General features: G+C 43.5%; 2 protein-coding genes across 3 annotated transcripts; one reads left to right on the plus strand and one right to left on the minus strand.

Moving 5' to 3' along the window:
- Positions 1 to 5,550: 5,550 nt before the first annotated feature.
- LOC118087211 (uncharacterized protein F13E9.13, mitochondrial) lies at positions 5,551 to 31,120 on the minus strand. 2 transcript variants are annotated; one of them, XM_035119653.2, is made up of 7 exons: positions 31,033 to 31,120; positions 29,351 to 29,426; positions 27,738 to 27,820; positions 20,997 to 21,177; positions 12,538 to 12,688; positions 11,571 to 11,698; positions 5,551 to 5,850 (listed from the first exon to the last, which is right to left on the minus strand). In XM_035119653.2, exons 2-7 carry the CDS (start codon positions 29,424 to 29,426, stop codon positions 5,660 to 5,662), a joined length of 810 nt encoding a protein of 269 aa, XP_034975544.1. In that variant the 5' UTR covers positions 31,033 to 31,120; the 3' UTR covers positions 5,551 to 5,659. The 2 variants fall into 2 exon arrangements, with proteins under 2 accessions (XP_034975544.1, XP_060132077.1); XM_060276094.1 differs by lacking the exon at positions 31,033 to 31,120 and adding an exon at positions 30,168 to 30,938.
- Positions 31,121 to 31,179: 59 nt separating this feature from the next.
- Positions 31,180 to 51,476, plus strand: CCNE1 (cyclin E1). The gene is made up of 12 exons (XM_035119649.2): positions 31,180 to 31,571; positions 32,380 to 32,422; positions 32,862 to 32,952; positions 34,876 to 34,944; positions 42,691 to 42,836; positions 42,930 to 43,065; positions 44,830 to 44,976; positions 46,254 to 46,349; positions 47,442 to 47,576; positions 47,663 to 47,774; positions 47,869 to 48,026; positions 50,884 to 51,476. Exons 2-12 carry the CDS (start codon positions 32,409 to 32,411, stop codon positions 51,004 to 51,006), a joined length of 1,227 nt encoding a protein of 408 aa, XP_034975540.1. The 5' UTR covers positions 31,180 to 31,571; positions 32,380 to 32,408; the 3' UTR covers positions 51,007 to 51,476.
- The last annotated feature ends 20,373 nt before the right edge of the window (positions 51,477 to 71,849 follow it).

The following is a 71,849-nucleotide window of genomic DNA, read 5'->3' on the forward strand; positions in this document are numbered from 1 at the left end:
AACAGAAAAGCAATTTCAGAATGAAAGGACTAAAATAAAATAATGCAATTCTTGTAGGAGTGTGAGTAAATAAGTAAATTCTGATACATGGAAACGTCCAATTGTGGATGATTGGAACAAGAAGACTCCTCATTTCTACTACAGCTTTGCCTTCAGGTGCAGATATGCCTAAGGCTGTATAGGAATGAATGAATGAAAATAAATAAAAAGAATAAAAAATTGTCCAGTAGCACCTTAGAGACCAACTAAGCTTGTTCTGGGTACTGTAACTTTTATGTGCATGCACACTTCTTCAGATACACAGTTACCTGGGCACAAATTCCATTAAACTCAACAGAATTGATACAAAATAAAGGATTGTGCAGTAAAGTCTGCATTGCAAAGCAGAGTGAGATCTTTAAAAATCCTGTTGCAACAGGTTTCCACTCACAAGTGACAACAGGGACGACGACAGCAACAACAAACAACAACTAGCTCCCAACAAAAATGAGTAAAAACACAATATGACATCAAACACTAAAGACTTCCCTGAACAGGGACTATCCTGTTACCATTTTCAGAGACTGGACAATGAAATGTAGTCTTTAGTCCAGCTATGGAAGCCCCCTCCTGGATAAAAAAAAGAACAAGATTTCAGACACTGGCTACAATTGGTTTGGAATAAGGAATCTGGGGGTCCCTTTAACCACACGTTCAGGACTGGGGACTCCTCAGTCAGCAAAAACCTGTGGTTCTGACCCTTTTTTGTGCCCTCCTTTACCTGGTCCTTCCTCTTTACAGTCTAAGCCTATATTGCTCTTGATAGAAACTGCATTAACTTTGCAAGCCTGAAATCTCTGCATAAGGACAGATCCTACCAGACAAGAGGCAGCTATCTGACATTTTTAAAAGGGCAAATCGAAAGCAATCAACACCCAACAAAATGCTGCTGCGTAGGCTGGAGTGATAGCTTAGGATACTATAACGAACCTGGCAAGTGCTGTAGTGTTTTAATGTAAATTAACACAAGATAATCTCTTTGCATATTTAAGCGATGCACTTCAAATTAATTAATACATATTTAAGAGATGTCTCCTTGAACAGCTGTTATTTACTTCCAGAGTTTCCTCCACATTAACATGGCTTGCTTTGTTCTCCTCCAAAGTTATTCATGCTTCTTATGGTTACTTTGAGAACCCGCATGGTGTAAAATTGAGCATTCCTTTTCTCCCAAAGAGATGAGCTGCTCTGATAACTTAATATTTTAACATTAAACATTCAAGCAATTTTCCAAAACAGAAAGGTCAAATCCTACTTACAGCATCTGCTTGCAACAGACAAGCAGATGCTTAACGCTACTACACAAATACTTGCAGCGGTGAACATGATAAAGGGGAGGCAATCAATCTTCCCCTGTGGATTTTAAAATCAGATTTACTTTGATGCTAGCCCACTAAATCCCAGAGTTAGTTCCTTTTTTTTTGGTGCCTCATAATTTAAGGCCAATTTATGGGCTTTTCTGCAGCTCCTAAAGTGCTTGGACTTGGTACGTGGAGCTGCAGTAATTAAACAGAGATGCCATGAAGCTTTTGATGCATGTTCTAAATACTGTGCACATTCAGGAAATGGATGTGGGTCCCCCCCCCCCCCCAAGGTGCATTGCATTCTTCCTCTTTGCAGCTCATTGGGACATAGTTGCAGCATGCGAATGCTTCTTGTTTTTTCTACAGAACAGATCTGTGTAAAAAAAATCATACTCTTAAATTTGCATATTTATTCATCCAGTCATTCATTGCATTTATATACCATCTTTCTGCCAAGGTGATTTTTATAATTTTAAAGGACTAAAACAAATGATGTTGAAGAAAATAATAATTTCATAAAACTGTATCATTTTGATAGTTCCATTTTCTTTTGAGCCTATGGCCTAGCTAAACCGAAAAGGCCTGTGCCTAAACTTTCATAGTACAGAACTGTATGTAGTGAATGTTCACTCCAAAACACTGAAAATAATAAACTTTTAGAATCTATGGTAGCCATTGTATGCATGAAAAGAGAATCGGCTAGGCATGGCAACTGTGATTAATCTTGAACTGTTTCACAGGTAGGTGAAATGCGATATTGGGAGACATTTAATGAATAGGAAAATTAGTCAAAGTCTTAAGAAAGAAAGACATTGATAAATGGTAATATGGAATCTCATGATATTATGATGAAGGCTGTTCTGGAGAGCTAAATAGTTTTGACTGGTTCATGATGGTGACATTGGGGACTCATCTACACAGCTGCAAATAATCGTTTTATAAAGAGCAATATACAAAAGTGACACTAGATGGTGACTGTGAGCTATGCAAAATTCAATGTATTTTTCAAAACGTTTTTTTAAAAAAGCTTTGTCACAGCATTTTTTAAAATGTCTGTGTAGATTCCACCTTGGTTGGAACTGCAAAGGCTGATGTGATCCTTTTATTGTTGAATAAGTGTCATGTGCATAATCTGGAAGTGTGTAAGAAACATTGCTTTGGATGTGGTTCTGTGCTACTCACTCCCCCCCCCCCAGGTTGTCCCTATGAGCATTTGTATTTCCTCAGGTAGTGGAAGCCCCCAAGGCAGTGCTCCACTGGTGGAGAAGCGGTGCTGGCATTGGCGCTGATTTATGGCAAGATCTTGCTGAAATCTCATGAGATCTCATGGAGTGCGAGACCTCACGAGAGCTTTCACCATAAATTGGTGCTGGTGCTGCTTGTCTGCCAACAGCGGAGGCGGCAGGCAGCGCAGTGGCAGGCGACATGGCAGAGCTGAGTGGCAATTTCCATTTCCCCTTAAGTGGCAAAACGGGCCCCGTGCCCAGGCGCAAATGAAGCATGAACGGTACCCGGAGCGGGGCAAACCGACCATACGGTGCATACACGGCGCTGCTACGTATGGCGCATGCGTGCACCGTCCATACGGCAGCAGGATTGATTGCGTGCGGCGGCAGCCGCCGCCACCCGTATGGGTGGTTTGCTGACGGCGCTGCAAACATCTGCGTGGCCCTGCTCGCTTCCTCTGTCTCACATGCCCAGCCCTTTGTCCCGCTCCATCAGAAGAGTCAGGCATTGGGTGTGCAAGAGAGGGAGAACCGGGTAGGTCACTCTCTCTTTCCCTCTCTCTGCCCACATGCACCTCCCCCACCCCACTCTGCCCAAGACAGTGGCAGTGACTCTGAGGCGGTGGCGGTTAGAGCAAAAGCAGACGCGGATGGTGTGCCTCGGGGAGGCGGTGGCCTTTGCTACTGCTGCTGCCCCACCATCCTTGCTGTGGGGGTGAAGAGGCAGCAGCGGAGGGTGTAGCCACGAGCGGAGGATCCTTTGTACATGGCTGCGGCAGCGCGATGGCACCCCCGTGGGGTGCCCTCTTGTCACCCTGCCAGAGATGGTGCTGGAGCGATGCACTCCCTCCGTCCCCCCTTTCCTACGCCACTGCACATACCTTCAGACTTGTGCCCTGGGATTGCAAGGAGTTTGTCCTTCAGACATTGAAATGCCCATCGAGCTCAAGGCAGCATATAAATTTAATACATTAATACATAAGCAAAACAACTGAATAAGTAAATCTGTGTCAAGTTGATCCTTTGTCCACTGTCACTTATCACGAAGCCTCAAGGAACATACCAGATACTGCCCTTATTGTAGAATGGCCCATCTTGAAAACACTCTGAAAGACTGAGCTTAGACATGCATGCATTTATTAACACAAGGCCTGCCATATCTAGTGTTGAGCTGTGATGTGAAACAGCAACCATACAGGGAGGAAAAATATATATGGGACAACATCTCAAGCACACTTTTCACCAAAGGCAGTCCACAAATTATTATTTAGCATCTTATTTATTTATTTATTTATTTATTAAAGTATATACTGCCAATGCGCCAAGATGGCTTCCAAGCAGTTTACAAGTATAAACTCAATTATAAAATCCGTAAGCAATTAAAACTCACAATAAACGGATCCAATCAAAGCAACAAAAGCTTCCATGATTTAAAAAGGCAAGAAAACAAGCCAGTTAAAATTTCTAATAATTAGAACAAAAACCACACAATTAGATCTCAAGTTCAGGGGAATATCTGCCTAAACAGGTGTGCTCTTCAAGAGCCGGCAGAATGCCAATAAAGATGGGGCCTCTCGCATTTCAACAGGGAGGTCATTCTACAAGACTGGTGCTATCAGTGATAAAGCCCACCTCAGCGCTGCACATTCAGCAGAGTCATCAAGTGATGAACAATTTAGGTGCACTTCGTATGTTGCAGCTGCAGTATGGGCACAATGCTGGGACCCTGGCACAGTTGGTAGTAATTACTGCAAATAACTAGCAATGGTTAAGATGCTGGGCTTCCACACGAGCAGTTTTGTCTGGACACAGCTCCAACGGCACCAGCAATGATTACACCAGCAATGATTACACTTTGAATTAAAGGAGCGAATTGAGTAATCTTATTTTTTTTTCCTTGTTAACTTGCATCACTGCAGTAACACATTATAGCTTCACCTTCCCAGTAATGAATGAATGTGACTTCTAGCAAGTCAGTATTTGTAAAAAGAAACACACACACACACAAACCCACCTCACAACTATCACCACTCCTAAACAGTCATTATCGGTGTCTCTTAATGCAGTTTCTAAATGGCTTCCTAGAATTGTGTTTATAACACTTGAAAAACATTATGCTGTTTTATTAGTTGATGTCTTGGGTTCTGATTGCAGGGAAATCTAAATGTGTGCCTTTGAAGCTAGTGTTGATTTCATTAGGGGGAAAATGTAGCATGACAAAGGAAACATTTGGACTGATTTGGGGCAGCAGGGGTGGGTGGAAGATGGGGAGAGACTTCAGATTTAGAACTTCTTACTGATCTTCCTGCTCTTACAGCAAAGGTGGCTAACTTGTGGCCCTCAAGATATTGTTAGACTCTCCCACCAGCCCTAAGCCAGCACAGTCAATGGTCAGGAATGATGGGATTTGGAGTCCAACACAGGATCCCTAGAACAAGGTAACCGGTGCTTCAAAAAATTCCGCAACAGATTAACGAACTGGCCCCAAATTAACAAAACGAATTTCAATAGGAACAAATGTAGAGTTCTACGCTCAGGCAGGAATAACCAGCTGCACAAATATAAGATGGGGGACACCTGGCCTATATGTAAAGCATATAGGGGGACTTAGTAGAACACAAGCTTAACATGAGCTAACAGCGTGATGCAGCAACAAAAATAGCTAATGCTATTCTAGGCTGCATTAACAGAATTATAGTGTCCAGATCAAGGAAAGTAATAGTCCCACTCTATTCTGCTATGGTCAGATCACACCTGGAGTACTGTGTCCTGTTCTGGCCACAATTTAAGAAACATATTGACAAGCTGGAAGCTGTACAGGGTGACCAAGATGATCAAGGGCCTGCCAACCAAGCCTTATGAGGACCAGTTGAGGGAGTTGGGTATGTTTAGCCTGGATAAGAGGTGAAAGAGGAAATATCATAAGCATCTTCAAATATCTAAAGGGCTATCACATGGAAGATGGAGCAAGCTTGTTTTCCCCTGCTCCAGAGGGTAGGACCCAAACCAAAGGCTTCAAGTTACAAGATAAGGTGCTGGGACGCACTGCGGCTTAAGGGCTGTGTATGATTACTGTAGGATCCAACAATGTCACACTCTCAGTTCAGCAGCGTAATCCATAAACCGCTTCACACGATCCGGGTCAATGTTATTTGCCCAATAGCTTTCTTTCTTGAAATAGGAACCAACGATCAAGGCATTTGCACCCAAGTAGTTCTTCAAGTTTTCCAGAGTCACTCCAGATCCAACCAGCACTGGAATCTTCACAGCACATCCAACTTCTGGAGAAAAGTAGGGAAATTGATTAAAAAATCCCTATAAATGAAGGCAATATTTTAAGTGTGTATTTCAATTCACAACTTCACGTAATTCTAAGGTTTAAGGGACATGGGTCCAGTTCAAATGTATTTATCAGGGGTCAGCAACCTTTTTCAGTCGTGGGCTGGTCCACTGTCCCCCAGACCATGAGGTGGGGCTGGACTATATTTTGAAAAAAATGTATGAATGAATTCCTATGCCCCACAAATAACCCAGAGAGGCATTTTAAATAAAAGCACACATTCTACTCATGTAAAAACACCAGGGAGGCCCCACAAATAACCCAGAGATGCATTTTAAATAAAAGGACACATTCTACTCATGTAAAAACATGCTTATTCCCGGACCGTCCGCAGGCTGGATTGAGAAGGCGATTGGCCAAATCCGGCCCCCGGGCCTTAGGTTGCCTACCCCTAGGTATTTATCATACATCTTCTTAAGAAATGCACGAGGCTTTTGCCCACATGCTCCATCCTGCTGCCATTCTATCCTTCCTCGGACCTTTGGAGCAATCAATCACAATTGCCTATCACTTCCAAACCAAATAAAAAAATTCCTTCCAGCAGCACCTTAAAGACCAACTAAGTTTTTATTTTGGTAGGAGCTTTCGTGTGCATGCAGACTTCTTCAGATACCTTCTTCAGATTCTTCAGGTATCTGAAGAAGTGTGCATCCACATGAAAGCTCATACCAAAATAAAAACTTAGTTGGTCTTTAAGGTGCTGCTGGAAGGAATTTTTTCATTTTGTTTCGACTACGTCAGACCAACACGGCTACCTACCTGTAACTTCCAAACCACTAAACTATGGTTCTCAGGACAAACAAAAACGAAAACCAAACCAACTTCACTCAGTGGTTTAAGGTTCTGACTTGTTGGTTTCCTGACCACTATGTTGTGATTAACCCAGAAAATCTTCATATGGCCATCGTCTCCTGTAACGCCCAAATTGGGGAATGGGAAGCACAAGAACAGGGTATGTAGCAGGCACAGTTTATTAAGCAGAATGTGTGCATTCAAACCAGGACATAGAAGAGCGTTCTAAGGAAAGTCCTTCTCTATTATGAACCCAGAACACAAGGAATAAAGCACTAGGGGGAGCTTTGAATGAACGCCTATCCACCACCCATGACTCACGATGTCCTCACTTCAGCTGCTCTGACAGCAAACAACATATGTTTTCTCTAGGCATAAATACCAGGAGGCGCTAGGGATTTTGGCCTTCCTTCGTCAACAGCAAAAACTTTGCTGAAGTTGGTCTCAAGTAGCCCAGTGAGGAAGGGATCCAGTCCAAGGGCCAGACACAGAAGAGGCTAACCCTCCATAGGCCCCATTGACTGGATGGCACAGCTGTCCACCTAGCATGCCAAGGGATGCAAAGCTCAAGCTTCTTCCTCGGCATACTCTGATTGAATCCAAGCTATGGCTGCAAAGAAAGAATCTGGAGTACACTCTAAAGCAGGCACCCCCAAACTTCGGCCCTCCAGATGTTTTGGACTACAATTCCCATCTTCCCCGACCACTGGTCCTGTTAGCTAGGGATCATGGGAGTTGTAGGCCAAAACATCTGGAGGGCCGCAGTTTGGGGATGCCTGCTCTAAAGTCTGCTCCAATTTATTCCTTTGCAGCCAAGTGGTTGTCTTTTTAAGGCACCTTTTTCTGTTCCCATGCAGGACGGCAGAAAAGTGTGCCAAATAAAAACAATAACATCAAATTGGGAGCATACATACGAGTCTTTCAGTGCAGCCTCAGGGTGAACTTGCCTGCACCCAATGTCATATGATGTCAAGCATGCGAAAGATGGCTGTAGTCCGCTCAAAACAGCCAGGGAGACCAACCTACAAAGCCTGGTGGACCTAATTAAGCCCATGGACTAAAGATTATGCCTCACTCCTATGAGCGTCTGCAGCAGAGCTAAGAGTCCCTCTGCACTCTGCCTCTTGCTCAGGCATAGGCAAACTTGGTCTTCCAGATGTTTTTGAGACTACAATTCCCATCATCCCTGACCGCTGGTCCTCTTAGCTAGGGATGATGGGAGTTTTCGGCCCAAAACATCTGGAGGGCTGAGTTTGCCTAGGCCTGCTCTTGGTGGTCTGCTCCATTACTTCTGCCTTTCCCTATTCCTGGGCTGACCTGTTACTGTAAGTGTTAACATTCCTCTTTATACCAAGATGTATTCAGTAACCACTGCACCATATGAAATGCTGTCATTAAACTGCCATGTAGCACACTGTATTTTTTTTTTAAAATTGCTCCAGTAATTCGAAAGAGCCGGCAAACACAGCAACAAGGCATACAACTCCCACTTCCTATGACCAACATAAAAAAAAAAGGAGAAGCATAGCAGTGCTGGAAGCAAATGTGATATAATCTCACTTTCCTCCCTTTTCAGTTCAGCTTTCAAAGAGACAAGTGATCAGATCAAAACACAAATTGGCTTAAGCTGTCAATGGGTTTATTTTGTAATATGATGAAAGGAATCCAATTGTGTCTACACTTAAGCAGCAGCAGGGTTCCAGTGGCACAGGCAGGCTCAATTTGCTGTCATAGATCTCCATTAGAAGATAGACAAGCACTCTCTCTCTCTCTCACACACACACACACATCTTGTTTGCTTTGTTTCACCATGCAGCTATGCTATCTACCTGTGAGGCCACAAATGCCACTCAGGAGCAATTACAGGAAAGAATCCACACCCCATGTAGGTGTGTAGGTGTGTCGCAGAAACCTCCAATGTATTGTTTTCTTGGAATCACAGAATTGTAGAGTTGGAAGGGATCCCAAGGGTCATCTAGTCCAACCCTTTGCAACGCATGAATCCTGTTCCCAGTTGTTCTTGGGCGGGCTCAAAATACTAGCCTTCTGGCCAACAGCCCGACGCATTGATCCATTGCACCACCTGGGTCACTCCCTTCCATTATCCCCATTCAAAAGAGAAGGTAAAAAAAACTGTCAGCGTTGATTATATTCTGTGCTTGAAAAATCTGAACTCCACACCAAGGAAATAACAACAACAACAACAACAGCAATCCCCCTATTTGAAGAAATCATGCCCGTTAGATGTATTGCAGATGACATTCCTTGAATGATACCCTGCAGCATTTCACAGAATTTTAACACTTTAGATGGTAAAAGGCAACTAGGTTAAGAAAGTAGATAGTAAGTTGGCCAAGACTACATTTCTGTAGCTACTGCGAGTCCAAAAAAACCTTTGGTTTTGGAGATATCAGGCTATTTTGCATCACTTTTAACAGTCATGGCTTCCACCAAAGGGTCCTGGTGACTGTAGTTTGGCATCCCCAAACTTGGCCCTCAAGATGTTTTGGGACTACAACTCCCATAATTCCTAGCTAACAGGACCAGTGGTCAGGGGTGATGGGAGTTGTAGTCCCAAAACATCTGGCGGGCCGAGTTTGGGGATGCCTGTTGTAACACAAAGTTTCAGTCCTCAGGATTCTCCGTGGTGGTTAAAATGGCATAACAGTTACTTAAATGTATGGTGTAGATCAGGCATCCCCAAACTTCGGCCCTCCAGATGTTTTAGACTACAATTCCCATCCTCCCTGACCACTGGTCCTCTTAGCTAGGGATAATGGGAGTTGTAGGCCAAAACATCTGGAGGGCCGCAGTTTGGGGATGCCTGGTGTAGATATAAACTTATTAAAGCAGAAAGTGGCTTAAACTGAAGCTGAGAAGATTTGAGCTATATAGAAGGAAGAATGCGGCAGAACACTGGAGCACTAGAACGTATTGCCTAAAGTGGTGGCAGTATGACTCGGAACACCATCTGCTGGGAATCAACCGCACGTGAGCACAACACTATCACCCTCACGCACAGCTTGGGCATCTGGTTGGCCACTGTGAGAACAGGATGCTGGACCAGATGGGCCATTAGCATGATCCAGAAGGCGCTTCTGATGTTGTTGTTTTCAAATCAGTGGGAGTCTTGAAGAGCAGATTGGATAAATGGCTGGATTAGTTTGGCTGGATCTTGCCCTTGGTGGCAAAGTTGGCTAGACAGCCTTCCTAAAGGAACAAGTGCCCATTTCAGAAGACCGGAGACCTTTGACAAAGAGAACGATATATAGGACTCTTCCTTATTTCAAGAGGTTGTCATTGCTGACTCGTGAATCAATGAACTAATTGGGGATCAAAACAGACTATTTTGCCTATTTGAAGTAAGGACATCAGGGCTAGCATCTTTGCTCCCAAACCTATCAGGCACTTTTTGCTCCAGCTGCTTTCTAACAGGACATACATCAAGCATTTGGAACCAGCTAGCAAAATCAAACTCCCTCTGGTGTCCAGTCACTATTATTTACACCCCACTCTGTCAGATGTTGTTCTTCCTGCTGGAATGTCAGACCTAAGCGCAACCTCCGATTTCTTGCCATGTTACGAGTTATGTTTTTTTTATTTACCTTCATTAGAGATAACCTTTTAAGAAAGGTTATGAAGAATGTCATCATTCATGAGCAACAGCTATCAAAAAGCAAGACTTTCCGTCTTTTTCTTTTTTTTAATTAAGAGAAATGAGAAATATGTATGTACATATCCACTTTCCTGGCTACCGGCTTAACACGACAGCTACTTATACCTGACGGGAACTGAAACATTTGCCACAACTGGCAAGAGAAAGGATACTACTGGTAACATACACCCTTTACATTGGAGAAAATGAGGTCCATTGCATTATACTGTATAAGAGCTAAAACAATGGACACACGTCATGTGTGAAACAAACAAATCTGCACGCACTGATTAAAAAAAAAACAATACAGTGTATGTAAGCAAGCAATACACCCACAGAACATTCGGTTTTCCAGGGTTCATCTGAGTTCAGAATCTAGCAAGGGAAACTCTCTCTCTCTATCAATAGTGAATCTGTATACTTCATGTGCCATTGCAGGCTTTTTGGTGGCTGATCCCAGATTTTGGGACTCCCTTCCTAGAGAAGCTAGACTGGCTGCCTTCATCTTGTTCTTCCACTGACAGGTAAAGATTTTTTTATTCCAACAGGCCTTTCGAAACCAACTTTTCTTCTTTTTCATCATCATCATCATCTTCTTCCTCCTCCTCCTCCTCCAGGAAAGGGCTTTTAATAGCACTGTGATGTTTTTATTCTTTTCATTATCTGTATTTTAATAGATTTTTTTACAACGCTTTAATTCCATTGTAAAGGTAAAGGTAAAGGGACCCCTGAGCATTAGGTCCAGTCGTGACCGACTCTGGGGTTGCGGCGCTCATCTCGCATTATTGGCCGAGGGAGCCGGCGTATAGCTTCCAGGTCATGTGGCCAGCATGACAAAGCCGCTTCTGGCAAACCAGAGCAGCACATGGAAACGCCGTTTACCTTCCCGCTATAGCGGTTCCTATTTATCTACTTGCATTTTGATGTGCTTTCGAACTGCTAGGTTGGCAGGAGCTGGGACCAAGCAATGGGAGCTCACCCCGTCGCAGGGATTCGAACCACCGACCTTCTGATCAGCAAGCCCTAGGCTCAGTGGTTTAGCCCACAGTGCCACATTGTACTGTAGTTTAATTACTTTTTAATGATGCTCTTTCGTGTGCCTTTTCAGCTTTTTGTATTTTGTGTGCTCTGTTTTATCTGTAAGCTGCCTTGAGTCTGTGGGAAAGGCAGGATATAAGTAAATACAATAAATTTAATCGTCATAATCATACTACCTTCCAGTTCTTTGGGATCTGCCTCCAATCCAGTGGCAGCTCCAGTCAATATGACCCCGTCAGCCAGAAAGAATTCAGCAGCCATAGCCGTCTCTGCTACACTGACGTCAGCTGTCAGAGCGTGAGAACTGTCAACAACAGAAACCCAACCTGTTTACTTTTGGCAGCCATACTTGTAGTTGCTGAAGCTTTCCTCCCCTACCACGAAGTGGAGGGCCAGCTTTCCAGAACCATCATAATGTAATAAATCAGGCATCCCCAAACTGCGGCCCTCCAGATGCTTTGGCCTACAACTCCCATGATCCCTAGCTAAGAGGACCAGTGGTCAGGGATGATGGGAATTGTAGTCCAAAACATCTGGAGGGCCAAAGTTTGGGGATGCCTGTAATAAATCAAGGTAGTGAGCAAATCACTCATCAAGTGACATTCCACACTCACATCAGTGTAGCTGGTGTTCAGACATTCAATCTCTCCAGCTGCAATTCTATAGCAAATATTTTTAGTCCACACATTCCCAGATTATATCCCAGAATGCTTAAGGACTTAAGAAGAGCCTGCTGGACCAAGCATTAATTTTTAATGCAAGTTGCATTAGGGTCACTCTGTGAGAAATACAATTATTCAACAAATAACAAATGTAATTACTATTGTTAACCATAATAGCAGCCCATCTAGTCCAGCATCGTGGGAAGCCTGAAAACACAACCTGATCACTGGGCATCCCTCTGAGTGGCAAAATCTCCTAAATTCTCACTACTTTAAAAGGCTAAGTTGGGAGTGAGATTATTTGCAGTTGCAGTAAGAGAGCCACTGGTCTATTGGTGGAAGACTCGGTTGTTAAACTTGGGGCTTCTGTCACTTGTGAGTGGTAACCATACAAATTAAATGCAAGCAAAAGCCGACTCACTGGCAGCACATGATTGGCAAGTATAGGTTTCAAACACATTTTGGCGTGAGCCCTAATTACCTGTGTTTCTTTTTAACGTCAGCAAAAAACTGAATGTGTTCTGCTCCAATTTGCTTCCGGTATCTTAGCAAGTTGCCAGCACAGGCATTCAGAATCCCTTCATCTGCCACGTGAGAAAAAACAAAGCCTTCCGCTCGAATGAAGTCAAGACCTGCAAATGACAAGAATACTGTGATAAAGCTGACTGAGGGCCAGGCAGGAACTGTAAATCACAGTCACTTACCAGATGTATCCCAGCACGAAATGGGATACATTACGAAAGGTCAGTGGTCCATTAGCACACGGAGTGTGTACACAGAAGATCCAAAATTAAATCACCGCTCGGCTGTGATGTTTGCTAGGTGACCGTTTGCAAGTCACTGTGTCTTGGAACACTGATGCCCTGATTTGATCCCCCATTACAATTCATTGATTTGTTAAGTCATCAAGCACAGTACTTTGGGAAAAGCAAGAAGGTCTCTTCATCAAGGGGCTGTGCATCTTGGGTCTTCTGGGATGGACCCCTGTTCCCTTAAGAGCAGGGTGGTCAACATCAGGTCTAGGGCCAAAATGAATGGAGGGCACAGAGGGGTGTAAAGGTAAAAAATTACATCTCTTGCTCTACCAACTTTTGCCTTTGGCCCTACCAAATAAGCGACACTGGTATGTGGTCTCTGAAAGGTGATCTAGAAGGAAATGTGGCCCTTGCGCTGGAAAGGGTTCCCCACTCAGTCAATTCTGCCTCCCAGAACTAGATGCGATTGAATTAATCCAACCATTTAGCCAATGCACTCCTCTAACCGTGTGTCTTAAGGATAATATGAGTGCTAGTTTTGCAGCTCTGTTTCTGCATCTAGAAAAGACAATTCCATCACCAGTCACTATGATGCCAGGTTCTCCCTTAAAGTCATGGATTTTGCCCTGAAATCTAAGGAACTATTTTATACAAGAATCAAAACTATTGGTTGCTTTGCCCAGTACCATCCAAGCTGACTGGCAGTGCCCCTCCAAGGTTTCAGGCAAATGACTTTCCCCAGTCTTGTTACCAGATCTTTAACTGAACAAAAAATCTGGGACTTTCTACACCAGGCATAGGCAAACTTGGCCCTCCAGATGTTTTGAGACTACAGTTCCTATCATCCCTGACCATTGGTCCTGTTAGCTAGGGATGATGGGAGTTGTAGTCCCAAAACATCTGGAGGGCCAAGTTTGCCTAGGCCTGTTCTACACACACACACACACGGCTTTACCTGTCCAGAGAAAAGCAACAATGCTGCAATAAGTTACAAGAACCAGAAGGGGTTGATGAAGGCAACCTGTTGTTCCCTCACTGGTTTCCTTCTTGAGTAACAACTTGCTACTTCCTTCCTGCTTCTTCTTCGGTGTTAGACGTTTGGTTGTTGTCATTAACCTCATGACTCTGTGATGGCCACATGTAAGCTTGTAAATGAAAATGGCTTTGCTTGCCTTAGGCTTCCTTAGTTCTTTCAGCCCATATCTATTTCTGCACTCCACTGCAATATATAGACAGAACTCCTACAATACCACTAAAGAAATAGAAATTCTGGCTTCTGGGGATCAAATCCATGATTATTATTTTTTTGGAAATTATTAGCAGCACGCTCCAGTCAGGTGTGCAGAATTGTAGCAGGGAAGCTAGGAGGACACAGAAAGCAAAGGACCAGTGTTTAACTTTCATGTAATGAATGCTAATTATTACATCAGATACTAAAAAATACAATGAGGTCTCAGGTGGGGTCAATCTAACCCAGACTTGCGGACTGAGTGTTCCCAAATGTTATCAAGAGGATGGAAAAATGATAGCTGCAGTGTAGGCAGTGCCTGTATCTTTATCACCGCCATAAATGTTCCAGAGACCCAATAATATGCATCATTCTGTGCAGCCTCAAACAGATGTAGTTAATTAAATCAGAATCTACGCACAGGAAATTAGGCACTACTGAAGAACACATGGTACACCTGTTAATAATGAAGCAGTTGTGAACAAAGCTTGGCGAGCCGTTTCAGACATGGGAAAACTCTTGCCATTCCCCCTCAGAAAGGAGGAATAATCAAGATGGCATGCAGCTTTGGCTAAGACAATGACATAAATTGCTTTTTGGTGTTAAAAAAGAAAGAAAGATGTTCCGCTGTAAAGCAATGCCTCAAATAAAAAAAACCCAGAAAATAATGCTGATCTCTTTAGCAGAGATGTAAGGATAACTTTGTAGGTGGGGATAAGAGTCAGGGCCTTTTCTGTGCTGGCCTCCAAACTGTGGAACTCGTTCTGCCTAGGGGTACATTTGTCCCACCACTGCAAACCTGAGGCCATTAAAACTAAAAAACCATATATTTGGGGCTTTTGTTCTTGGAGATCTATATGACAACAGATAGCTTCATGATTGCAGGATTTTTATACAGTAGTACCTCGGGTTACAAACACGATCCGTTCCGGATCGCGGTTCATAACCCGAAAAGGTCGCAAACCGAGTGCGCCGCTTCTGCGCATGCGCAGGACACGCACGCGCCGAAAACACTTCCGGGTTTGCGGAGTTCGTAACCCGAAGTGTTCGCAACCCGAGCGGGTCGTAAACCGAGGTACGACTGTATTGTTGTTTTATTTAATTAATTGGCCTTTTTAAAAATGATTGCTAATGCTGCTGTTTTGGTGTGTGTGTGTGTGTGTGTGTGTTGTGTTACTACACTATGAAAACTGCCCTGAGTGGCCTAAGTCCCAAAAGGCAGCCTTTAAGTAACTGTATAAATGAAGAAAATAAACATTGATCCCTCAAAGTGGATGCTGGCTCTTAGATGTTAATTTTGTTTGAAGTATCCATTCTTATTTCTTCACAGTATCCTTATGCCCTATTTTTCTTCCATCAACCTCCTTCAGATCAGCTTTTGCACAGATTTTATTTTATTATTTTTTTAGGAGCAGGGGTACAATGTATTTGTATGGCTAAGGTCACCATCAACAGCCCTAGAAGAATCCAAAAGTTGAGAATGTGCGTGTAATCTAGAAACACTCTGTATTGCTTTTAAATGTTCATGATGTTTTTACATAGCTCTGACCTTTTAAGAGGGCTGCATATAAATAATTTTAAAAATAAAAAAATAAAAGCATTTGAAGACTAGATGCAGCCATGGAAACGCACTGGGAGTCTGTTTCGCACCAAACAAAAGCACCAAACTACACTACTGGTTTTACATCGAACCTTCAGTACAGCAATAAAGATGGGCTTTGCTCTCCACTTAAAACAGCCTTTAAACTGGCAGTTTTGCATACAGGAACAAAAATTAAATTATAGTTCAGTAAAGATCTAGTTACAAAAAAATTGTCATCTTAAAAAATATAAAAGCCTTGGGCAAAGATGACACCGTGACGGAAACCAGAGTGCACAGAAACGCTGTTTACCTTCCCACTGGAGTGGTACCTATTTATCTACTTGCACTGGCATGCTTTCGAACTGCTACGGTAGGTTGGCAGGAGCTGGGACAGAGCAATGGGAGTTCACCCCGTCGCGGGGATTCGAACCGCCAACCTTCCGATCGGCAAACCCAAGAGGTTCAGTGATTTAGAATAAACAAAGTGTTTATTCACTGCATTTCAGTCTAAATGCAGAAGGAGAAACATATGAAGCTGCTTACACTGAGTCTGACCACTAACTCGTTAGAATTGCCAAAACTGACTAGCAGTGGCTCTCCAGGACTTCTCCTTTGCAAGCCCTGTTTGGAGGTGCTGGCAATAGACCCCAGGACCTTCTACATGCAAAGCACTGATCTACAGGGGACATGCCACCACGGGTGACACCACAGTGGGTATGTCTCCTGTGGGTTGGCAGGAAAGGCCGTAACTCGTAGATCTGCATTATGCCACTATTTGGGTAAATCATCCAAACCAGCGTTACTGACTGATTTCTGTATATTTGTCACGGCCTCAGCCCCTACCTAGGACTGCTTGCAAATACAGTGTTGGGCTCCTGTGGAGAAGAAGCCAGCCCTCAGAATGCACACTCCCCTCAACTTCAATGCAAATTCCACTCTTTCTTCCTTGTCATCTTTAACCATGGTTTCGTGTTGCATCCACAACCAATGCTACCCAGTCAACTCGAACCAGCTGACTTGTAAACCTTAGTTGCTTACAAACCCTGGTTAAGAAGGGTGCCTTTTAAAGTATTATCCATGCCTAACATCAATGCAGATATAACCAGGGCCGTCTTAAGCCCATCCAGTGCCCTGGCGCCAAGGTCCCTCCTGCGCCCCCCCCTCCAGAGCCCCTCCAAGGACCCGGGAGTGCCAAGTGGACCGCGGCAGCAGCGGGAGGCCACCTCCGAGGACTCCATGCTGCGCCTCCTTCTCGTTTCCCCAGCGCTGGGTTCCGCTCAGTCAAGCTTCGCCACCAGCGCGCGCACCGTGGGACCAGTAAGAGCTGCTTGGGCGCTGTGCGCGCGCTGGTGGCAAAGCTCGACTGAGCGGAACCCAGCGCTGGGGATACGAGAAGGAGGCACAGTGCGGAGTCCTTGGAGAAGGAGAGAGACGCGGCGCAGCCTCTCATCTCGTGGAGCGCAGTCCTGGCCAGATCGTCGGAACCCTGCGCTCACTTGGCGCCCTTCCAGCGCCCGGCGCCATGGTTCTCCACGCCACTAGCCTCTATGGCTAGGACGGGCCTGGATATAATGAATATAAGGAAAGGGGATAGGTCTTTTTGCCAGAATCGAAATGTATGGCCCCAAAGCTGGCCCCTGATTAGCAAACCATGGCTTTCAGGGAACAGCAATACATTTGCACTGGGCCTTAGTGACTGTGCTAAATTGAGTTTGTGGTAAACTGTGTGAAGAGAACTGATAATTATGTTTGTCAGCTTATGCATGCCTAACAGCTGCCAGAGCCTATCCATGCTTACTCAGAGGTAAGTCCCTTGGGTTCAGTTGTATTTACTTCTAGCTAAATATGCATAGAATCAAGATCCAAGGGTGATGTGAATTGCTAGAAATCGGTATATAATTCTAAGTTCTAGGAAACTATTCTGAATGAAGTTGAAAAGGTAATTCAGTGGCCAATTTAATTCAATATAAATGAAGATTAGAGTGTAATGCCAAAGCAGAAAAGGGGCAAAATCATTCCAAGTAGCCTTTTCTAAAATCACAGGAAGAATGTGAAAGAGAGAGGAGAAGAAATAGTTAAAATTATTGAGTGCACCTGAATATGAAGACATATCTGCTCTCTAATCAATTCTGCATATTGACTGAAGATCCTAGTGGTTTAAGTAAACCAAAGCATTCATCTGCAACAGTGAAGTAGGGGGAAAATGGCATTATCGTTTTTTGAAAATAAAATGCAATATGTAAAAGTAGTGCCAATCTAGGAAACAGATGTTAGATATAATAGACTATTCATCTGTCACAGTTTGCATCAAGATACATTAAAGGGATTGTATAAAAGTACCGTTAATGTATGTTTTTAGCATTAATCACCTATCATTCTTGAATCAGACATATAATAAATGAAATGCTAAAACTTTTAAATGAGCATTCCAGCAGGCAAAAACAAGGCTGCATTAGAGCAATTTGTATTATTAATGCTCGTGCCATAAACAAAACTGACTTTTTGCTTAAATATAATTTCTGTGCTTTTGTCTGAAACTTACTCATAAACCAAGTTATAGTATGCCCACAATGATTCTTACTGTACACACTACTTAAGTACAACATTTGCTAAGTGCTTAAGTGTGCAGGTTTCCATCATCTCCGCAACAGGCCTGTGAATGGAGGCAGCTAGCGTTCGAAACTCCCATTGTTCTAGGCGCGTTGTGCGACAGGGAATTTCATTAGCACGAGCAGTTCCTGAGCTCTGGGCGCAGTTTAAAATTCAGATTAAAACTGCAGAGTGGAAGGAAAGGAGGACCTTTTTCTGCTTCCCCACTTCCAGCTACTTTCTGAAGATGGGAGAAGAGAACCTCTTAAGAATATTAGGGGGGTGGGCAGGGGAAGGACTAGACCATGTGGAAAATGAACATAATATTTTAGCTGAAGTTCGTTCATTTTCAGGTTTGTATTCTTGTTATAAAAAAGCATGCCTAGACATTTCATTGTTGTGCCCGTAACCTAGGTTTAAGGTGCCATTTACCTCCTAGCTTTCACCTCTCAGTTTCTAATACTGGAGGCGGCCGCTACTGTTCCCATTTCAGAGGAAGGTGACCAAAGGTGAGCTTTAAGAACACCTAATGGTTGCATAGATGAGCTAAAATTTGAATCCAAAACCTAGGATGGGCACTAGCCATTGGCCTACAGTTAATCTCCTTAAATTCAGGTTAATTTAATTTATTCTTAAGTGAATTTCATTAATTCAACAGAGGTATAATAGTTCATTACAGTAGATTACCGTGATATCCTGAGGTGTAACTGGAATTAGATGAGCAATGATAATGATTTAAATTAATCCCTTATACCATTTTATAGAACTAAATGGAAGGAAGCCATCGATGGATATTTATCACGAAGAAGCATAAAGCAGGTGTTAATACGGTTATGGGGAAAAAGAACTTATAATGTGCTTTGCTCTACAGCACAGAAAATATCCGCTGGCAAAATCAAAGAGAATATCCCACCCGAACAACACAGTTTCCTACCATCGCCTAACCATGGTTAGCTGCAGTTTACAAAGAGGGTAGAAGCCAATTTGCACCCCCTGGTCAAAGCTAACCAAGCTTAGCATCAACACTGGTGCGTGCATAATGCCATACCTTTGTTAGCTCTGAAAAAGTGTGTGTGTGTGTGTGTGAGAGAGAGAGAGAGAGAGAGAGAGAGCAAGTCATGTGTGAGAAGGAAGGAGGTTTGTGAAAATGAGAACATTATGCCTGCTCAGGGCTTGTGAGTAGGACACACATACTTGAGGGGTGTACAGCCTAAACCTCACCCTCTTGGATTTGAAAAAGTTGGTAGGTAAGCTAATACCAGTTGAGAATGGGAGAAGGTACACCCAGGGCCGTCCTTCCCATTTGGCTTAGTGGCGCAGTGCGCCAGGGCGCCTCCCCATCAGGGGCGCTGGGCTGGGGTGCCCAGCAGCCCCGCGCGCTGCTCATGTTCGGGGAGGCGGGAGTAGCGCCCGAAAGGGCTCATTTCGGTGCACTGTTCCTGGAATGTCCCCTCGCAACAGCAGGCTTGCTAGCCGCCGTTCCAACAGCACCTAGCAAGCCCGCGCAGGTGAGGGGATGTGGCGGGAGCAGCGCCCGAAAGGACTCCTTTCGGTGTCCTGTTCCCGCCAAACCCCCTCGCAACAGCAGGCTTGCTAGCCACCGTTCCAACAGCGCCTAGCAAGCGGGGGGAGGCCAGAGGGATTTTGCACCACACTGGATACCCTTAAGATGGCCCTGGGTACACCACTAAAAAGAGGTTTGCCTCAAGTGATTTATTTTACGAAGAATATCCAGTGTGTTCAACCACTGGTCTTCCTCGTGGGCAAAGGGTAAGAATACTTGGATGTGTCCAACATGTCAATCACGATCTACTGGTCGATCCCTGTGAGGCTTTGGTAGATGGCGGTCGATCGCCAGTCCCCTTCCGGCCCCGGCCCCTCTCTATTGTTGCAGAAGGGAAGTCTGAGGGGAAGCCTGAGTTTTGAAACGGAGGCTTTTATGTTGTCAGCAATCAGAAGGCTAGTGGCTGCCTCTGTTCCTTCCCCCAATAGTGTGCTTTCCCCTCCCTAAAAAAAAAATCTCAACAACTTTGAGCTGAACCCCTAAAAAACAGGGCCTTTCCCCTCCCTAAAAAAAGAACTCAACAACTTTGAGCTGAACGGGGATCGATCACTGCCAGATTTTAAATTTTAAAGTAGATCGCAGTGTCTCTGGAGTTGGCCACCCCTGCTCTATAGGAAGGCACATGAAATCCTTTATGCAGAGGAAGACTCAGAAGTACTACTGAATTCAATGGGTCATACTTCCAGGTAAATGGGTTAGGAATGCCGCTTTAGACATCCTGTATAAAATGAAGCGGTACTACTAGTGCCCTTTGCCATCAGCTTGATGTCCACTTTTTCCTTCACTCCGCAGGTATACCCCCACCCACCTCCTGACTGTGGAAATACCACACTGCTGTGGGAATAAAGCAGTCATGGTGGCTTTGCAGAAAAGTGTGATGAGCTGGAGCAAGCACGTGAGAGCCTGTGTGGTGTAGTGGTCAGGATGTCGGGCTAGGACCTGGGAGACCAGGGTTCAAATCCCCACTCAGCTTTGAAGCTCACTGGGTGACCCTGGAGTCTGGACTAGTCACTGTGTCTCAGCCTGGCCTACCTCACTGTTGCTGGGGATTAAATGAGGAGAGGCGAGAAAAGACGTACACCACCTTCAGTTCGTTGGGGGGGGGGGGAAGGTGGGATATAAATGCAATTAGACCGGACAATATACATAAAATCTGGTAAGCAGCCTGTGTTTAGGTCTCAGAATGCCAAAACAAAAAGCAATCCCAAGTCACTTCACTTACCAGCAGCAAGAGCGATGGCTACAGCCTCTTGGTTTGCAGCACTTAGGATCTGAACACCCACTGGGAGACGGGGGCACGTCTGTTTCACAGTGGCACAAATGACTGCCATGGCTGCAGTGATTTCTGCACCAACACCAACTGTGTACGGCCGATCATGCATATTTTCTACAATCAAACCATCCTGTTGGAATTAATATAGAGCTATTAAAAATCAGAAGAGCTGCTCAGAAATAAACAAGAGGGATCTGTGTGCAGTGGATAAACTGGCAGATAACGCACAAGGAATTTCACTGCAGTCATGCACAGCAGCGCAGAAACTGCCTTCTTAGCACAGAATCTGGAGCCTTATACAGTATTCTAGGACTTCTCGGTTTCCACTGCCAGAAAAGTGCTTATGTTGCAGGAGAAAAGACTGGTGAGCTTTTATTAAATCTGCAAGCCACAACCTTTGTTTGAGCCAAATTCCGTCTTTGTCATATCCTTCTAATAAAATTAGCTAAGGGAGCCATCACAAGAGGTAAGGTAGCTGGGACCCCTCCTATGCCCCTCCCCCCAGTAATTCATACAGGAATAAGGAGGAATACTACTTTAACAATGTCAATAAAAATTCCCAGTATATGTAGCCAAGCTCATTAAACAGAGTTTTAGGGGCCCCTTGCAGATAATAGCAGCAAACAAACTAAGGTGTAAAAAAAAAACCCTGCTCACCTTCAAATACTTCTGCAGAAGATAACTTTGAGAATGACTCTGCTTGTACAAACCCCCCCCCCGCTAAATGCTGACCCAACAGCATGATTTTTGTAAAACAATCATTTAAAATTAACATTGCGCTCAATTACAGTATATATCCCTTTCATTTTTTTAAATATAAACTTTATTTCTCTTTAAACATATTACAAAAAAGGGGGGAAAAGAAAGGTTTTTAAATAGAGCTACATTAAAAAGTAACTCATATCAATCATAGATACAAAAATAACTCAAACAAATCATAAATACAATACAGTCACTCATCCAAAATTAAGATACAAATGAAAGCCAGGGATACCTACTAGATACTACAGTATATATCCCTTTCAAATGAATCTGAAGTGCAAAAGCCATTAAATTGTGACTTTCATTTTCTAGGTGCAAAGCAATTTAAAGTGAAAGCCTTCGCAGATGATTTGGTTTTAACATTGGAAAATCCAAAGGAAAGTGTTGCAGAAGCTATAGAAGTAATGGAGAAATTTGGTCAATTGGCAGGATTCAAATTAAATAGACAAAAAACCAAGGTTATGGCAATGAATATGACGAAAGAAGAAAAACAGGAATTACAGTTAAAACATGGACTCGACGTGGCTAAAAAGGTAAAATATTTGGGAATATGGATGACAGCAAAGAATATTAATCTTTACAGTGATAATTACGAACAAGTATGGAAGGAAATAAAGAAAGACCTGGAAAGATGGACTAATATGAAAATGTCATTCTTAGGAAGAATTGCAACAATAAAGATGAATGTATTACCTAAGATGTTATTCCTATTTCAAACTATACCTGTGGTTAAAGGTACGAGGCAATTCCAAGAGTGGCAAAAGATTTTATCAAGATTTGTCTGGCAGGGGAGAAAACCTAGAATAAAACATAAGATTTTGGTAGATAAGAAAGAAAGAGGTGGATTCGCCCTGCCAGACTTGAGACTTTATTATGAAGCGTCCTGTATCTGTTGGATAAAAGAATGGATAACTCTAGAGAATACGGACTTGTTAGATTTGGAAGGTTTTAACAATAGATTTGGATGGCATGCATATTTATGTTATGACAAAAAGAAATCACATACCGGGTTTACGAATCATGTGATAAGAAGATCTCTGTACGAGGTGTGGGAAAGAAATAAAAGGCTGTTAGAGACTAAAACACCCTGGTGGGTCTCACCAGCAGAGGTATTAACAGTTAAGAAAGTAAATATGGAAAAGAGGCGGGCCACGTATGAGGAAATCTTGACGAAAACTGAAAAAGGATGGAGTTTAAAACCTTTTGAGGACATTAAAGGAGTGTTAACAGGATGGATAGAATACCATCAAATAAATGATGTGCTTAAAGAAGATAGAAAAATAGGTTTTGAGGATAAAAGATCCAAATTTCAAATAGAAGTGCTAGAAGGCAAAACAAAGCTTTTGGCAAAGATGTATGATCTGTTGTTGGAGTGGTATACAAAAGATGAGTTGACAAAAGAAGTGATGATTAAATGGGCAAAAGATTTGGGGCATAATATTGAATATGATGCGTGGTTGAAATTATGGAATCAAACTTTAAGATTTACAGCATGTACTGCCTTGAAAGAAAATGTATATAAGATGATGTACAGATGGTATTTAACTCCAGTTAAGTTAGCTAAAATGTATAGAATGGGTGATAAAAGTTGCTGGAAATGTAAAGAGAAAGATGGTGAATTTTATCATATGTGGTGGACATGCGAAAAAGTTAAAAGATTTTGGGAAAGTTTATATAATGAATTGAAAAAGATGTTTAGATATACCTTTCCAAAAAAACCAGAAGCATTTTTGTTAGGAATAATAGGAGGAGAGATTAGAAAAGAAGATCAAACACTGTTTATGTATGCAACAACCGCGGCTAGGACTTTGTTAGCCCAAAAATGGAAATTACAGGAATTACCTACAATTGTGGAGTGGCAGATAAAAATGATGGACTATGCTGAACATGCTAGATTGACATGCAAGATTCGTGACCAGGGGGAGACAAGGTTTCAAAAGGACTGGAGTAAATATGTGGACTATATGGAGAAAAACTGTAGATCATTAAAAACTCTTGCAGGACTAAAATAAACCTTACGAATTGACCAATATGTTAAAAAAGGAACTGCAAAAAAAAGGAATTAACAAGAAACCTGCATGAAGGGAGGGGGGGAAGTCATAGCTCGGCGGAGCAAGGTAAAAGATGTGAATATAAGATTTTGTATAAAAGATTGGTTTTGTTAATTTGTTGAATTTGGAAAATTGGAATAAAATGTATTTAAAAAAAAAATTGTGACTTTCATTTTCACCAAGTCAAGCCTTAATTTTCCCAAGAGAACAGGGAGCATTGGCTGCAATAATCGAGGGATCTGATAACCAAAAGGAATTAAATGAAGACAGTAGAGATGCTTATTAAGAAGAGCTGGTGGATCTGTTTTTTGACCTGTTTTTCTACTGAGAGATTAAGAAAAGAAGCAAGTCACTATTTTCTCAGCCAAACCAAACTCAGGCCTCTTGTGAGGATTAATGGGGTTAGGGGTGGAAATACCATGCAATGCACCCCAAGTTCATGATGTCATCAGGGCGGTCATTCAATACTATTTGTGCATGTGAAAGCTTTGAGGCAGTTCTAATGCTTCACTTCCAACCAGTACCTATCCCGTAACTTCATACCACAAATTCAAATCATACTTTTGTTCCAGTTTTGTTGTGCTGTCACCCCTCCAAACAGCAAAAAACTAGGTAGCATTGAGGAAGCATCACATAACAACCAATAACGCAGAAGAAACCGGCCACAAATTCACTCTTGATTGCGTCAAGAATATGCTGCAGAAGGGGTTCCTAGTCTTTTTACAGGGGCAAGCTTTTTACAGGGACTTCCTTAGGGAGGAAGTCAACACCACTCTTCTGATCTTCCACATTTCAGCTTGCCCCATGGAAAGATCTCTCCTCTCCTCCCCTTGTGTGTTGTTCTGTTGGTTCTCCAGTCCTCCAGAATCAATTGGGGAGCATGGCAGGAGGGAGGTGATATTGCACTAGCAAGACTTGTTCTGGCTTCCATTAGTGCAACTACTTAATAGAACCTGCCCCATAGAGAATCACACTTCCCCCAAAACAGCCAAATAAGTACTGAGCATGTTCAGTAGTCAGAATTCTAGTATAAGGGTGTTGGGGGGGGGGAGAGATTTGCTTGTCTCTTTACCATTCATAATTTTTGTTTAAAAATTTAGAAGAGAATGGAAGATACTTAGGAGAAAAGGCATCATCAAAATCTAGAAGGTGCAGCCTCTACACTGACGTTTTACAAAAGGCCACATGTGAGGCAAGAAGTTCAGTGATCTGGTAAAAGCAATTATGTTGGTATATTTCCCGTCCTCTGTAAAAATGAAAGCAGAACATGGCAAAATTGAGAGGGTTCTAAACTCCTTGGAATCTGTCACTGCATATAATCTTGTCATGGCAATTTTGATTGCGTTTGGCAAAACAAGCATATCGCAGCTACAATTTTTCAGCACAGATGGCATCATGTCTGAGCATTCACTTGTTTTCATTAATATGCTCCAACATTATAAATCTTCCATATTTATTATGTTCTTTTAAAAAAGCACTAATGCATCAAACAAGCCACCTTCTATATAGAAAAAACCTTGCAGATCTGCTTTCATCAGTCATGTCTGCATACCACTTTGAGACAGGAAGATGTACTTGTAATCCTCTCTTTTCTACTCCACTGTTTCAGCAAAAATTTTTTTAAGGGGCTAGGGAAGAGTTATAGCTACAAGAAAGGCGGCAATGGATAGAACAATCACATTAGCATAGATCCCCTCAAATCAGTGGTAATACATGAGCGTTAAAATGCTATGGTCCATACAGTAATGGTATGGTAAAATCCAAACTGCACAGTAAGTAAAAAATTGCATTGGCAAGCCAGCTTTTGAATCCTCCAGAACTTTTCAACAGAAAGGCTGTTAAAACAAACAAGGGAGCAAAGAAAAGGATGGAGTGGTGTTGCTGCTCCCCAGATCTACAACTTATAATGATAACATTATGGAATGCAGACGTTTTGCAGACATAATTGGATTCACATCTCAAGGTCCAAGAAATAGTTGCACCCAGGCTACTGAGAAAAATTAAAACGTCTTGGAGTGGGGTGGGGAGAATCCATTTTTAAACTATGCACTATGTGAAGAAGTAACTCCCTTTGTCTGTTCTGAGACTTCCAACATTCAGCTTCACTGGATGACCTCAGCCTGTAGTATTAAGAGGAAGGGAGAAAAACTTCTCTAGGATTCCTTCCCCCATATCATGCATAATTTGATACACCTCTCTCATGTCCCCACACTTACTCTCCTCTTTTTCTAAACTAAAAAGCCCCCAAATAGGGAGGTTGTTCAGCATCATGATCAATTGGGTCACCCTCTTCTGAATCTGCTTCTGCTCTAGCAATATTGTTTTTGAGGTTTTGCCACCAGCGCTGTGCACAGTACTCGAAGTAAGCCACTCTATATGTAAGCTAGAACTGTATTATAACTGTATATATAACCCTTTCTCCACCTGTACTTCAAGGCATAGCTGTCAAGTTTTCCCTTTTCTCGCGAGGAAGCCTATTCAGCATAAGGGAATTTCCCTTTAAAAAAGGGAGAACTTGACAGCTATGCTTCAAGGCCACATGTAAATCTGCTGCATCTTTGACTTATCCTACATTTCCCCCATCCTTCCTTATATGCCATTTCTATCACTCACCTGTCCCAAAAATCTTTCCTGTGACATACCGGTATCTTCATCAACTCTTATCAATACACCCATCAAACTTTCTCCCATTTTTTTGGCATTCGTTCCTTTTGTCTTTTGACAGACTAAATTTAGACCTCTCGCTTGATTCTAGCTGTAAAGAGGTGCGACTTTATGAAGCCCTACAGAATGCTTACTGTAAAAATAAAAAATAAACCAATCTATTCTAATTAAAAAAAAAGAAATCAGTTGAGAAATAACACCAGAACCAAAACTATGGTTCATTTAAGTTCTGCTCGAAGGCTGGTTACTAGGGCATCACATCACCACCATGCCAGGAATTTATATATTCACTGCAGGCAGGTTGATGGAGAAGTGTGAAGCAGCACGGGAATACAGGGTGCAATGGAATGTGTAAAGCATACCCTGACCTTTTCAAAGGACATGCACCCCGTTAAAAATCTGCTGACCTATGGAAATTACTGCAACACCTAAGGACCAATGGAAATTCATTGGTACCTGACTGTTGTTGCCTCTGGCTCAAAGTGGCCTTTCAGGTCTTGCCTTCTAAATACACACAACAAAAAGACTGCTTTCCATCGACAGATGTATCACAGTGAAGTTGTGGTTGGGCAACAGTACAATACGTACAGACAAGTGCAAGCTGCATTTGCTGTATTGCCTTTTTATAAGTTAGGCTACGCTGCTCTGGAAAAGCCTTAACTACAACAGCCAGGAAGTGAGCACCAGAATGATAAAAAGACGATGGCTTGAACATATATGATATGTATGTAATAAACACATGCAGAGATGTAGAGAGTGCCTGACCATTGGTCCATTGAGCTCACTTTGTTGTGGGCCCTCCTTTTGTACCTGCTTCATCTTAAACTCCTTGATACCATGAGGAAAAGGGCGTGGCAGACTGTAACCAACTTGAAAACACAGTGCTGTGTAATTTTTGTATAATGCTACATTTTTTTCTGTATGTTTTTATTATTGTCTAGTTTCATTGCTCCCCACTCTGGGAAATATTGAATGAAGAGTGCATTATAAGTACTCAAAATAAATAAAAAAGCAACAAAAGAATGAAATTGGAACCTAAATATATATTTTAAAATGTGCACTCCAGTTAAATTGATGGATTGCTATTTCAGACTCTTTACAAAACATGATTTTTTGTTTGAATTTCAAATACACCATCACCACTTATTATCTCGATCCAGAATTAACTAGGAAGTTTCAATAAACAAAAGAGAAAGGAAGAGATAGCTCTTACAACTCCTGCAGCCCTGTAAATCTCAGCTTCCTGACAGGCTTCTTCAATGATCTGAGGCAATGGCAAGGTATTCCTTGGGGTTCCTGCAAATATAAAGTTGTCACCACACACACACAAATACATACACACACACTAACTTTTGATGCCGTCAAGGTTATAGCTATTCTATACTTTGGTAAGTGACAAATTAACCTCCCTTGTCGTAAAATCAACCAGTGACAAGAACAAATCTCACATATTGCTCACCAGCCCTTCCAGAATCCCCTTGTAATGCTTTCTTACAAATGAATACCATTTAAGTACCGTAACTGAAAAAGTGAACAATAAGGCACTTATATAAATGGCAGGACTTCATATGGACTGTAACAGGTAATAAAAAATAATAATAATAATAATAATAATAATAATAATATAGGATTTGTTCAGATACCATAATAAAATACGGTTACAGGAACGGGCCACAGTGATGCTGCCTTCCTCTTCTGAAAAGATCATAAGTTTTAGCTCCAATTTTTTAATTAACTTCAGCTCATATTACATCCAAACTCAGAAGAATTGTGGTTGATCTTAACTATGGTTTACTGAAAAAAGCCAACTTCAGACCTTGCTATAGGAAGCTGGCTTATTTCAACAGACCACAGTTAAGATGTACCACAGTTTAGGGTTACTAAACTGTGTTTAATTAAAAATGGAAGCAAATACCTCTGATCTTCTCACCGCCATCATGCCTATGAAGGTAAGGTCCAAAGCCTGTTCTTGTAATGAAGCTATAGAAAGGTTCACTAAACTTAAAAGTCAGGCAAAGTATCCTAGTTTTGTATATTCCTTTATATTAGTGTCTGGATAATTTAACAAGATACTGTCTTGGGAACAAGTCCTACATAGCCTTGGGCTAACCCAGTAAAATGCAAAGGTCCGTATAGTTAAAGCTACGGTATGGTTTTCCCAGTAGTGATGTATGGAAGTGAGAGCTGGACCATAAAGAAGGCTGATCGCCGAAGAATTGATGCTTTTGAATTATGGTGCAGGAGGAGACTCTTGAGAGTCCCATGGACTGCAAGAAGATCAAACCTATCCATTCTGAAGGAAATCAGCCCTGAGTGCTCATTGGAAGGACAGATCGTGAAGCTGAGGCTCCAATACTTTGGCCACCTCATGAGAAGAGAAGACTCCCTGGAAAAGACCCTGATGCTGGGAAAGATGGAGGGCACTAGGAGAAGGGGACGAGTCGACGACAGAGGACGAGATGGTTGGACATGAGTTGGAAGCTACCAAACTGCGGGAGGCAGTGGAAGACAGGAGTGCCTGGCTTGCTATGGTCCATGGGGTCACGAAGAGTCGGACACAACTAAATGACTAAACAACAACAATATATGATTTTCTGAGAGCAACATTTTAAGGAGTATAAAATCCATAAACACATTTCATTTGGATAACTGAACTAAGCATCAGTTAGCCATGCTTTCCTTTTACATAGTCCAAGGTACCTGGCAGTGCCTGGCATTTTTTGAAGCGCAGAACATCTTTGCCATAATAAATTTTCCCCTAGCACCTGTTAATATTCTCTCCTACCCTGTTGCTTCAAATAACAATTAAAAAAATGAGGCATTCACCTGGCAGCGCTTTCACATGGACCATCCCAATGATGACTGATCGCAATCGCCCGAAAAGCTGCAAAAACTTCATCATCTAGAGAGATGGAAAGATCCTCATAAGCATATGACTAATTGGTTTCTTTAATCAAGTAACAGGCCCCAGAAGCAACATCTTGCAAATGAGAACAGTCTGCTTTTGTTTCTTTACTTTCTTTCAAGATATTCACAACCTTCTTAACTCTGTGGGCCCTCATTTTATACAGAATAGGAATTTTATCTATAGGATATCTTACCAGGTTTTCCATCACTTGGCCAGTCCTGTTTTCTAACAGCCGCATCAGTCAATTTACACATATTTAAAACTACTTAACAGAAAAAGTAAGTTGTAATGATGGATAATTTCTTTATAATGTCCTCCGCCAGTGGGAGACATGGGAAGCAGGGCTCATTTCATCAGCTTTACTGGAGGCCCAGTTCCATCAGACACCTCCTACTCCTGAACAATGCAAGCTGGTCATCACAAGAACAGTTTTAAAAACTGGTTCTGAAGTTTGACTCCCCACCCTCCTCTTCCCTCCCAGTCCCTTTCCCCATGTGTGTCCTGCTTTTGTAAACTGTTACTGTTTGCAGGAACTGCTTTCCTTTAATTGACTGTATGTAAGCCACTCCGGGAGCCTTTTTAGCAGCAGAGTGGAGTACAAATGATCTAAACAGAAAATACAAACTTATGCCAAGGCTCCATTGTGTCTGCTAGAACAGTTGTTTTCAACCAGTGTGCAGTGGCACCCCTGGGGTGCTTTAAATGATGGTCAGGGGTGCTGTGGGCAACACTGACCTCTGTCCCTCCTTCCTCTGATGCCCTCTGCCATTTCAGCCTCCCAAAGACTTGCACAGCTGTTTGTTACAGCAACACTGGCTACAAGCTCTGGCTGGTCAGGTGTTGCTGGTTGCCAGTAGCTGAGGTAGCCTTGAAGTAAGCAAACAAGCAAGCAAGCGGGTGAGGGAGCCCAGCCAACTAGTCCACCAGCCCTTGCTCTCTGGAATGGACAGACAAGTCCCTGGCCCCTGTAGGGCAGTGTGAGGAGGCACCTCTCAATGAGAGCGGAGAGGAGGCTGACAGAACGCTCCACAAGAAAGGGCAAGGGGCTGCCAGTTCTGCAGGAAAGGGTGACATAACTGGGCTCCTGAGCCCCACGGGGGTGCCGCAGAAAGAATGCAGTTGGTCAAGGGAGCCATGGACTCAAAAAGGTTGAAATCTTCTGCTCTAGGGAAACCTTATTCATTGATCTCAGACATGTGTTGTAATCACTGCTACCAGCAGAAGGCACTCTGCACATGATCAGATGCGTTTCCCCCGGGGAGACTCATTCTCCGAGTCCTAAAAAAAGTGTTAGAAAGCAATAGAAATACTTAACAAACTGAGGTCCCTTGCAAAAGCCCGGGCCCCGGGTTTGTATGCTTGTTTGTTTTTTACATATTAAAAGCAACTCATTGCACGATCTCCCAAAGAAAGCTCAACAACTTATTGTGCGGTCTCCCCCAAAAAGATCCTGGGGGGGGCATTTAAAAAAATCCTGTTGATCTTTCCTCTCAATATCCCCACTTCCTACTCAATTGGTAATCAGCCGCACTCTGTTTATGCTCAGAAGCACCGAGATACTGGGAAGTCGGAGGGAAGAAGGGGGTGGGGAGTAGCCGACCGTATAGAGAGGCGTTTCCTCGCGCTCTTCCCGCTCCCAGACGAGGAAGGAAGCGACCGCCCGCTTCTCCTTCCTGCTCAGCAGCAGCAGCAGCGCCGTCTCCTCGCAGAAGCCCCGCCCCGGCCACGCCCACCCGCAAACCCCGCCCCCGGGACCCCCACAAGCCAACCTGGGCCGGGGCCTCACGCTCACCTGGAGGCCCCCCCCCCGCGGAGGCGCCTCCACCTGCCCGGGCCTGGCCTTAGCCTTATCCTTAGCCTGACTCCAGTGCGGAGGGGAATGAGGCAAGCCGGAGGCATCGTCGTCGCCGCGGCGGCCCTGAGGCGGCTGAAATGCCCGCGCTCGGGGCCTGGGCCCGCCCTGTGCGCGCAGAGAAAAGGCCGCGCTGGCCTGACACGGGAGCTGGCGCGCCGTGAGGAGGCGAGAGGACGGCGGCAGCAGCAGCTAGGAGGAGCCCGCCTTCCTGTGTCCCGCCGGCCCGCCCACGAATCCGCCAGCCACACTGCCAGCGCCGGCCGGCCGGCCGACCTCTGCTCTTGGTAAAATGGGGGGGGAGGCCCCCTCACCCTTGCTCACAGTTGGGGGATCCGCATTCAGAGGGGTTTCCCAGGCATTTCTCCAGGGGCACTGGTGGGGGTGGGGGGGTGAAATGACAGCCTATCCTACCCTCGGGTACCCCGAAACGAGGCGAGAGGGGTGCATTTTCTCTCCATTCTTACACTTTCTTTGTTTTGGGGTGTTTTTTGGGGGGGGGTTAACCCCGTTATAAATATGTGGTGGTGGGAATTAGCGTGCTGCCTTGTATGTAGGTGGTGATTTTGTTTATATTATTTTGGATTTATTGGTTTGGGGGGGGGGTATTGAGAGGTGGCTGGGTCAAGTTTTCCCTTAATTGCTTTCACATGGAGTAACTTGGATGGGTGCAGTTAATAAGGTGTTAAGAGGGATAGCCCCTTTTTCCTAACCTGGTGCCTCTTTTTCTGGGTGAAAAGACACACACACTTCCCAACGAAGCTTATCAAAATGTGGGTTTGCATGAAATTTCTTAATCCCCCAGATGTGCAACTGTTTTATCTCCATGCTGTTGCTGCAGAAGGCGGCTTTGGGCCTGCAACATTTTTTGGAAGCTTTTCTGTTCCTTTTTAGTGTTTGAGTTGCATATCAATGTTTTTTTCTCTCTTGCCTTTCTAAGCCTTTATCAATCCTAAATTTTCATTCTTTCTTCCAATACATTTTCCTCCATCTTACCTTTTTTCTTTAAAAGTAAGCCACACTAACAACTGAGATATTTATCTGAACTGAAAGCTTTTGCAGATTCATCACTGCAGTTCTCTCTTTTCCCCCCAGGGTTGAAGTCTTGATCTCTCCAGGCCACCATGCCCAAATCCAGGTGAGTTTTATGCACCTGTGTAGTCTAGGGGTTCCCAAACTGCAGTCCATGGATCACTTCGTTTAGGTGGTCCTTGGCATGTCTGTTAAAATGCAGTTTAAAATCACGCAGCATCTAGCTCACTGATTTACAGTTGCTATAACAGGCAGAAAAAAATAAGGTCTGCCAAGGCCACCAACAATTTCCAAGTGGTCTGGGGAATGAAAATAGTTTGGGAACCACTGCTCTAACCTTTAGCAAGGCCTGCAAATCCTGTTTCAGGAGGAACTTGTAAGCCTGGAACTCCCTATAGCAAATACAAAAGAAACTCTCAACACCATGTATGAACAAGCATGTTGACAAGTGGGTGAAAGGGTGCACTCACATAAATTTTTTCTTCAGTGAAAACATGTTTTTATAATGTATGGCATGATAGGACTGAATCTTCCACTCTCTGCAGTGATCGCAAGGACAAGAACACTCCCACTGAAGATGAAGATCCCACCGACTTCACTGTTCGAACCCGCAAGAGAAAAGCTGATGTCGCCACAGTAAGTGCCTGTATTTGTAGGGGAACAACTCCAGTCATCGAAGAGTACTGCCCAAATCAGATCATGTAACTAGCAACTGTATCCATTTGAAAGAAAAAAGAACGTTATGACTCACACTCACCCAAAACCTTTTTCATGACATTATCTACTCTTGAAGATAGGATTAGCATACTGGTCAGTTGATTGCCTATTTCAGTTTGATTAAATAGTCTGTAAAGCAAAGAATGGCATGGTAAGTCCCAGGCAAGGTTAGGAGCAAAGGAAGCTGCCTTATCCTGAAGCTGATTTGCTTGCCACAGTAAGCCAAGCTATGGCTTACAAAGCCCACACAAACAGGCATGTTCTCAAAGAAGAGTCCTTTTTACTGCTGCACCACACTGCTAAGCCAAGGTTTCATTTAGCATGTTTTCCTGAGTGGGGACTTGTGGTCACACTCTCTCCTTACTAGCCACACACTGTAGCTAAAGATTGATTGTAGTCTTACTAAGCCATAGCTTCATTGACCATGTTACACGAACCAGGTCTGTGTCAGACTACTGGTCCATTTAGCTCAGTGGCTTTCTGTTTAGACAGAACATGTTCCCAGGTCTACCTGGAGATGTCAGGATTGAACCTGCATGAAATGCATGTACTCTATCTACTACACATAGCTGCCAAGTTCTCCCTTTTTTTAAGGGAAATTCCCTTATGCTGAATAGGCTTCCTCGCGAGAAAAGGGAAAACTTGGCAGCTATGTTACTACAGAACATATATTCTCCTACAGGCCACGTGCTAATAACAGCAGGTATCTCTGAACAGGTACACAAATAGCTGTTTGGGGCAAGGGCCGCTGCCCAGTACCACCTATGGCTCCATCTTTCTGGCTGCAAGAACCAGGAAGTACCCTCTCCACATCAAGTCATCTGCTCTGAGAAGAATTGAACACTAGTTTGGAAACTTAGTAACTTCTAAAAAGTTAACTTCCTTGTTTCATAATGGTGGTTATTTTTATTTTATTTTATTGTAGCTAGCAAAAGTACCAAGCACAGTACCAAGCACCCCCCCCCCCCCAATAAGTAAAATAGTTGCAATGTGCACGGTGGAAACTGCAAATTCCTTCAGGTTTTTCCATTTGCACTTAGGTTTAACCTTGGCTAAATGCAAAAGGCAAAACATAATTATGTAGACATGTGCTAGCTGGTAGATTTTGGTGGATTCTATCTTCCCAGAATAGATGGTAGTACATTTGTGCTCATGTAACCATATCCAAAATGAGTAGTGGAACCCATGTGAACAGCCATCACATATGTAAAGCCTGTATTTTAACTTCCTTGTTACGATAGCTAATGTTCATGAACTGTTTTAAGACTATAGCATAGGGCAGCGTTTCTCAACTGCTGTTCCGCGGCACACTAGTGTGCCGCGAGACGCTGGCTGGTGTGCGGCGACGTGCGGCGACGAGAAGGGCGATTTGCATTGTCACGTGCCTGGCGGCCGCCAATAATCAACACTGGCCCACCGGAAAGCAATATTTCTCCTCCTCTTTCCCAAAGCTCAGTGCAAACGAGCCTGGCGGCCGCCAATACACAACACTAACCCGCCGGAAAGCAATATTTGGCAAGTGTTTCTTACAGTCATAATTATAATATAGGGCGGCACAGAGTTAAATTTTTTAACTTTTTTAATGGTGGTGTGCCTCGTGATTTTTTTCACGGAACAAGTGTGCCGTGGCCCAAAAAAGGTTGAGAAACACTGGCATAGGGAGACCTCAGCTGAATCAGGCCAAAAGCCCATCTAGTCACTGTTCTCACAGTGGCCAACCAGATGCCTGTGGAAAGCTCACAAGCAGGGCCGGAGTCATATACCGGTAATCCCAGAGCCACTTCTCCCTGCCCCCCCCCTTACTGCAGACTGGTAAACCTCACTTCATTCTTTTCCATGTAGTTTTTACAGGATCCAGATGAAGAAGTTGCCAGAACAGAAATGACCAAGAAGAAACAGAATGAGAGTCAGGTAATTACTTGGGCTTTGGACTATTATTCAGTGATACTGTTTAAATTGGTATAGCTCTGTTGGGTCCTAAAGCATTAAGCCAGGCATGGAGAACCTGTGGACCTCCAGCTCTTGCTGGGCTTCCATCAAACCTGACCACTGGCCATGCTGGCTGAGGCATGATGGGAGTTTGAGTCCAGCAACATCTGGATGGTCACAGGTTCCCCATCCCTGCATCACACCTATGAGTCTTAGAGGATATGATAAGTTCCAACTTTCTCTAGTTCCCAGGCCCAGAGGCATACTGTATATTCCTGTGTATAAGACTACTTTTTAACCCAGGAAAATCTTCTCAAAAGTTGGGGGTCGTCTTATACGCCGGGTCGTATTTCTTATACGGCGAGCGTATCCCAAACTCTATATTTTAACTGGAAAAGTTGGGGGTCGTCTTATACGCTGGAATATACGGTATTTGTTGTTATTTGTCCCATGTACCTGTGGTAGGATAAAATAGGGACTGTGATGTTAGCTGGAGTTGTTTGTAGTTCTCACTTTTCAGGGTTTCAGCTTCTGCCCAGAGCCTGTAGATTCTGCATTTTTGAGCAGAGAGAGGTGGGAGATGCTGCCTACATCTGATGCATATTCACTTGAACACTAAGGCATCATGCCATGAATAGGGTGCCTTTTCACACACTGCAAATACAATATTTTAGACTATGTTTTTCCCAGTAATATGTTTAACCAAATTGAAATAAACACAATGGGTTACATTCAACTAAATCCTAACCAGAGGAAACCCTTGAAATTAATTAACCTAAGTGTGTAATGCCCATTAACTTCAGTGGATCCACTCTGAGTAGGAGTTGAATATCACCCATTGTCCAGACTTTTCTACTGGAAGAGGACAGGCTGTTGCCAAGTAAATGTAACCCAGTAGAACCCAGTAGGTGTCATGTCCTTATCTTTAAGCTGTGAAATGTTGGGAGGGTGTGATAAATTGCAATGTAGTGACCAAGTGTTTTGAGTTGCGGTATGGATGTCTTAGCTTTACCTATGAATGTACGAATTGCTCTTATTCAAGCCACAATCTTAATTAGAAGGTTTGAGACAAAATTTGTTAATTCTCATATATATACAGTGGTACCTCGGTTTATGAACACAATTGGTTCCGGAAGTCTGTTCATAAACTGAAGCAAACTTTCCCATTGAAAGTAATGGAAAATGGATTAATCTGTTCCAGACAGTCTGCGGAGTACTTAAACTGAAGCATTCATAAACTGAAGCAAACTTTCCCATTGAAAGTAATGGAAAGTGGATTAATCAGTTCCAGACGGGTCCGCGAAGTACTCAACCTGAAGCGTACTTAACCCGAAGCATGGGTGTAATTGGTTCCGGAAGTCTGTTCATAAACTGAAGCGTTCATAAACTGAAGCGAACTTTCCCATTGAAAGTAATGGAAAGTGAATTAATCCGTTCCAGATGGGTCTGCGGCGTTCGTAAACCGAAAATTCATAAACCGAGGTGTTCATAAACAGAGGTTCCACTGTATCACATATATTTTCCAAACTCCACATAACATCTTATCTTATTCAACATTTTTTGGACTTCCATCAACTACGTCTAGTGATTTTCAATCTTCTCACTTAGCCCTGCATTTCATTTTTCACTATTACTTTGATTTCCATAACTACTAGTCCTTTTCCTAAGTTTTATCTGCAATATTTCATATAGTCTTCCTTAAAAAAAACTTCTTGCAGTCCTACTAGCATATTCAATTGCTTAATATTGATTTTCAGATAGTTCGTATATTTACTCCAATCGTCTAGGAACCTGTGATCCTGCCGGTTTCAAATTCTTCCTGTCATTTTGTCTAATTCTGCATAGTCCATTAATTTCATCTGCCATTCTTCTTTTGTCGGTAATTCTCCTTGCTTCCATTTCTGTGCCAGTAATAAATACTCTTGCTGCCGTGATTGTGTATAAAAACAATTTGCTATCTTGTCTACTAATGTCCTTACCAATAATACCAAGTAAAAATGCTTCTGTTTTTTTATAAATGTATATTTCAACATCTTTTTCATCTCATAATATATCATTTCCCAGAAGCTTTTAACTTTTTTACATTCCCACCACAGATGATAAAAGGTTCCCTCTTTTTCCTTGCATTTACAACATTTATTACATGTTTTATACATTTTAGCTAATTTCACTGGTGTAATATACCATCTGTACATCATTTTCATCACATTTTCTTTCAAAGCATTACATGCTGTAAATTTCATTCCTCCTTTCCACGCAAAACCCCCTCCCCCTCCCCGAAAAGCTGGATTCTCCCCTAAGAGCTGAATCCCGCTTGCTCACGGCTTCCTGATGAAATGGAAGTCTCAAAATTTGTGAATTCTCACATCACCAGAGGCCCTGGACTTCCAGATTTGTCAGTGAGCAGTAGGGTCCCTTGAAAAGGAAACCAAAAATATTTGGGCTTTGCATCTTTTTTAGAAAAAGTCCCACTTTTCATTTCCATGTCTTTGCTATGCACAGATACATAGGACTATGAAGAGCTCCATTTTTGTTCAAATGAGCCTGCATAATATTTGTGTACAGAGATGAAATTGGCTAGAGCTGAAAAGAATGCATCAGCTTCCTTTGTCTATTGTGACAGTTTTCAGGGTGGTAGTTAAACTGTGGAAAGAGTGATCAGGAAATGCTGCTGTGTTTTGTTTTTTGCTTTTTTTTTTGTCCACAGGCTAATCCAAAATGTGGTATACCTTCCCAATTAAGGCAGCTGGAGATCTAGAGGCTAATGCTACCATAGCAGATGGGCTTTGTTTGCTATGGATTCTGCTTCCTACAAAACTATTCCAGTTGTCGGTCAATCTGTTCAGCATTCACTTTCTGGACCTTTCCCCATGAGGAGGGAGTTTCCTTCCCTTTTGTCATCATAGGGGAGATACAATATTAAGTATTCAGGTTTTACCACACTGTCTAGTCTTTTTTTTTTTCATTTTGCAGAGGTGAGATCCGTCAACTGACCTGGCAAAGTTTTGATGGAAATAAGTGACCAGCTTGTTTCTTAAGATTTCTTACATACTAAATTTAAGTGTACAGTACAAATTAAACCATGCATATTCCTAAAAGAAGATGGTTGAGAAAACACGGTGTCTAATTACCAGTAGGTCCACTACTCAGAACTAGGTCATGGCTCCTACATGAGCGCTTTTGTAGTTGCTAACCCAATTATGCCACATAACAATAGGGCTGTGTGAAAAATCGCCATATTGTTGAATGTAAACAAAGAACTGGAAACCGCTTCTTTCTTGTCTCACACTCACCCCAGCCAGTGGGGAAAGATGGGGAAGAGATATTATTTTCTGGTGGTGTTTATGTTGTTGCTTCCCCCTAAATAACTTTCCTCTATATAAAAAGGAAGGTTATTTATTCATTTAAAGGAGACTGGTGGGATGAGAAGCCTTCAGGGTGGATAATGGAGAGAAGATTTAGCTGGTTGCCTTATGCTGAAATGGGAGGTTGGATACTATGTGAGATTGGTGGGGAGGGTGTTTTTCGGTAAGCAGGGCAAGCATGTCTACTCACAAGCAAGCCCTACTAAATTCAAAGGCCCTCCACCATCATACGGAGCTCCGCCAAGGCCTTCGGCTGCTGCTGGGAAGCGCGGCACACCCTCCACCGCCACGAGGAGGCACGGCAAGGCCCTCTGCTGCGGGGAAGCTCAGCACACCCTCTGCCACTGCAGGGAAGTACGGTGGGACTCTCTCCCACCATGGGGAGGTGCGGCAAAGCTCTTTGCTGCTGTGGGGAAGTGCCGCACACCCTCCACTGCCATGGAGAGGTATGGCAGGACCTTCTGCCACTGCGGGGAGGCGCAAGGCCCTCTGGTGCTGCAGGAAAGCGAGCACATCCTCTGCAGGAGGTATGGCGGGACCCTCTGCCGCTTGGGGAGGTGTGGCAAGGCCGTCTGCTGCTATGGGGAAGCGCAGTGCAGCCTCCGCTACCATGGAGAGATACGGCAGGACCCTCTGCCGCTGCAGGAAGGTGCAGCTAAGCCCTCTGCTACTACAGATATATATTGAGATATTGTGATACTTAGCTGGTGAGATATTGTGATTTTGAAAACCAGATCTCTCCCAGCCCTACATCACAGTGTGTTTAATAGCCCTTAGATATGTCATTCCATGTGGTGTTGCCTTGCATCATGTACAACTGCAATATTCTGCCTACACTTGCAGAATATTTTAGATATTGTGGAGATTGTAGGAATAATTTACATTAACTGTTTTACCTACCCCTTTTCTTTTCAATAGTGTGTAGAAGAAAGCTCAGACAGCTGCATGGTTACATTTCCAAAGCAAAAATGTGCATAAAATGCATTGGCCTTGCAGCTCTTGCTCAGCAATAATGCTGCTAGCACGGCATCTGTTGCTATATGGAGAAAGTGCTTTGCTGTAACAATATTATGTTCTGGCTATCTTGAAGGCTTATGAAACCATCATCTGATAGCTCAACAGCTGCTCTGTAGTCTATGGTGTGACATTCATAGAATTATAGAGCTGGAAAAGACCCTGAGCGTTGTCTAGTTCAACCCTCTACAGCAGGCATGTCAAACCTGCGGCCCTCCAGATGTTTTGGACTACAATTCCCATCTTCCCCAACCACTGGTCCTGCTAGCTAGGGATCATGGGAGTTGTAGGCTAAAACATCTGGAGGGCCGCAGGTTTGACATGCTTGCTCTACAGTGTAGGAATCTCAACTAAAGCACCCATGACAGATGGCCATACAAACTCTGCTTTAAAACCTTCAAGGAAGGAGACTACACCACCTTCAGAGGAAGTCCGTTCCACTGTTGAGCAGCTCTTACCATCAAAAAGTTCTTCCTGATGCTTAGTCATAACCTCCTTTCTTGTAACTTGAAGCTATTGACTTGGGTCCTAACCTTTGGAGCAGGAGAAAACAGTCTTGTTCCATCTTCCATATGACAGCCCTTCATATATTTGAAGATGGCTATCATATCTTCCCCCAGTCATCTCTTCTTCAGGCTAAACATACCCCACTCCCTCAACCATTCCTTGTAAGGCTTGGGTTTCCAGAACCTTGATCATCTTGGTCACCCTTCTCTGCACACCTATCTTGTCAATATCCTTAACTTGTGGCACCAAGAACTAGACACAGTTCCATAAGTTACTACTTGGTATGAATTGGTTTCTGTCACTAATGGGAATGGATCTTGTATCAACACCATATACCCAGCTATTGGAAAAACAAGAGAAGCTTTAAAAAAAAAGGAAACCCAGTGAATTATGAACTAAAATATGCTTGACTGTTCCATTGACTGCATGGACTGTCTTGCGATATTTCACTGTCTATATCAGGCTTCCCCAAACTTCGGCCCTCCAGAGGTTTTGGACTACAATTCCCATCTTCCCCGACCACTGGTCCTGTTAGCTAGGGATCATGGGAGTTGTAGGCCAAAACATCTGGAGGGCCGCAGTTTGGGGATGCCTGGTCTATATCATGCATAGAAGAAGCACTGTCAGTCCCACTTACAGTTTGCAGAGTTCATTGGTAGTTTCAGCCTAACATAAGGCTAGACCTTTTAATTGCAACACAACTCCCTTTTTACATTAAGAAAGGGCGGTTATATTGTCCAGTTGGCAGAAGCAGATTTTTTTCAGCATGTGCTTCTCGAGACGATTGTATCATAGCTAAAAATGCTCACTATTTCTCAAACTAGCCCTGTTCCTTTTAACTCATACACAGGTAGCTTGATTAAAAAGCAGCTTGTGATAAATTGTGATATGTTAGTTGAAATCAGCTGGAGAAAGAGCTGTAATTTTGTTCCCTTCAACATGCTTTTTCACCTGCTGAATACCAGTTATCTTGTTTTGTCACCATACCCTTACCTGGTGATGGTGCTTTTTGTAGAAGTGATGTGTTGCTTTCCATGTTGCACCTTCATTTGAGTTGATAAAAACTCTTCTTGCTTTCCAAAGCTGGAAAAAACCAAAGAGCAGCACCTTGTGTGCTATGATTGCTGCAGAACTAGCCATTTTGTTTCTTTGGCATTTGTTGTGTTGTGAGACCTGGTACTTTCAGAATAAGGAAAGAGTGTGTGCGTCTCCCATCCCAATCAGGACAAAGAATAATTTAGATCTGACTTGCGGAAATGGACAATGTTTAAAATGGATGTTGGCCCTAACAAGTAACATGCACTTACCTGTGCCTTTCTTGTCAAAAGGCTTTGAGACAGTGAGATCTGCACCCACAAGGTGTCGCTTATGTTGTACTTTTGTAGTGGATTAGGTTTTGGATGTGAATCCAGATTCTAGGTTGCTAAATGACTTCTAAGCATTAGGCATCTAGCCTTGTTCCAAGCTGCCTTCTAGGTTTGTTGCTTCCTACCAGCCATAGGTCCACTGTAACTTCAGTATAGATGATTTAGGGGCATAAATGTTAAACAAACATGTTGAGGAGAAGAAAGCAAAACAAGGAGCAAGAGGAGGAAAGCAGCACAACTTTCTGGAGGAATTTACAGATGGTCAGATTACAGATGGAACTTTTGCTGAATATAGTTCCATTCTGCTTCATCTGACATCCTTTGGGTTTTTCCTTGAAAACTAATTGATACATATAGAGTCCAGAAACATGGTCTCGTAAAGATGTTGGTTTCATGTTGAGTCACCATTTATGCTCACCCCAGTGGTAACTTTCAGTGATCTAGTTATAACATATCAGCAGTTTTGAGCTGCTTCTCATGTAAACCCTTGCGCATGCAATTTTCACTCTGATTAAATAGAGAGCTGTGGTTTTTAAAGGTGTTATAGAAGAGGCCACTGTTCAGAAAAGTTAAGTTGTGTGCAATTGTAAAAGAATTCTGAAGCTTAGAAATAACTTTTGGGGTGAAGTGTTCTGGTGTGTTGCTAATGCTGCCCTTCATACCCTTTATATATCCTATTTGCAAAATATCTGCAACATCAGTTATCAGCTTGAAGATTTCATATACTGCTGGCAGTTTGTATTCCTTCCCTTGTACATAGCTAACATACCGTACTTCAGTTTCTCCTTGGTGCGCTAGTTTCACATGAGTATAATTTCCCAAAGCATACAATTCCAGAATGCGAGAAATGCTATGTGTGCCAATTTGCGTTTGGCATCTGAAGTTTTCTGTTCAGATTAGTTGTATTGTAATCCCGAAACAGCTAAATTCATTTTTAGTTTTTCTTGTGCATGCATAGTGGGGGTAACAACCTCCCCCCCCCTTTTAAAGCAGCCAGCATTGTTTTTCTTTTTGTGTTCATTACCACAGGAACTCAGAGAAAACAGGGTAACTGTTTGGGACTTCCATCTGTTTCCTCCCCACCTGAAGTCCTAATCCCTCTGTTTCTTGATTTCTACTATCAAGGATATTGCCATCAGGTGGAAAATAAACAGATGGGATTCTGAAACTGAAAGCCTGTTTTCCTTCAAGCAGAATATTTTTTGTGCCTGGCAGAGCAAGTGCAGTGTCACAAGTGCTCTTTTAAAAAGACCGCTTGCTGAGTTGGTGACCATTTGTCTCTTCTCTTGAAGCAACAATAGCTTTTTTTCAGAGGGGAACATATGAAAGGTAAATTGCAATATATTTGAGCGCAGTGACTAAAAACACTTGCCTTTTAACTCTTCCTGAATTTGTTGGGAGGACTAATCAACTGTTCAATGAACTTTATAACTGTGAAATTTAATGGCTCTCCCTTTTTATTTTTTCTTCAATAGCCGTTTTCAAACTATGATGTGTGCGCACATCCCCATATGCTGATCCCAACACCAGAGAAAGATGATGAGCTGGGAAGCCCAAAGTTCTCTCCTTTCATGCACCAAAGCCTTGCTTCATCTAGAGATTCGCCATTGCCTGTTTTGGGGTAATTTTTCCTAATTTCATGGCCTCCTGTTCCATTCTTGCCTGTTATACTTGGTTTTCACATTTCCTCTTGTTCTTTCTCTCTCCCCTGCAGCTGGGCAAATAGGGATGAAGTGTGGAAAAGCATGATAAGAAAAGAACAGGCATATGTGAGGGATAAACTATATCTGCAAAGGCATCCACTCTTGCAACCTAAAATGCGGGTGATTCTTCTAGACTGGCTAATGGAGGTGAGACTGTCTTCTTATGCTAACATTTGAAACAATGAACACATCGATGTGGGATTGTTACCATAGTCTGTCTGGAGTTTCCTTGGGAGCAAAGGGTATTTTGGAAATTAGACTGATAGTAGGGGAACTTCTTCCTTGAGTAGCTCCTAGTTCTATTCCCAGCATAGAGCTGGTTCAGAATGGACTAGAGTTCCAGGTGAGGAATATCAAGAGTTGCTAATAGGGAAGGAAGGTGGCGGGGAGAGTTCAGAGATGGGCATGCACACAACAGCTTCAAAAAGGCGCACTGATAAAAGTGGCAGCTAGGAAGGTTGTTCTCAAAAGCATTGGGATTTTTAGAAAACTAAAGCACTAAGGTGCTTCCTGCTTTTTTATATATATAAAAAAAGTTTCATGGGAAACAAAAGTGGACACAAGTGTTGGGACACTTCATAGCTAAGCAGATAGCAGTTGGGTAGCCAGAACAGTGCCCAGGGCTCTCAGTATTGTCAGTCAGTGTGTGCATTTGGGCGTGGTAGGGATTGGCTCTCAAGCAGGATATGATAAGCCATTTTCATGCCCATACAAGTCCTAGGATGCTCATTTCCATTTCAGTGGATGGATTCTGAGGGTAGGTCCTGGCCCCTACAATCATGCCTCAGTTTCTTGGAGCTGTTTTGCCTTGTGCAACAGCCATAGGCAAGGCAAAAATAATTCCCCTTCACAAATCATTAATTGACTTTCCTTGTCATAGCCTGGAAGTCCAGCAGTTGTTCTTTACAGGAAAACAAATACTCTCTCTGCAAAGACAGTAACACTTAAGGAAAACATTCTTCAAGTTTCAGCAAATTTTTCTTCATTGTAGGCTTTATTCTTCGGTGAAGAAACAAATGTTTACTGCACTTTGGTTCACTTCTATGTTTCTCTGCAAAATGTTAGAGAGGGGCAACGAGGGGAAATATTTCCAGTCCTTATGCCATCTTTTTATTGTGGCAAACTTTGCTGTATCCTTTCTTCCCTCTAATAGGTGTTTTTCTGCATTTTTTGCATTTATCAGTGCAGGGAGACTTTATTTATTTTTGCTGGTGCCACAGGGGCTTCCTTTCAGTTTTCATGTCATGGGCATTCAGCATGTATTCATATTGTTCTGCGTCAGACCAATGCCTCCAAACAAAGGCCCCAGGGTGCTCCAGATCCTAGGAAAACTTCATTATGTTCTGCTAGCAAGTAGTTCATTCCATTTGCAGTTGCAGCTGGCCGAGTGCAAAGTGAGGTGGCTGCTGAAGTAAGGTTCAACTTCCAGTTAGGTTGGGTTTTGTACTTTTTTGCAGGGTGGGGAGCAGCATGTAGTCCTTTGCTTGGGGCAGCAAAATGTATTGAATCAGCTCTGCTTGTAGTACAAAAAATGAGCATATTTTGGGGCAGCAAAGCATAGCTATGCCATAAACTAAATCAGCTCATCTTTACGAAACACTATACAGTTGTACCTTTGTTCTCGAACAGAATCCATTCCGGAATTCCATTTGACACCCAAAACGTTCGGAAACCAAGGCATGGCTTCCAATTGACTGCAGGAAGCTCCTGCAGCCAGTTGCAAGCCATGTCGGATATTCGGCTTCAAAAAATAGTTTGCAAAACGTTCAGGAGCCAAAATGTCTCGGAACTAAGTTGTTCGAAAGCCAAGGTACAGCTGTAGTTCCACTGAGCTTCACATTAAGAAGGTCCCTGGTTCATCATGGAGTTATGCAGCTTAGAAGCAGAATGACACCCTTCTGTCTCCTGCAGGTTTGCGAAGTCTACAAGCTTCATAGAGAGACATTTTATTTGGCACAGGATTTTTTCGATCGGTTCATGGCAACTCAACAGAACATTGTAAAGACACTTCTGCAACTTATTGGAATTTCATCCTTATTCATAGCCGCAAAGCTTGAGGTAAAACAATTCTTGCCCTGCAAACCTAAATGCATTTTCTGTGGTGCAATCTCCACTTAACATGGTGAGACTTGCTTTCAAGTAAATATCATAAGATCACACTCTTAAAGTAGAAGAAGCTGGATGTCTATCCTTTTGTGAGCCATCTTTTGATGGAATGCAATCTGGGATTGAAATGGTTTGGGCTTTGTTGTTCTGCTTCTACAATACTATTTTTATATAAAATATAATCTTTTAAACTTGGAGGAATTATTAGTAGTTTGCAGATGTTGGAGTACTATTCCCATCATCCTTGGTGATGTTGGCTGGGGCTGATGGAAGTTGGAGCACAAAACCTTCTGGTTGAAACAGCTGGGGAAAGCTGCCTTAAGAAGTTAACACGTCTGTTTTAAACCATGGGTTACTTTAGTAACAATCCATGTTATCAGAAGTACATTCTGCCTCCTTCTACAGTGGTACCTCGGTTTATGAACACAATTGGTTCCGGAAGTCTGTTCATAAACTGAAGCGTTCATAAACTGAAGCGAACTTTCCCATTGAAAGTAATGGAAAGTGGATTAATCCGTTCCAGATGGTCCGCGGAGTAACCGTTCATAAACTGAAGCGAACTTTTCCATTGAAAGTAATGGAAAGTGGATTAATCCGTTCCAGACGGGTCCGCAAAGTACTTAAACTGAAGCGTTCATAAACTGAAACATGGGTGTAATTGGTTCCGGAAGTCTGTTCATAAACTGAAGCGTTCATAAACTGAAGCGAACTTTCCCATTAAAAGTAATGGAAAGTGAATTAATCCGTTCCAGATAGCTCCGCGGCGTTCATAAACCGAAAATTCATAAACCGAGGTGTTCATAAACCGAGGTTCCACTGTAGTCCAGTTCTAACCTCTGGTCTAAATCCTACAGTGAAATGCCACATTTAAACATTTTTACTCTTCCAAGAATTATTTACGTTTCATGGTACTTGTAGGTTGCCTCTCTGCCTGAAAGCACCCAAGCACACATTTCAAAGTAAAAGGCTCTGTCACCTGCCGTCTTGGCCATTTTGATTGAAGAGGCTATGATCCTTGATGGATCTTGTGCTCTTAACAGCAGCCATAAAGTTGCTATTACATTTGCTGCTGGGCCTAATTGATCTGAGCTCAGGAAGTATCCCTGTACATCAGAACAGTGCTGCTACCCCGAAAATTAGGCATTGATAGCTGTCAGTGTCTGGAACATCTGGCTTTTGCCATTTACCACAGTTGACAATGCATTGATGTCCTGTATTCCATGTTTCAGGAAATCTATCCTCCAAAGTTGCAGCAGTTTGCATATGTTACAGATGGGGCTTGTACTGAAGAAGAAATTCTTAGTATGGAACTCATCATTATGAAGGTAAATGTGATTGTGTGTGTGTGTGTGTGTGTGTGTGTGTGTGTTTGGAATGGATTGTAGGGAAAATTGCATTCTGCTTTTTTAAAATTCGCATCCTCTGTACCTTTTCCCAAGCCACTCAGTGCAATCAGCCATGGTGAAAAGGCAGCACTTTTTGTTGCCAAAAGCATGTTAGTTAATCAGTGGTATGTCTGTCTTTCAGTTCTTTATCTCCCATTATCAGTGATTCTTTTATAGCTGTGTAGATAGAAATCTCCTGTCCATTTTGAGACATCTGAAACAGCTTGGCTCAGCATGAAAGACTGCTGGTGGATTTTGACAAAGAGTAGTACATTTTGTAAGTCCATGGTGGAAGTGACCCAAATTCCATCCGTATACTAATTCTGTAACTTGCAATATGTTCTTGTTAGTACTTGGTAACAAGTAGGTGTGAGTGCAACCTCAGGGTAATGCATGGGATTCCTTTCTCTTTCCAACCCAGCCCTCTCTTTAATCATTGCAACAGCCCTGTGTAAGGTTAAGCCAAGAGTGACTGGCACAAAGTCACCTGGGGAAGTTCATAGTTGAGTAGGGATTTTAACTCCAGTCGCCTTGGTCAAAGACCCTGTCCGCTACATCACACTGGCTCTCGTATTTATTTTTTCATAAGTGTGTACAGTGGTACCTCGGTTTACGAACTTAATCCGTTCTGGAAGTCCGTTCTTAAACCAAAACCTTTCTTAAACTGAGGCGCGCTTTCCCTAATGAAGCCTCCGCCGCCAGTGCCCTTCCAGTGTTCGAATTCTGTTCTTAGACCAAGGTAAAGTTCGCAAACTGGGACACTACTTCCGGTTTTGCGGAGTTCGTAAATCGAATCGTTCGTAAACAGGACTGTTCTTAAACTGAGGTACCACTGTATATGAATGTGCAGTGTGGCAGCAGGATTGCATTTGCCACATGTGCATTCTGGATTAGGCCAAAGGTCCAGTATTCTCACACTGGTCATCAGGTGCCTGCCTATAGGAAGCCCGCAAGCAGGACTCAAGTGCAACAAATACCCTGTGGGTGCTAAGGAAACTCACTTTACCTCCTGACGTGCATGCTCTCTTCTAGGCACTCAATTGGAATCTGAGTCCCCTCACGGTTGTGTCCTGGCTAAACATATACATGCAGGTCGCTTATCTAAATGAAATCTGTGAAATGCTGCTACCGCAATACCCGCAGGAGATATTTGTGCAGATAGCTGAGGTAAGGACGAATTCTGCCCTTAAATGTTTCACCCGCCACTTTCGTTAGAAACATTTCCTTTCAAGCTCTCTGTCCTCTCTCTCCAGCTTTTGGATCTCTGTGTGCTGGATGTTGGCTGTTTGGACTACTCCTATGGCGCTTTAGCTGCTTCTGCATTATATCACTTCTCCTCTTGTGAGCTGATGCAGAAGGTTTCAGGTAAGCTGCGTTTTAATGAAAGGAAAGAAATCCGGCGGTTCTAAGTCAAGCAGAGGCATGACTTTCAAAGGCGGGTGTCTTCTTGATTTTGTAGGTTATCAATTATGTGAAATACAGGACTGTGTGAAGTGGATGGTTCCCTTTGCTGTGGCCATCAAGGAGGTGGGGAGCTCACCGCTCAAACACTTCAGAGGCGTTCCTTCGGAAGATTTGCACAATATACAGATGCACATTAACACCTTTAACTTGCTGGTAAGTGTTCTCATAGATACATCTTAGTAGCCGAAGGTCTCCTTGCTTGTAGAGCATGAGAATAAAAGGTGGAATGTATGTGTGTGAGAGAGAAGGTTGTATTCAGTGAAATTAATAGACCCAAGTTAGTCCTGGCCATTAATTTCACTGGGTCTAACTCAGTGTTTCTCAACCTTTTTTGGGCCACGGCACACTTGTTCTATGAAAAAAAATCCCGCGGCACACCAACTCTGTGCCACCCTATATTTAGTTTAGTTTGGAGGGGAGACGTAAAGCATGCCACTGAAGAACTGTGCGGTAGCCAGGCAGACCCACCAGGCGCAGAGCCTGCGGAGTGAGCGGGGACACGTCATAAGCAGCCTGGGGGTGGCTCTCCTCAGGCCGCCCGGCCCAAAACCGGGCCTACAAGCCTGGTCCGCCGCCCGCCTGCCTACCCGCCCTCGCTCGCTCGCGCCTCCCGCCTAGCCACCCGCCAGGCTCCTTCGCAAGCGGTACCTGCTGCCCAGGCGGGTGTTGCCGCCTCCGCCGCCGCGCCGCTCGGCCTCCCGTCAGAAAGGCGACATCTCTCTCCCTCTGTCGCACCCGCCGCAGCGGTTGGGGAAGGCCGGCGAACGTGCGCACCTCCTCGGGCGGGCTCTCTGCGCCGGGCCTGCTCAGTCGCCGGTCGCGCTCTCGCAGCCTCTCCGTCGTCATCCTCTTCCTCCCCCCCACCCGCAATCACTCACCGGCAGGCTGGAAGCGAGCGGTGTGTGTGTGGGGGAGGAGGGAGGGGGAAGGCTGACCTCTCGCGAGAACAAATCACAGCCGTCGCGGGAATTTTCAAATTCTTGAGCTCTTGCTGTTGTTTCTTTTAAATTACGGCACGCACAGACCCCAGGCGGGCAGACAGCTGCCGCCGCCTCCCTCCCAGCCGCCCCAGGCAGCCGCCGCCGCTCTGGCCCGGCGAAGGGAAGCCCTGCGCAGCCTTCCCCGCCTGCCTCCTCCTCCCCAGGCGGTGGCGGCGGCGCCCTCTCTGGCCTCCGGCTGGATGCCGACTCTAAATTTTGCCGCGTCGTGCGGCGACGATAAGGGCGATTTGCATTGTCACGTGCTTCCTTTCCGGCGGGTCAATGCAAATCGCCCTTCTCATCGCGGCACACAAGCCAGCGTCTCGTGGCACAGTAGTGTGCCGCGGAACACCGGTTGAGAAACGCTGGTCTAACTTATGAGTAAAAGTTAGTTGAATGCAACACTAAATGTTCAGAAACTCCCTCAAAAGTGTTAAATGCAAGGGGACAGCAGTGTGGTATGGTGGGTACCTTCCCAACCCCTGGCCCTCAAGCATATACAGCTGGGCTGTGATGAAGTGAGTCCTGGAAAGTCTCATCACTTCATCTCTCACTGTTTGTCTACATCAAGTGTGGGGAACCTTTAGCCCCTCTTGGTGAACTACAGCTGCCAACATTCCTGGCCATTGGCCATGCTTGCTAGGGCAGATAGGAGCTGCTGTTCAGCAATATCTGGAGGGCCAAAGGTCCCCCACTCCTGGTCTAAAGTGTTGGACTTAAACCTGAGAGACCGACTTTGATAACAGACTTGATCTGTGTGATTTAGTGAGTAGATCAGGAGAGCATATTTAAAATTTAATTCCATTTTTGAATCTCTCTGAATCGTCTCAAAGCGATAAGCAGTAACATCAACAATAAAAACAATTTAATATATAAAAACCATTCAGAGCCAGTGCAGATGCAGGAAGCTTTGCAATCCTGTCCCATTAGCCTATAACTTAGAACCTAGTGACTTGCCTTTCCGATTAATGGGAAAGGGTTGTAAAGCACTCTTGCCAGTTTTGCAACTTAAATCGCATTCCCGATGCAGCAAATAATGTTTGAGCTGTAGCAATGGGGAGTAATATTCCCTCATTGTAATGTTGAATTCTTAAGCCTGCTCACGTACAGATTTGACTTTTCATAACTAACTAGCTGGCCCGGCCACACGTTGCTGTGGCTCAGTCTGTTAAATGGACCCTCAGTGTCCCCCTTCAGACTCCCCTCACCTTCAGAGTCCCCCTTCATTTTGTTGAAATGTTTTACGCATGTTCTGTTTACACAGGCTCATCTCTGTGACTCCCCCCACCCTGTCCCGACCCATGAGCTATCCCATCCTCTCCTCCCCCCCGCCCCCGGTTCATCCCTGTGGTTGTCCCCACCCAGTCCCGGCCATGACCTATCCCACCCCCTCCTCCCCCCATCCCCCACCCAGGCGAGCCCCCACCTCCACTTGGCCCAGTCTGGAAAGCTGAGTCGAGATGCTGTGGAGAGGAAAGCTTTCCTAGGTGCAGTACCAGTGTCTTGCAACCTCTCCTGTGCTTTAGCATTCACTTTCGTCTGAGTTGTGAGTTCTGGAACACGTGGTTTTGGGGTTTTTACCTGGCCCAGGTGAAACATCTGTCTATGCAAATGGTATGGGGTCACTCGCATATTCGCTTGGGACGTTGTGTCAAAATTTGAACGCAATTGGTCAACCGGTTTCGGAGAAAAGTGGAAACACACCCACATGGCTGGTTTACATTTTTATATGTATAGATTCTCAGTTTTGTGCTGGAATGCCCACCACATATGATATAGATGTATGTTTTGGCACTCTTCATTTTAAAACATGGTCACACACCAAAGGATTGGGGTCCTTCTCATGTATTTTAAAGTTGTAAGTACACAAACGCATAGACTACGTCTCTGTGTCCGGATGCAGCTTTCTGTATATTTTCCTCTCTTGAGTATGTGTCATGAGTTTGCTCTTGAAACCTAAAAAGAACACAGGCATTCTGGACACATGAATGAGCAGTCGATCATTCACTCTCGGCGTTTTTCTTTCCTAGGACAAAGTTCAAGAAAAACAAGCTGCATTGGCTGAGAAGAAGAGGAGTTCTTCTCTACCCCTGGGTGTCCTCACCCCACCTCAGAGCAGTAAGAAATTGTCTCCGACACCCAAACAGCTGTAACTTTTTCACAAGCTGCTCAACCTGAAGACCTCTTGGCCAAAACGCCTTTATGAGTCTTGATTCTTTACTGTGAGATGCTGCCAATGACTTACCCAAATGTCTTATGTATTCTAAAGAGGAAAGTCTTCACTTTTCTATGATGGAGGAAACCTGCATTATTTTTATTGGACACTTTGATTTTTAAATGAACTGATGGGGTACGCCAGCCACCCAAAACAACAAGCGTTTGCTTGGATTGCTGCTAAGGAGGGCGATACTCGTTGTGCTGACTCGAAAAGGGGGTGGGAAGAGAAAAAGGGGTTCTGCCTTCTGCACTTCTGGGGTGTTAACCATACTTTGGTTTTTGCTAGCTGTGGATGGCAAGCTCCTTCTAGGACCTTCCTGGTTTACAACTTGATCCTTTTTTAACAAAACACTTTGTATAAATGGTCTTATGCGTCTTAATTTTTAAATAAAATGCTATCAGCTGCGTCCTATGCAGTCTTGGTTTTATATGTCATAACTCTGCAAGGTGAAAGACAGCTAAAACTCTTATTTCCAATTACAGTTGCCGTACAGAATTCAGGAAGGCTGTAGGTTTCTCCCATTCACAGCTAAATAGCAGCTCCAGGGGAGGGAAATGTTTGGATCAGGGCTGTGATGGAGAATTGGACTCTTTCCCCCCCCCCACTTCCCCCATCCATATTGGTTGGGGGCCTGGCCTATGTTTTTTTAATCTCAGATATCTTTTGGCAATCAGTGTTCTGGAGATGCCCTGGAGGTTATGATGCAGAAAACATGTGTTTTCCTAATTCAGACAGCTTTTTGAAACAGTAGAAGGTCTATCCTGTTTGTGTCTTACAAATATCAGACTTTCAGAAGGCGGCTGTAAATTGGACAGTAACAGAATGAGTGTAAATATCAACTTTGATGGTGTAAAGCTGACAGTTTGATTGTTTTGTTACAGATTAGTAGCAGCTATGCATTCAAAAGTCTGGTCTTGTATTATCATTGGATTCATATCTGATTAGATTCAAATCTATTAGGCTGTAGTGCAGAAGATGCTGCCACAATTGACAGTGGGCAGGGGGAGGTATTTACACATCCCTAATTTAACTCAAATGACCCCAAGGCATTAAATTACTTCTTGGTGCTCCAGAAACAGGCCACTCGCCCTTCAAAATTTTATTGGACAATAATATTTATTTATGTCATAAAATGTATACTGATTCATTGTAAAAAGACAAAACAAAAGTGCTTGGCAAAGAGAATAATATCATAACGTTATCGTTTAAAACAACTATTTAAAACAATGGGTCAGTTGTGTCTGGCTGTTAACCCGAAGGTTGGTAGTTTGAGCCCACCCAGGGACAGCTGTGGGCAAGGCCTTGGACTAGATAACCCATGGGGTCCTTTCAAACTCTATGATTCTATGGAAAACTGATTTAATATTTGATTTGGTATCTTCCTCTCCAAAGAAGGCAGCCTCATAGCCCCAACCAGCACCCTAGTCTGAGCACAGTTCCTACTATTCTTCACTTAATATGCAGGAGTAGAATTCCCACCATGGGTGTGGCCAGGATTTATTGGAAGGGGCAGGCTTTATGTTGAGGGTGGGGCAAAGCAGATTTATCTGCAAAGCAATTGGTCAGTTGGTTACTTTTTTCTCTTTTTTTTACTTTATTGCGCGGGGGCGGGGGCAGCTGCACCCTCCTAGCTACATCCATGCTTCCCACAGGGTAAATGTGAGAAAAGCACCTCTAACCACCTCTCCCCACAAAGAACTTCTACAGCCTGGCTTGATTTGGCAGAGTAGAAAAGATGCTGGTGGCAGGCAGTTGTGAAAGCAGGGGCTGTAGCTTGCACCATGAGAGAGAGATGAAAGCAAACGAGCCACACCAACTCTTGCTTTTTCCTTCTCGCCGCCGCCACCACCAAGTGAATCCTCTCCCCTCCAATCTCCACTAAACCTTTTGGACTTTTAACAGGCCTGGCCTAAAAATACCCAACACTGGGTAGGGCAGGACGCCACCTAGGCATGGTGTGAATGAAGAAGTCCTCCAACCAAACTTTAGTAAGCCAACAAGTTTAATTGGTTTTTGATTTACAAATAATTTTCAGATGGCAAATAAAAATAAGTGAGAGAGAGAAGCGAGTCCAGCTATGCCTATTTTGGCCAGTTGCCATTGCCAAAGCCAGTACTTTCCAGTTTGCACATCAGCTCACAATTTGTGTCCTTCCATCCGAATAGTTTATAGGGCCAGACCTTCCCTAATACAACCACATCATGTATCTTTAAACTATTTTCTTTGCGGTGGAGTGAGTAGTAAGGTGTGTCCTTGAGGGGTGCTTTGTTCTAGCCCTTTCACTGCCATCTTTGTGGCGGTTCAGTCCTGAACTTACATTTCTACTTGGCACGCTATGAGGATTGTAGGCTGAGGCTCAGTTGCTTTTCTCAGCCGAAGCAGCTGGAGCCTCTAAAATGTGTGTGAGAAGGCTGGCATAAAACTAAGTATAGCCTTGGCTGGGAATTAGATATTCACTCACCGCCACACTGGTGGCAGCCAAAGCACTTCTACGTCTTCAAAAATGGAGAGGCGGCAACAGCTGCACTCTGCAAGGTTTGCAGAACGATCCGTGGCTTGGCTATAAAAGTTTAGGTAATGCGGATGTTTTCATGCCTCTCCTGGCACGGGTGTTTTAATCCTGGAAGGATCGCCTACTGAACCTGTAAACTTTGCAGAAATTGGTTAAAAATCTTTATATTTCTTATTAACCTTTTTCCAAACACCGCAGCGAGAAAATAGAAAGTTGGCATGTAAAAATGGCTGAGTCTTACATTACTGGCATTATTAAGAAAAGGTACACAAGAACCACCTTTGCTTGGCTACACGTGAAGGTGCAAACCTTGTATACTAGGAATTTAGAGAACTGGAATGTCCCTTAAGAGTGGGCTGACTTCAGCCTTACACTTGTGGCCTCCCTCAGCCCTCCAGCATGACCATGAAGAGGAATTTGGAAGCTTTGGGTTCTGTCTGTAATAACCACAGGCAAACCATGGTTAATCTTAACTGGTTAGTGGGAACAATAATATAAAAAGGGCCGTGACTGATCAGACCAAATGCCCACTTCATCCAGCATCCTTCTCGCAGTGATGCCTTGCTTAGATGCCTATGGGAAGCCCCAAACTCCCCCCCCCCCACTTAAGATTCCCTACAACTGGTAACCATGGGCATGCTGCCTCTAGCAAATGAAGGGGGGCAGTGTGGACGCCATTTTTTTGTTTTGCCTTGAGCAGCATAATGTATTGGGCTGGCCCTGGATTCTGGATTGAGAAAAACGACAAACTTTTGTGCTACAAATGGGTCGGTGCATATGCAGCCTGCGTTGCATGGCTGGGGGGGGGGCGGGGCCGTCCCCTTCAGCAAGCCGCTTTCCTGCACACATTGTGCCAGGTTTAATTAAACTCAGTTGCTTACTGTGGATTAGTTCACCTTAACCCCATTTCTGAGCTGCTCTAATCCCCGAGCAAGTCATTCTTAACCTCAAGTCAAAATAGCAGCGTGTAAATTTAACATGCAGATCAGCTCCTGTGTTCAACACCTTTACGTTCAATGATTCTATAACTCAAAAGAGTAAATTTCTTATACAGTCATACCTCGGTTGAAGTATGCCTTGGTTTGAGTATTTTCAGTTTAAGTACTCCGCGGACCTGTCTGGAACGGATTAATCCACTTTCCATTACTTTCAATGGGAAAGTTCGCTTCAGGTTAAGTACGCTTCAGGTTAAGTACAGACTTCAGGAACCAATTGTGTTTGTAAACCGAGGTAACACTGTATAAGCTAAGTTGAAATGGAAGAGGGGGAGAAGGATGCATACACCACCTTGAGCTCCTTGGAGGAAAAGAAGTGGGATATAAAATTAATAAATTAAATCCAACATATCGAAGTAGTTCCCAAATAGTAGTGCTGGCAGAATGAAAGTGACAGTAGGGAAAGTATCCTCGATGACTGCAGGCTATCGGTTTATTTCTCATTTAAGAATTAAACTGCTTTCCGTAGCAGTGTACAACAAATAACAGCCATGGGGAAAAGGAAGTGCAACGTCCTTGAATTCTGTGGTTTTACATATGAAGACACAATAACGATATCTGTTCCTTAGTAGGTATTAAGATTAGATAAATACAACCTCAGATGAACAATAACACATAACATATTACCCTGTGTCATGATTTATTCAACAGAAATAAAGGCGAAATGGAAAAGCCAAGTGTGAAAAGCTAAGTACACCTTATGATTCAATAGCTTGTAGAACCACATGAAGTAATTGTTTTCTGTAGGACTTTCTCTGCCTCACGTTGTTGTGGAGGAATTTTGGCCCGTTCTTCTTTGCAGCATCGCTTCAGTTCATTGAGGTTTGCTGGCATTTATTTAGGCATAGCTCTCTTAAGGTCCCACACAGCGATTCAATTGGGTTGCGGTCTGGATTTTGACTGGGCCATTGGAACACCTTAATTATGTTCTTTTTCAGTCATTCTGTTGTAGATTTGCTGGTGCGCTTGGGATCCTTCTCCTGTTGCATGTCCCAATTTCAGCCACGTTTCAGCTGTTGGGCAGATGACCACACATTTGACTGTAGAATACTTCCTTATACTGAGGAGTTAATGGTCGACTCAATGACTGCAAGGTTCCCAGGTCCTGTGGCTGCAAAACAGGCCCAAATCATCACCCCTCCACCACCGTGCTTGACAGTTGGTATGAGGAACTTGCGCTGATATGCTGTGTATTTTTTGGTTTATGCTAAACGCCGTGCTGTGCATTATGGCCAGACATCTCCACTTGGGTCTCATCTGTCCAAAGGACCTGGTTCCAGAAGTATTGTGGTTTGTTCAGATGCAACTTTGCAAACCAAAGCCATGCTGCCAAGTTCTGTTTAGAGAGACCAGGCTTTCTCCTTGACACCCTTCCAAACAAACCATACTTGCTCAGTCTTTTTCTAATTGTACTGTCATGAACATTTGACATGCAGAGCTTGAGATGTAAAACTTGGTGTACCTGAGCATCGCACAGTTTGACCTTGGGGCGAATTTGCTGGGGTGTCCACTCCTGGAAAGATTGGCAACTGTCTTGAGTGTTTTCCACTTTTGAATAACCTTTCTCACTGTAGAATGATGGACTTAAAATTGGTTGGAGATCGCCTTAGAACCCTTCCCAGTTTCATTGGCAAGCACACTTGCTGATGATCAATTAAGCAAGGGCAATTGATTAGCAGCTCCTGCCTGCTACTTAGCCTCCTATTTCCTATGGAATCAGTAAGAATCTACTTAGTTTTTCACACACAATTTCTCCATCTTGGCTTTATTTCTGTTAAATAAATCATGACACGGTGTAATATGTAATGGTGTAATATGTAATGTGTTGTTGTTCATCTGAGGTCCTATCTACCTATTCTTAAGACCTGCTAAGGAACAGGTGATTGCCATTATGTCCTGATATGTAAAACCACAGAATTCACAGAGGGTGCGCTTTCTTTCCTCACATGACTGTAGATCTATCTATCATGGATATGTATATTCAGTACACAGCAATTAAAAGCAAGTATTGGAAACATAAAGCACAAATCCAGTATAGGTTATGAACTGCCTGAGTTTTCAATAGCTGCCTAAAAAGCATGGATGCTGGTTCCTTGTCTAATTTCAATTGGAAACTAAATTGGTTTATTTAATTATTGCATTTGTAGCCCACCTTTTCTCCAAGGAGCTCAAGCTGGTGCAAAGGGTTTTCCCCACACCTCATGCAAGCCATAGAGAGGAACTGCTCTCAATTTTGGGGAGACCCATTGCTCAGTTTTTACCCTCAACCAAATATGATCTAAATTTCCTGCACCACCCCCTAAATGCATTGCTTTTGCCTTTGCTTTCTTTATACTCTTATTGACATATTTAAAATGACAGTAAATAACAATAATAATAATAATAATAATAATAATAATAATAATAATAATAATAATATATTAATAATTTATACCCTGCCCATCTGGCTGGGTCTCCCCAGCCACTCTGGGCAGCTTCCAACAGAAAAATGAAATAAAATAATCTATTAAACATTAAAAGCCTCCCTAAACAGGGCTGCCTTCAGATGTCTTCTAAAAATCTGGTAGCTGTTTTCCTCTTTGACATCTGATGGGAGAGCGTTCCACAGGGCGGGCGCCACCACCGAGAAGACCCTCTGCCTGGTTCCCTGCAACTTGGCTTCTCGCAGCGAGGGAACCGCCAGAAGGCCCTCGGCCCTAGACCTCAGTGTCTGGGCAGAACGATGGGGGTGGAGACGCTCCTTCAGGTATACTGGACCGAGGCCGTTTAGGGCTTTAAAGGTCAGCACCAACACTTTGAACTGTGCTCGGAAACGTACTGGGAGCCAATGTAGATCTTTCAAGACTGGTGTTATGTGGTCTCGGCGGCCGCTCCCAGTCACCAGTCTAGCTGCCGCATTCTGGAGTAGTTGTAGTTTCCGGGTCACCTTCAAAGGTAGCCCCACATAGAATGCATTGCAGTAGTCCAAGCGGGAGATAACTAGAGCATGCACCACTCTGGCGAGACAGTCTGCGGGCAGGTAGGGTCTCAGCTTGCGTACCAGATGGAGCCGGTAGACAGCTGTCCTGGACACAGAATTGACCTGCGCCTCCATGGACAGCTGTGAGTCCAAAATGACTCCCAGGCTGCGCACCTGGTCCTTCAGGGGCACAGTTACCCCATTCAGGACCAGGGAGTCCTCCACACCTGCCCACCTCCTGTCCCCCACAAACAGTACTTCTGTCTTGTCAGGATTCAACTGCAGTAAACCTGCCCTCCTATCCATTTGGCTGGGTTGATGCAATCCACTACTTCCCTAGCCAATGGACATAGCTTCCCACGAAACGCAGCTAACCTTTCACAGAACTACAGTTCCTGGCGCCCTTAACAAACTACAGTTCCCATGATTCTTTGGTGGGGGGAGTCAAATGCCTCAAATGTACAGCATGCCTTCCACCTGCCAGGGGTCTGATTTCCTTCTGCTTCTTCCTCCCACTAAATCAAAAGCTGCCGCAAACTTTATAGCTTCTTGCCATACATTCAGGAAGATTTTGCTAAAATATTTCTTGTTTTCTCAAGTTTACATCTCCGCAGCTTTCACGGTTGCTATGAGGCAGCCTGCCTGAGAGATGAAAATAAATCTGTGTCATTTCATTTATTTCTCTCTCTCTCTCTCTCCCCACCCCTTATGTGTGAAGTTCATTTCCGCTTATTTCTCCCGTACATACACACATATGCACAATTATGCAGGCTTAGTAAAATACTTACACTCTTTGTCTAATGCTCTCTCTGTGAAAGGATGCATATGCACAGACCTCGCTGTTCTCGAAATACCATATGCTTGGGTCTGTCAGCTTAAAATACCCCAGCAAAGAGATGCTTTAATGCAGCCAATAAACTTCCCCTCTACCTCCACCGATCTCTCAAGGTTAATTAATCTCTTTTCAAATCCCTATCTGCAGAGAAAGTGGTCCCTTTGGCATCACTCAACTGGAAGAACCTGCGTAAGGTGATGAAACAGTCAAAACGCGAGATTTAAAAGACTCGAGGAATCTGTACAACTTCTGATTTTTTTCTAATTAAGTCCATTTCTCTCCTACCTTTCAGCAGCTCAAGGTAGATTGCATAGTTCTCCCCTCCTGGTTTTATCCTCACAACGACCCTGTAAGGTAGGTTAGGATTGCCAGCCATCATGTGGGATCCTTGCTATTTCGGTTGCTGCTGTTCACCGCATCACCTCTTTTCTGTTCAAAACCTCCTTTCTGCCATGCATGAAGATTTGGCGATATTGGGGGGGGGGGAAGCTTGCAACATGTACCAGGATGATCTGAATAATGATTCAGAATACCAGTTGCTGAAAACCAGAAGAGGGGGAGAACTCTCTTGTGTTTGGAGTCCTGCTTGTGCGATTCCCACAGGCACCTGTTTTGCTACTGTGAAAATAGGATACTGAACTAGATGGGCCACTGGCCTGACCCAGAAGATCTGCTATCCGGGATGAGAGTGGGACCGGCCCAAGTCCACTCCCAACTTCAGGCTCCCGAGTCCCCACTGAAGAAGGTATGCTCAACATGTGGATCGGAACAATGGCACATCTAGTCTAGCATCCTGTTCTCCCAACGGCCACACAGGTGCCTGTGGGAAACCAGCAAGCAGGACCTGAACACAAGAGAACTTTCTCTTCCTGTGGTTTCCAGCAACTGGTATTCAGAAGCTTTGCTCCTTCCAGCTGTGGAGACAGAGCAGGGCCATGATGGTTAGCAGCCATTGACAGCCTCCTCCTCCGTGAATTTGTCTAACAGGCATCCCCAAACTGTGGCCCTCCAGATGTTTTGGCCTACAACTCCCATGACCCCTAGCTAACAGGACCAGTGGTCAGGCATGATGGGAATTGTAGTGCAAAACATCTGGAGGGCCAAAGTTTGGGGATGCCAGGTCTAACCCTCTTTTAAAGCCCTCTAGGTCGGTGGCCATAACTGCCTCCTGTGGGAGAGAGTTGTATAGTTTAACTTCACACTGTGTGAATCATAGAACTGTAGAGTTGGAAAGCACCATGAGGGTCATCTAGTCCAACTGCCTGCAATGCAGGAATATACAGCTGTCCCAAACAGGGATCGAACTTGCACCCTTGGCATTCTCAGCACCATGCTCTAACCAACTGAGCTACCCAGGTGATGACCCAAACCGACTGAGCTAAGTGCTTTCCAACATTCATTACCCTCATCGTTCATCCCGGACACTGAGATCCAGCACAGAGGTCCCCACACTGCGAGAAGTGAAGCTTCAGGGAACCAGGCAGAGAGCCTTCTCGGTGGTGGCACCTAGCCTGCGGAATGCCCTCCCATCAGATGTTACGGAGATGTCTAACATTTAGGAAACTTCTGAAGGCAGCTCTGTATAGGGAAGCTTTTTAAGCTTCAATCTTTTACTGTGTATATATACCGTATACTGAAAGTCACCCAGAGTGGCTGCAAGAAGGGCAGGGTACAAATAAATCATCATTATCATCATCATCATAATTGAATGTCCACGAATTCTAGTGTTACAGGAGGAGGAGAAAAATTCTCGGTCCACTTTCTCCACCCCACACATAATTTTATAAACTTTTATCACATCTCAAATTCCTCACATTTTCTCTAATGTTTAACTAAGAAGTCCCCATCACTGTAACCTTTCTCCATAGGGGAGTCTCTCCAACACCTTGGATCATTTTGCTTGCCTTTTTCTGAACCTTTTCCAAGTCTACAATACAGTGGTACCTCTACTTACGAATAACTCAATTACGAATGTTTCTACTTACGAATGGAGCTCCGTCCGCCATCTTGGATGTGGTTTAGATAGGATTTTTTCTACTTACGAATTTTTAGATAGGGTTGCTTCAACGTACGAATTTTTTTCTCCCAATGCATTCCTATGGGATTCGACTTACAATTTTTTTTGACTTACGAATGTGAGTTCGGAACGCATTAAATTAGTAAGTAGAGGTACCACTGTATCCTTTTTTTTGAGGTGAGGTGACCAGAATTGCACACAATATATTCCAAAAGTTTAGCCGTGTACACAGCGGGGTTAGAAAGTTTGCCACATAACTTCCAGAGCGACGAGGGGGCCATGAATTCATCCTGCCTGCATCCTCTCTCAGTCTCTTTCTCTCCCCAGCCTGGAGAGGAGAAAGGCCTGCCTCCGCCAGAGAAACATTAACATTTTCAGTTAATAGGAACTAGCTGTACCGCGACGGAGTCTGAATCCAGCTTTGCTTACTTATTAATGAAGCTGCAAAGTGGCTACACTTTAGACTTCACTTAGCTGAGGGGAGCCTTCGAGCACCAATTTGACTTCTATTAAATGACTAATGGCTATTGAGACATAATGTCCTCGCAGCAGATATCACATCCTATTTAGTATTTAATGTTTAAATATTTAATTAATTAAACACTGCCAAATATTTAATTAAATGCCATTGGAGCCATCCCGGCTCTTCCAGCACGCATTATGCAAAAAAACGGGGGGGGGGAGTGAGGTGAGGACAGAAGGGGAGGAAGGGAAAAAAGGGGGGGACACATTAATTTCTCCCATCCCTACACCTTCAGTACTAACAACGGATTCTTCTTCTTTTTTGGCCAGGTGGGCAGCTGAAATTGTGGCAGCGACAATAAAATCTGTGGGAAAAGGCAACTCAGCCACAACTATGCTGCGCAGCTAGTGCAGGATGCTGCAGTACGATTGCTCGTCAGCATATGACACACATGCTCAGAGATCTGCACTGCCTGCCAGTTCGCTACCAGGCCAAGTACAAGGTGTTGCTAAAAGCGACGACCAGTCCATGTGGGGTTTCCATTCCCAGCTCCCGCACATTTCAGGGGAACATTCTCGCCCCCTGCCCTGTTACGGCCCCCATCCTTCCCTCTTCCGGGTCCAAAAGGACCCACATGTCAGCGATTGTGCATCATTTGGACATACACCACCTATATTATAGTACATAAATCCCTTAACATCTTGGGATTCTTACCTACAAGATCCACTCAGCCACTTGGACCTGCAGAACCGGCACAGAATGAAAAGCAACGGTGCTATTGTGAAATGTTGAATTAGTGGTGGGGAGACCAAGGTTCACACACCACATGTTTAAAGCACAGTTAAACCACCCATGCCTCCGAGAGTCCTGGAATTGCAGTTTGCCCCACATGGAACTACGATACCCTTAACAAACTACAGTTCCCAGGATTTTCAGTGAGTGTGTGTGTTCTAAATGTACACCCCAATCTCCAAGTGGCAAGAGACTCCAGGGGTTCCAGGTGCTTATCCAGGTTCAATTTCCTTGGAATGAAGGTCAGTGGAGACTGTGGTGTCTTGAGGATATATGGTTTTACTTACACATATGAAGTCAGTTTTCGTTCCAGAGAGACCTGAGGTATGTTTGAAGCTTCTCAAGGGTACCAGGAACTGCTGGATCTCTGAACACCTGCCCCATGTGGTGAGCCACTGAACTGCAGTTGATAACTTCTCCCTTCGAGCTTCTTTTGACCAATCTGGTTTTACTGAGCTCTGTATTTGGTCTTTAGTCCTTACTCCTGAATTGTGTTCCAGTTCTGACTTACCTACTCTTCGGCCCTGATTGAAGGCTGGACTTGTGTCATTTCAATTTGTTGCCTACAACCCAACCCAGCCCTGAAAGAAGGTTTTCTACCTCTATGTGCACAATTGGCAAGAAAGCTAAACACAACCACTTTTGACTTCTCACATATAAGGGGACTGGTAAATAGGAAGCTGGAAGGCAAAGTCGAGAGGGTCCAGAACAGGAAGCAGAGAAATAAAAAAATTCCTTCAGTAGCACCTTAAAGACCAACTAAGTTTTTATTTTGGTATGAGCTTTCGTGTGCATGCACACTTCTTCAGTGGTGGAAGCAGAGAGTAAGAATAAGGGGACAGTTTTCACACAGGAGGGATGTAAGAAGTGGCTCCTATAAGAATTGATATTGATACCTGTACTTTTAGTCTTGCTCATGAATTACCCAGGGTTCAGAGTGGGCAATGAGGTGGCCAGTTTTACTGATGACACCCAACTCTTCCGAATGGTTAAAACCAGTGCTATTTTCTAGAAAAAGAGGTGCTAGAACTCACCATGAATGCCTCCCTTGTTCTCTTAGAATGGCAATGGTGTCCACCTGAGAGGTGCCAGAACTGAGTTCCGTCTGAAAAAAAGCCCCGGTTAAAACAAAACAAAACAAAACAAAACAAAAAAGGTTGTGAGGATGATTCTCAAGGGTCTGGAAATCTAGCCTTATAAGGAATGGTTGAGGGAGTTGCATATGTTCAGACTGGAGAAGAAAAGACCAAGAGGTGACATGATAGCCATCCTCAAATATCTGAAAGGCTATATTTGAGCATTCAATGAACCTGAATGTTGGGAAGGTTCAGGACAGGCAAAAGAAAGTGGTTCTTCATACAGCATGCAAGTAAACAATGGAACTCACTCCCACAGGAGGCAGTGATGGCCACCAACTTGGATGACTTTAAACAGGATTTTTTTTTACAAATTCCTGGAAGATAAAAGCTCCCAGGGGCTACTAGCTATTATGCTATGCTCTGCCTCCAGTGTCCAAGGCTGGATGTCTCTAAATATGAGGTTTTGGGAATGGCAGGTGGGCAGTGCGCAGTTGCAATCGTGTCCTGTTTGGGGGCTTCCCACAGGCATTTTGGTTGACCATGGTGAGAACACGATGCTGGATTAGACAGGCCTTTGATCTGGGCTCCTTTTTTGTAGGTGTGGAGATTGGTAATAAGGAACAAACTTCCCAGAAAACCTTCTTTCCCACCAGAGATGGCTTCAGGTTTTGGGGTCCCTTGGTAAAGATGCTCTCAGGGAAGACCTGTTCTTTGTAAAGTTGCATGTTGCTGAAACTAAGTGACACATGAGGGTCATCTAATTTGAGCGTTGCCAAATGGGTATTTGAGGCTCTAAACTAGACCCACAGAAAGTCAGGAGGAATTGAAGCTTCACCTTTATTTAGTTTTTATTTTATTTTATTTGGTGGGAACACTTTGAAAACTGGCATCTTGTGATGCTGAACTTGAACATCATTCCACTACAAAAGATTGTTTTGAAATGCTTTTTCAGAATCCACAGAAAAATACATTTGTCAAGTGGCACGCTCCCTTCAGTGTAAACTTGGTGTGCTCTTAACAGCATAAGAAAACAGGTTTTAAAAGCTGCAGTCCTTCTTTAAAAGGCACCAGGTACCTATTGATGACTCAGAAAGGATATTTCAAAGATTCTACTGCCATCTTGTGGACAAGCATATATCTTCCTTTAATTTGGGCCACGTGCTTAGAGCCTAAGGGTCAAACCGCATTACAGTACTTGTCCTCGGGACAGGCCAGCTAGTTTTTCATTTGCGCTTAAAATATGATGGAATGGTTTTTCTGCAAACGCAGGATGCAATTTTGCATGTCATCTGAATGCTTGCTGAATTGGGCAGAGCAGGAGTGTGCAAAGGCACAGACTTAGCTGATTACTAAGAGCTGGTGGGAGTAACAAGTTCTCTCGCATCCATCACCAGAGGCTGAAGTTGCCTCCATGGCACCGCGTGCCTCTTACCAGCTTCAGCCGCTTTGCCACAGCTGCGGCCACTCCTGGACAGAGGCATTCTGGCCAGAGTCCTCCGTGCTCTGCTGGTAACCTCCTGATTGGATGGGTGCAATACTTTACATGCTGGACTGCCTTCAAAGATGGTCCGGAAGTATCAGCTGGTCCAGAATATGGCTGCCAAGATTTTGGCTGGCACAGCTTATTTGGATCATATATTGCCCATGTTCAGGGAAAAGAAATCCACAAGCTGCCTGTTTGCTTCCGAGTCCAACTCAAAGTGCTAATACACAAATGAATACCTTCTCCTATACAATCCTGCATGCATCCACATAATGATAACAACATCAGAATGTTTCAGCCCTCCTGGTCTCATGCCTAGCTCCACTGAGTGCTGCTAAGGAAGAATTGTCCTATCCTTCAAAATATAGGAGCTACAAGAAAGTGGATCAGCCTGACTTTAGTACTCAGTGATGGCCTGGGAAATTGCTGTGATACCACAGTTAACTCTTCCAACATTCAGGTTCATTGGATGTCCACGAGTTCTAGTGCTAAGAGAGAGGGAGAAACAACTTTTCTTTATCCACTTTCACCATTGTTCCTACCCACAAACCAGTATCTGTGAAATTGGCTACCCAGAGCACTGAAGACCTCTCCGTTCACTTGAGCTCATCTCCTTGAGGTAGCTCCAATTTCTTGGTGATATGAATGGCCATTGCTCGCTATTTCAGCAATGATAACCAGCATTTGAACTGCAATAAATGAGGCCAATCAACATTACTTTTGTCTCATTACTTCGAGAGCTTACACATAAATTTCCTCTTATCCCTTTCCCCCTTTGGTCTGGAATTAGCCATGGCATTCAGTGTCTGCTATTATACCCAGGTCTTCTCAACTGGAGATCAAACGGTTTGATCTCTGCTGGGTTCAGCAAATTGACTGGCAAACAGGTTCTGCTTGCTTTGGTTTAGGAAAATCTAGGGTTTTTTTTCCCTTTCATATCCAGCTCTCTCAGTTTCCCCCGCTGTACTTCATGCGGTAAAGGTTTGACATCGATACCACATCGAAGAGAGTTAAATGGCAACATCCGTATCAAGCCACTAATATCTCCCTCTTAGCTCTGCTATATTTTTATTTAGATGGCAAAAATGAGAGAGGATTCCAAAGGGTCCTGGGGTTGTTTTACTGCAACCCAATGATACATGAGCCGCTGCCCTGTAGGAAAGTAAAAATCAGAGCCTACCGTAATATGGTGTTTAAAAAGTGGGTGGCTGCATTTGGATATCACAGACCATTGGTACATCTAGCTATCTTTCGACTATGCTGATCAGCAGCAGCTCTAGGAGTTCATTTATCTATTATTATTGTTGTTTCATAAAAATTATACATAGCTTGACTGTAAAAAACAACAACCCAGCAACACTAAACGTGGTTTACAAAAAAGGTAAAACAATAAGAAAAGTCAAAAACAATAATTTTAAGACTTTCAAAAAGTTAACATAGCAAAAGAATAAAAACACATTGAAACTCGCACCAACTTTCTAAAGGCTTGTCTAAACAAAAAGAAAAATGGAAGGCTCTTTGCTGATGTCAATGGGCAGGGAGTTCCAAAGTGTAGGTGCTGCCACACTAAAAGATATGGAATTGGTTTAATGTGGCATCTTGTATCAGTGCCAGTTCCACAGATTGAGGCGGTCAAGTAGGCCTATGTGGGGTAAGGCTATCTCATAGTTTATGAAGCATGTTATGTGTGGAGGGGAGGTGTCAATTAAGCCACTGATAATTGGAGGGTCAAAGGAAATAATGTTATATGATCTATGCTTTTACCAGACGCATTTAAGAAGTGCCAAATGATCATATGAAATGGCACTGAGACTCCCTTGGTGGGTGCTGTCTATAAGGGCCACTGAACAGCGCAGAGGGGAACCTATATTTTTGGGAAGAAAAGAATTATGAGCGCTTTTCCATCTGATTCCAGCTCCTCCGAGGAAATCACCCCGAGGTGAATGTTTGGGTCAAAGTTAAATACAGCTGCTTGGGGAGTTTGTGAGTATGAAAACAGACTAATTTGGGGCATATGTCATTTTTATGGCCCTAATTTCCTGTATTACATGCAGAAATGGTCCATAAATGGCACAGAAGAATTTAGTAAACTGAATCCTAAAGAACCTTTTTTTTTTTAATTTGCAAAACTGGGTCTTTCTTTATGAAAGTATCACAAAGAAAGTCTTGACATCTCCATATTTGCAAGATCCTTTCCCTTTGAGTTCTTTGTGTTGCAAATCCTTATCCTAAACATTCTTAGGTCTTCTATTGTTAAGATCAGGGTTTTTTAAATCTACTCTGCTTTTTAAGAAGCTGTCAGTCTTCTACTATTAATGTTTGGCATCTTTATTTATTCTTATGCTTCTAACATACAAAAATGCAAAGGTTGTATATTATAATATCACCCTGCTGAAATATTTCCCTAAACTAACCCTGTTTTTATTTCTTTCTAAGATTTCTTTTTTAAAAAAACAAAGGCCCAAAGGAGAGTTACAATCATGAAAAATAATGCTTTAAAAACGGATGAAACCATTACAATGATAAGATGTGTCCAACTCTTTCAAATTAAACAGAACAGCAAAAGAGGTGGGTCCCACAAAACAAACTTGTCAGAGGCTGGGGTAAAGAGGTGCAAAAGCTGTACAATAAAGATAAGTGGACACACCTCAGTGGGGAGGGAATTTAGGGACTGCCACAGAGACCACCCTCCCTTGGGCCTCTGTCTCCCAAGAGAGTCTCCTGTGCAGATCTTTAACAACGAGGTGTTAGCACTCAGTTAAGTAAGGAGTCCAGAGAGAAAAGTCTTGATAATGCAGAAAAGGAGAAGGTAAGAGAAAATCTGGATTGTGGGAGGGGAAAGTGTGGGAAGGCAATGATGCAGAGGAGAAAGTTGTGATGGAGAACTAATGGAGGGACAGGAAGCATGCTCTCCAAGGAACAGTGTGGATGAGCTGTGGGGTGCTAACCCCTGGTGGAACCCCCCCTCCCCTGGAGTGTGACATCTAGGCTCAGGCTCTGGTATCTCTTGCCAAAAGGATCAGACCTTTCTCTCCCTCGGGGCCTGGAGAGCTTTATCTGGGAGGTTTGAGCATCGTCCGTATACTCTAAGGTGGATAAAAGCTTTATCATAGCCAGATGCTGTTCATGGCTTGAGGTCTGGATTTTATTCCATGAGAAATTATATCTCTTGCAACTGAAGCGCTGATGTAGGGCGGGTGGTCTCTGAGCCAGATGGTTTTGTCCCAAATTTTCCAGATTTATGGATCTCTCTTGGTGTCATGAAGAAAATGGCAAGTTGCAATGCTTGTGGAAGGGTTTTCCTTGAACAGGTATATATGAAAATTATATATACATATACATATACATATACATATACATATACATATACATATATATATGTATATATAATTTTCATATATTTTCATATATTTTCATATAATTTTCATATAATTTTCATATATTTTTCAGATATTGTATTGTATATATATATGTACAATATCTTCATATCCTAGATTGTATATGTTATCAGTGTATGAACATTCTTGGAGATGAGAGAAATGTTCCAATTTCTATCGTTCCAAAGAAGTTTATACGGTTTTCTAGAATTACCCGGCATCCTGCCTCCTCCCTTTTGAGTTTAGTGCTCCCTTTTCTTTTTCCTGTTCTGATTTCATCTTTTACTAGGAATTTCATTCATTCTGCCCAGGATCCATGGAGGAACTTTAGACACACTCAAAAGCTCATACACGTTCTAATAGAATGGATTTAAACCAGTGGTTCCCAAACTTTTTGGGGCCACCACCCACTTGGTTCCATAAGCGCATCCCTGGTGCCCCCTACCCTATAAAAAAACCGATATTCAGAACAATGGTTAGCACAACCCACTAAGGAAGGTAACAACACAATACAATTCAAAACAGTAACAATGAATTGCACATTTATTCAAAATTAAATTAAAACCATTCAGTTTAATTAATTCAACAAAATGGATGAACGTGATCCAGTGATGCCAGTCATTTACACCTCCAGCGCCCCCGGCTTCCCCCTTGCCCCATAGCCCCACCCTGAGTAAATCTCCCAGCCCTGAAAGGGGGCACCACCACCCACTTTGGGAACAACTGGTTTAAACTAAGAGCACCCCACACACAAACCTTGTGCCTGGCTATACTATAAACTGCTTTTGAAACCTTCCATTACAAAAGCACTTTGACAGTGTGGTGTTGTGGTTAAAGTGTTGGGCTAAGTTGTTGTTGTTGTTTAGTCGTTTAGTCGTGTCCAACTCTTCGTGACCCCATGGACCATAGCACGCCAGGCACTCCTGTCTTGCACTGCCTCCTGAAGTTTGGTCAGACTCATGTTCGTAGCTTCGAGAACACTGTCCAACCATCTCGTCCTCTGTCGTCCCTTTCTCCTTGTGCCCTCCATCTTTCCCAACATCACGGTCTTTTCCAGGGAGTCTTTTCTTCTCATGGGCTAAGTTACTGTGGTCCAAAGTAGGCATTGGGTGGAATTCAGTTCTTTAGTTCCCTGCATTTTAATTTTTTTAAAAAACCCTTTGTACAGTAGGCGAATGTCTACACACATTCTCACACACCTCTCTGTCTTCAGTCTAGACAAGCAAGGGACACTATCAGAGTTCAGAAACACAGCCCAGCAAGGCAAAACTAGCTGGGGTGTGAAGCAGGGGCACTGAAGGGTGTGCCCTGGGGGAGAGTATTTGGCTGTACAGTAGTATTTAATCCCTGGTCCTGAGGTTCCCCACCACTGCCTTAGCAGAAGGATAGCATAGAAATGAAATAATTCAGCCTGAGGTTTGTAGCTGAGGGAGTCTGCTGTTTGAGGAACACAAGTCCAAAGCCCCCTTGGGAAATATGGAATTACTTGCTTTGTTCTTTGGATCCTGACCTTATCTTCTAACTAACTGGAGACTTTATTCTTGCAGAAATATTTATTTATGCCATTTTTAATCATACTCTGCAATAAGATGAGTTGCCTCATTTCCTCACCCCCTTCTCCACTCTTTGAAAGAAAACCGGCAGGCAGTGATTCTTGTTCTCTTCTCTGAAACCTTACCTGAACCCATGGGCTGACTCCAATGAAAAGCATCAAGGTTGTGTGAAGTGGTGCAAATGTTATATCAGATTTGTTCGCTCTTCGGTGGCTCATTCAAACACGCTGCAGTTATCAAGGGAAAATGTGTGTGTGTGTGTGTGAACCGTCCCTCAGGCATTGGATTCTGAAGTTCATCTGAGCTCAGCTTTGGGATTCAGGGTGGATGGGTGGGTGGATTTTATTGCTAAATCATCCAGCTCAAGCTGGTTCACATAGGACTCCTCATGGCCTCCCCTCCAGGCACTGGCTAGGTCCAGACCTGCTTAGCTTCAAGAAGCTTGCTGCTTTTTCTACCTTCTATCCTAAGATACAAAAGCTAATGGACTATGAAAGTTTCACAGCTCGGTTTTTGAAAATGTTCAGATGGTGCAACTCTGATTCAAATCAATGTAGGATTTTGGGATGAACAGCATCTCTGTCCATCGTTCAAAGAATTAGTTTAGGAAAAAAAGCCCCCAATAGGGGAGTTGCAATAGCCCTTAGATCACTCTGGTTGTCCTTTCTGAACCTTTTCCAGCTCTGCAACATTCTGTTTGCGATGAGCAGACCAAAACTGTCCACAACTGGCTCCAATGAAAAAGCAGTCGCCTGGATGCAGATAATGGTGAGTAGAGGAAATTCAGTCGTGGATGCTGCTCTGCAAAGCCTCACTCAAGAGTTCATGTACTTCAGTAATAGGATAGAGGATGATAATCGTTCTCATACTTCCCATTTGGGTTTATATTTCCTTTCCTTGGATAGCTCTCTAGGATAAGATGCAAAACAGTCTTTCCATAAGATTTCAGATCTGTTCCACATACCAAAACAGCCACACATTTGAATTCAACCCATTTAATTGAAGTGGAACTTAGGTCCCATTGAAATCAATGTGACAAATTAATCATGACTTAACTCAGTGACCTTATATTCAAAAGGTCTCAGGCTCAAACAACAGCATCTCCAGGTAGGGCTGGGAACCCTGGAGCGTTACTGCCGGTCAGTGTTGACAATACATGGCTAGATACGCCAATGGTTTGACTTGGCAGAAGACAACTTCCAATGTTACTAAGTTCCATTGATTTCACAGAATCATGGAATCAAGAGTATTCTAGAGTTGGAAGGGATCCCAAGGGTCATCTAGTCCAACCCCCTGCAATGCAGGAATCTCAACTAAAGCATCCATGACAGCATAGGAACCAGATCCAGTTAACTTAGTCTGGGTCCAACCCATTGCATTGCAGATGACACATAGGGTAGTATAAAAGTTCTGTTGATGGTGATTAATCTGTGTTTGCTCTTTGGCGCATGATACAACTCATGAGTTATGAGTGTACATATAATTAACTAGCTCTACATGTGCTTTGGGACACTTTATCATCTCATCACTTGCTCTGTGATGGGGCCCTGACATTAATTAAAACAGGTTCCAGGGCTTAGCCCTGCCTCAAATTAAGCCCACTATGTTGGATAGTTTTGAAAAACCAAGGCCTGAGTGGCTTGCTAATTAACACATTTCCCCTCCCAGCTTATGCACTGAGTACAGTTGGTCAAGCCATCTGGACCCGCTGCTTTTCCTCTATTCATCTTCTATCTAAAAGGCAATAGATTTCAAACGCACAGGTACGTCACATGCCATCTTTACAATGACTGCTTCCAACGCCCATTAAGACCACTGCTCCGAGCAGGAATGGACAGCACAATATTAGTATTGCAGCAATATCGTCATCCTATTACAGTTATAACTTCTAATGATGCATAGGGAAAAGATTCAAATGAAGCAAAGTTCAGCCATGTGAAATCACATCTGACCATGATGTCTGGGCCTCGGATTAATTATGGAGAAGTCAACACATCAAGTTAAAAGGGCTATAAGACACAACCTGATTCAAATAATAGAATCATAGAATTGTAGAGTTGGAAGGGACCCAAAGGGTCATCTAGCTCAATCCCCTGCAATGTATGTTTAGGAGGAGAGAGGATGCTCTAGGGCAGGTCCACAGGTGAGTGGTAGAGCATCTGCTTTGCATGCATAAGGTTCCTGGTTCAACCCCTTGTGTCTCCAGGTAGGGATGGGAAAGACTTCTGTTTGAAATACCGGAAAACTGCCAGTCAGTGTAGACAATATTGGGCTAGATTGAACAAAGATCTGACTCTGTATGCAGCAGCTTCTTTTGTTTTAGTTCCTGTGCTTACTTCTGAGTAGTGGCACCCTAGTGAAGGAATGCTCTCCCCAAAGAAGCTTGCCTGACACCTGCATTCAGCACCAGGTGAAGGCATTTCTATTCTCCCAGACTTTTTAAAAACAATGGTTATTTTGGGTGGTGTCCAATGCTACGCCTACTCAGAGAAGGTCTTCTTGAAGTAAATGGGCATGACTAACTTAAGGTCAGTTATTTCATCAGGTCTATTCCAAATAGGACCTTGTAGTTGGCTGCAAGCCTTTTGTGCTAGTTTACACAAACACACACACACTGATGCAGACTTTCGGAGCTGCTTTTAATGTTCTTGATCTTACACTGCTTTCGCATGAATTATAGCAATGCAAGTTTCTTTTATTGATTGTTTTTAGT

Source organism: Zootoca vivipara, chromosome 6 (genome assembly GCF_963506605.1).
Source record: "Zootoca vivipara chromosome 6, rZooViv1.1, whole genome shotgun sequence".
NCBI classification, from domain to species: Eukaryota; Metazoa; Chordata; class Lepidosauria; order Squamata; family Lacertidae; genus Zootoca; species Zootoca vivipara.

Excerpts from the sequence above, each read along its gene's own strand:
- LOC118087211 (XM_035119653.2), bottom strand. The coding sequence starts at position 29,426 with ATGATGAAGTTTTTGCAGCTTTTCGGGCGATTGCGATCAGTCATCATT. Across the intron at positions 21,178-27,737 it reads TTTACAGGGCTGCAGGAGTT|GATGGTTTGATTGTAGAAAA; the intron begins GTAAGAGCTATC and ends TAATTCCAACAG. Across the intron at positions 12,689-20,996 it reads AGCCATCGCTCTTGCTGCTG|GTCTTGACTTCATTCGAGCG; the intron begins GTAAGTGAAGTG and ends TGTCATTTGCAG.
- CCNE1 (XM_035119649.2), top strand. Across the intron at positions 42,837-42,929 it reads TCGCCATTGCCTGTTTTGGG|CTGGGCAAATAGGGATGAAG; the intron begins GTAATTTTTCCT and ends TCTCCCCTGCAG. Across the intron at positions 48,027-50,883 it reads TTAACACCTTTAACTTGCTG|GACAAAGTTCAAGAAAAACA; the intron begins GTAAGTGTTCTC and ends TTTCTTTCCTAG.